We start from the raw sequence: 69,640 nt of genomic DNA, 5'->3' as shown, positions 1-69,640 counted from the left end.
TTCCTCTATACAAACTGAATTTCATATTTATTCCAGTCATTATTCTATGGACTTTATATGGATTCTATCAATGGGCATGAGGACTTCAACAAGTAAGAAAAATTTTTAAAAATTAAAAAAAAAAACAAGTGTCCCCTAATGAAACAGCCTGCAAGTGAAACCTCGAGATATAAATAGGCTGCCATATTTTTTAGCTCTCCCTATAAGCCAGATACCTGCTTAGGCACCTGCCCATGCCACTAGGTCAGACGGGATGAAGGAAAAATCAAGGTGATGTAAGCACGGAGCAACCCAGAAGGGCTTATGGAATGCTGAACTAGGGCATTCATCTGCTTCCAGTGGGAGCCATTACTATTTTATTAGCATCACTAGCCTCTTATTCAACTAGGCTAGACAAAGAATATCAGTTTTGCTCCCCTCTCCTCTTCCATACCCTCCCAGTGCCCTTACATGTATTTAGTCACCAAAGTCTTCAGCTCTAACTCAGAGACATCTCTACCCCTCTTGCTTTCGTGGCCACTGCCTAAGGTCAGGCCCTCATACTTTCTTGCCTTATAACTAGTTTCCAGTCTCAAGGCTCTCCAGATACATTCTTCACACTGTTGATGGGGCACTTTCTAGCCCCTGCCAGGACCACTGAGATCGACTCAGGGGTTTCTACAGTTAAGGGGTGGAAGACTTCAGTTCAAGACTAACCCATATTAGCAGTACTCCAATGCCCCACCAACAGACAAAGGGGAAGAACAACAGGGTCTTTATACTGCCTCTGGAGAGGTGCACATCCAAGAAGTGGGCAATGAAAAGAAGTAGAATACCTGGGAATTTTTTTTTTTAACCTGCTCTGATCTTCTCTATTTAAATGCCCAGCACTATCTTTGCCTCTTAAAATAGTCTTTGCACTTCATGTAGCACCTTTAATCAGAGAATCAGAGGCCAAAACAGTCTCCCAACAGACCTGATCAGCAGGTATCCTTTTCCCAGAAATGCCTAAAGGCAAGGCATGAGAAGAAGAGCAGAGAGCAGGACTCCTATGCTTCCTTGTAGATTTTCATTTTGCTTCTTCATTCCCTCCTGGCCCTCTGAAATCTAAAGTAGAAAAACCCAACACCACTCTGTGTGTGCATGTGTTCAAGTGGTGTGTGTGTGTGTGTGTGTGTGTGTGTGTGTGTGAGAGAGAGAGAGAGAGAGAGAGAGAGAGAGAGAGAATAGAGATGTAAAGAAGAGAGACAGGAAGTAGAAGAAACAAATGGTTAATAATTGTCAATCTTTTGGGGAGGAGAATGGGCAGAGTAGTGCAATGATTGCCCTATTCTCTTTGGGATAGTATATTTTTGCAAGAAATGTAGTTATTTATTGCTTGTATAATATAAAAAAAAATCTATTTTTAATGTTAACTGTAATGAACATTAGCAAAAATAGTGAAGTATTTTGGTGGGGCAGTACACCAATACCAGGCAAAGAAATTAAATAAGAAAATCATGAACATCACATTTGCTTACCTAGAATGAGTTTTAGATGCTGGTTTTCTCAGATTCAAAGGCATTGAATGTAAAATATTTTAATTATATGTTATCAATTAGAAAGTGCTTGCACCTTGCTTGTTGTGGTAGTTACACAGCTTTGTTTATCAGAAACTGTAGAAATGTACATTTATGAAAGCAGTAAATTTACTCTATGCAAATTATACTGCAAAAAGTAAGTAGAAAAAAATCAGTTATTATTAGAAGATAGTTAATTTTACAGAAGTGACAACCACCTTTAATTGAGAATTTAGTGTGTACAACTATTCATCAGCTTTGGCACAGTACTTCATGTAATCCTTTCAATGAGTTTGATAATGTCATTAATTTCATTCATCAGAAGAAATAATTGATTCTCAGAGATATAAGTTGCCCAATCATATGTTGATTTGGCATTTGAACCCAGGATTATGCATATCCCAAACTCCAGCTTTTCTATCCTATGCTTACACTGACCCATGAATGCTCATTAATATGGTTCATTTGAGATGGTACATTCTATCCCAAAGGGCTGCTTCATCCTCTCTGGAAAGAATGTGCAGTGAACTCACTTAAAATCTATGCTGGGGGGGGGGGTGGGCCTGGGGTTGTGGCTCAGCGATAGAGCACTTGCCTCGCATGTGTGAGACCCTGGGTTCGATCCTCAGCACCACATACAAATAAATAAGTGAAATAAAGGTATTGTGTCCAACTACAACTAAAAAATAAATATTTTTTTAAAAACCTATGCTCAACAATGTAATCAGGATCCACTTTTATGTCTCACTGAGGCAAGGTCACAAAATGCAGCCCCTACCCATATTCCTTGCACTTATTCCTACCTCACTGCAGGTTCAATGGCCGATGCCACAATCATCTTGACTACCACCTGCCTGCAGATGTACTGACTTCATCAGGAAAAGACATGGGGAGGGAAGAAAAAAAGAATGGAACAGAAGGGAGAAAAAGAAAACTGGAAGCAGTCAGATCAGATCACCTTGCCTGGCCCAACCTCTATTATTCCCAATCCAGAGAGGCTCATCCATGATATCCCCTTGAAAATTGAGGTTGATACATCATTCCAATGTCAGGAACCCCTTTCTGGGACTGAACCTAACTCAAGAAAACTTGTAGGACCAGAGTGGCATGTCAAATTGTTACTTGCTAGCTTGTTTGCAGACTTAAGCTACTTACGCATCCTACCCCTGGGAGGGAGGAAAGCATCAAGTGCTCCAAAGAGAAAAGGAAGGCATAGGATCCCTACAGGAAAACAGGGATGAGGGAGGCCTGTCAGTTACCAAAAAGCTCTCCCACTGTCCAGAGTACAGAAGTTCAATGAGTGTGGCACTGGCACCAGTCAGGAGCTTCTTCTGGCCTCAGTGTTCCATGTTTAGAAATTTGTGGGTTCTCAGAGAGGTGAGCTGGCGCTGGGGTTCAGAGTTTGGTGAAGAGGGATCCAAGAGAGGGGCATAGGACCAGGAGGAACCACTCCTGCTTGGGGAAATCCAAAAGGTCTTGGGAGGGATGCAGGGTGGTAGAAGGGTGCAGGATTATGGTAAAACTTTCATTTTACTTCTTCATTCCCTGGACCTTTGGAAGCCCCAGGACAAAGTGAGGCAAAGGCTCCTGGGGAGAAGGGAGAATCTGGAGACTGCTGCAGAGTGGGGGTTGGTGGTGGGGTGGAGGGAAGATCTTAAGGTTCTAGAGAGTGCACAGATTCAGAAGAGGATGCAGGGTCCTGGTGGAGTTTAGGGGACAATGAGCAGATTCCTGGGAGCAACACAAGATGAGGAGAGAGCCCCAGACTAGGAGAGGAGAACAGGAGCCTGAGAAAGGGGTAGGCATCAGTATAGAGGCTCCTTGAGGTCTTGGGAGCAATGCAAGACCTTGGGGAGTTTTAGAAGGGATCCCGGGGATCCCCAGGTCCTTAGAGGGGTATGAGATCCAGGACAGGAATGTAGAGTGCAAGGGAAGGGCACAGAGGCTGGGAAGGGGTGTGAGGTCTGGGTTAAGAGAAAGGTGCCTGGGATTGTAATGCATGGGTAGACACTAGGCACAGGATTGGTACAGGGGCACGCAATCTGGGGAGGATCACCGGGTCTGGGGAAGAAGCACGGGTCAATAGAAGAGGCAGGCGTCCCAGCGGGGTTGAGAGAAGAGGCAGGCGTCCTGGATAGGCTTGCACCAAGTACGGGGGAGTGATCTGGGAGAGGGGCTCAGGGCATAGGGAAGGAACCACCGAGAGTCCAGAGAGTCCAGAGAGTCCTGGGATCGGGAACCCAGGGTGGGGTCCTAAGGGGCTGTGGGTGTGCTATACCTGCTTCAGATGTAGTCGTTGTCCACGTCCCGGCAAATGTACCACAGGATCACATAGAGGATCAGCAGGATAGCGAAGAGAAACAGAGCCACGAAGATGGCCTTAGTCACGGGGGATACCAGGGCTTGCATGGTCCCACAGAATGAGTGCCACCAGGACGTTGAATGAGGGGCAGCGACAAGAGTGGTGTCCGCTGCCACCTGCACGTGTGGAGCGGTGCCCCGAGAGGAAGGAAACTTGCACCGGCCAGCAGCCAGCATTCCAGTCGGCGCCTGCGCATTGCCTGGAGCTCTTTGAACTACTGGCGTGCTCAAGGCTGGCGGAGGCTGGAGGTTTTCGGACCACTACCTGCTACTCCTTCGGTAGATTGCAGACAGGAGGCTCTGCCCTTGGCCAGGCAGAAAAAAAAAAAAAGGAGTTTAGGTTTGAGAGAGTACTGTCAGCTGCTGGAAGGGCACCTCTGGAGCAGATTTGGGGGTCTGTTTGAGGACCCTAAACTGAAGAGTAATTGGGGGGTCTGCCCTGTTTGCCCCAGGCATCCGTAAGAGCAGATCCCACTCCTCTCAGGCATCTCAGAAAAGTACATACTAAGGGTTGGCATGAGCCAGCCTCTTCCACACACTACTACCCGATGCCTGCCTGTATTTTCCTGCTTACAGCAATGGGTTTCATGCTGTTTGTCACTGCCCAGTAGGAGCCAAATGTGGCAGGAACTCCCGTGAGGGGCAATGGATCAAGTGCCTTTTGGATGACCACCTGGACATGCTCAGCACCTTCCTGGAGGAAGCCAAAGCACTGGTTTTTTTCTGGACTTCACTTCCCTCTTTCTGGGAGGACATAAAGTCGTTTATGCTGAGGATGAATCCCCATATGACTTCTTTTGTCCACTCTAAAATCCAGCAGCATCCAGATCACCTGGGAGTAAATTAAGAAGCAGCCTCTCAGGCCACTCTCAGCCCTAGGGAGCCAAAATTTGCATATCACCAAGATCCCTAGAGGCATCTTGTGCAGGTTACCACTTGCTAATCAGGGTTTGGCGATCCTTTGTGCCTCTGCCTGCAAGGAGTCTGAGATTCACTGAATTCCATATTTTTTAAAGTAGTCAAGTGGAATCAAGCAGGATTTCCTGAGTGGATCCTTTTCACAAACTCCCATTGCTAAGTGTATAACACATAACATGAGCTGTTTTCAGTTCCTTATGGGTACAATACAATTCCTTTCACTCCAAATAAGAAATCTCTGCATCACCAAATGGCAAAGATGATCAAGAAAAGTTGTCCTTACTAACTTGAAGGAAAAGGAGAATTAGAATTTTCCCCCATCAAAAGCTGTTCTGGAATTTCTGCTGTCCATGTGGTTTCTCAGGTGGACACAGTTGTGTAAGTAAATTGGTGGTTTCTCCACTCTATACAACAATCCTGTAGTTACACATATTTTAGTGGGAGGAGAAAGTAGCTTTTTTTTTGCATTACAATTCTTAATATACGTATATACCACAATTTTTCATGTCTGTTTGTATATAAGGTATGTTGACACCAAATTCACATCTTCATACATATGTTTTGTATAATGATGACCATCACATTCCCCTATCCTTGCTATTCCCCTTCCCTCTCCCTTTCCCTCCCACCCCTCTTCCCTATGTAGAAATAATCTTCCTCCCATGCTCTCCCTCCCTACCTCACTTTGAGTCTCCCCCCTTATATCAGAGAAAACATTCAGTATTTGTTTTGGGGGAGATTGGCTAACTTCACTTAGCATTATCTTTTCTAATGTCATCCATTTACCTGCAAATGCCATGATTTTGTTCTTTTTTAGTGCTGAGTAATATTCCATTGTGTATAAATGCCCCATTTTTAAATCCATTTTATAAATGGCAATGTCAGAAAACAAAATTGTCAAATCTGACTGCAGTTACTACACAGACCAGATAACAGTTTCCCTTCCCCTGGCCACCTATGTAAAATTTGCCAACCACTGATAGGAGAGCATGGCTGTAGGAAAGGCTAAGGTCACTTCCACTTTGAAGGCTGTTGTATGTAATTCCTCAACTGTTAAAGTGAATATCTGTGAATAAGCTTATCTCAGTTGAAGTGAGGAATGTTTTTTGCTGTCTCTGCTGCCAAATTTCTTCAACCTCTTTTCTAAATTTGTTTACCTTGTTTTTTTTTCTGTACTGCAGCTTTTCCTATTGTAACAGCAACTTCCCTTCCCCAGCATCAGGCTAGTTTATCAAATATTAATTACCTACTGTGTACAGAGTACCAAAGGACTGTAGCAGGCAAGGTAGCATTTGGTAACACATGCAGGAATAGACTAATGGAATCCACTGAGGTGTGGTGTTTCTCTAGTTAGCTCCAAAGAGGTATTCAGATGAGAGATGTGAGAAAGAGATTGATTTTCAATGGCAGAATGGGAGAAGGCTTTGTGGAAGAGAGCAATAGGAAGCAGTGAGGAAAGTTACTGCAGGTAGAGGAAACTTCACAGTAAAGACAGAAAAGTGTGAAGGGCCAGTCATATTTGCGAAGTCCTGATAGGGTTATTCTGTGGCTAGAACCAAGGCTTATGGGCACAGGGCAAGGCAAAAGGATCTCAAACACAGATGCCAGCAGGGACCAGGCAGGGGATAAAAGAGGATGAAACTGCTTGATTGTGCGAGCAATACTGAGCTGGTGTAGGATCCAAGTGCTGTCAGTGCTTCTGATTTTTTAAAAGAGTTTAATCTACAAATCTATATTTCATGTGATATCTCCCAATTTTTAAACGATGGTTACCATTGTGCAAGTGATGAAAGCATTCAATCTTTTTTATCTCCAACAGTGATATATTTCTCCCATTTTCTTACACAGGACTCTCTCTGCTTTTCCTTGTTCTCTTCCCTCTCAAGACCATGCAGTGCCGAACGGAGGTGGTACCTGAGCATACCAGGTGATAGGAAGTGGGTGAAAGGAGGGCAGGGACAAAGTGATTCCTCACCTCTTCCCTTTTCTAAAGTTCTGGAGAATTAGATGCATCCATTAAGCCTGGGGAAGAAAGAACTCCAGAGAGAGTGGAACTACCAACTTCAGGTGCTCTTCATATAGGTAAGGGATAAATCCTTAGAAATTGCTTTATCTTCTCTCTCCCAGTAAGAAATGCCACCCAGAAAGCCACGAAGAGTAATTTAATAGATTATGGACATATATTTTACATAACTGTATGTTTACTCTCTAACCATTTTAATTATATTTACTGAATACATTTTAGCTTTAAGAATGATGGCTGCTGAAGATTTTTTCATAGATGCCCTTATCAGGTTGAGGAAGTTTCCTTGTATTTCTTGTTTTGTTTTTATTATAAAGCAGTGTTGGGTTTCACCAAATGCTTTTTCTGCCTATTAAAATGCTCATGTGGTTTTGTCCTTTATTCTATTAATATAACACATTACATCAATAGATTTTCAGATGCTTAAACAATTTTGTGTTTGGTCCTATGATAAATTCCATTTGGTCATGGTGTAAACTTATTTTTACTTGGTATTGGATTCAGCGTGTGTATTGTTGAGGATTTTTGCATCTACATTCATGAAGGGTATTGGTCTAATTTGGGTAAATAAAACCGGTCTCATAAAGACCTGGTTCTGTATATATGCCCTTGTAGATTCCCCAGTATACAAGGGGACTTTCTAAACCCTTCATTACCTCATGTATCTCCATCTTTTCCCTCTTCCTTCGTATGCTTTTTACTTGAGTTATGAGATGGATTGGTAGATAGCTAAGGAAAAATACCACAATGTTCTCTCATCACATTTTAGCACCTTCTTTCTACATTGTTGTATTTTTCTCTAATTTCATCTTGAGTTGTGTCCCTGGTGTATGGCTATAAACTCAGTGCTGTGATGGGGCTCCAGGGGATTTGTTCTGTAAAGGTAAAATTTCTAAGCTGATTCTAAGCCGAAGAGCCAGAGTTAAAGTGTAAAGGACCGGACATTGTGAAGTCTCTAACTGCAAGGCTTGGGTTAAAGAGTAAAAGATTATTGTTACAATTCCTCTGCTACCCCCGGAACCTGTAATCTCAGTAGCTGTTAGGACAATACCCGAGCTGCCCAGTAAATATTCTCACTGACTCCTCTGGTTGTCTAATAACTTGGGGTTCTGTGAAGATGGCACGTAGGCACCTTGGGCCCCCAGAACCAATCAGTTTAAATGTTCACCCTGCTTAAAAGTAACCAATCACCCCCGTCCAATCTGTTCCCGCCAGTAAATGTACTAACCAGGTCTCAGAGTTGTTGTTCAATTTTCCCGCACCTCATGATGATTTGTTCTGATGTATGCAAAGCCCCCCCCCCTGCCCTCTCCAAAAAGTGTACTTAAGCTCTGCCTGACCTCTGCTCTGAGCTCTGGGCTGCTCTATCTTCCTGAGTGAGCCTGGAGCCTCAGCATGCTGAATCAATAAAACCCCTTCTGCCAATTGCATGGAGCCGGTCTCTTGTGGTCTCTCCCTCCGACGTTTCACTGGACCCTTACAGTTCATGGATGTTTATAATGTGCCTTCCATAGGATACATTTTATTTTTTATTTGTTCTAATTAGTTATATATACATTTTGATGCATTGTACACAAATGGAGCACCACTTCTCATTCTTTTGGTTGTACATGGTGCTGAGTCACACCAGTAGTATAATCATACACATATGTAGGATAATGATGTCTGCCTCATTCTACTGCCCTTCCCATCCCTGCTATCTCACCCCTCCCTTTACTTCCCTCTGCACAATCTAGAGTTCCTTCATTCTTCCTTACCCTCCCACTATGGATCAGCATCCGCTTACCAGAGAAAACATTCAGCCTTTGGTTTGGGGTGATTGGCTCTAGTTCTATTCATTTACCTGCAAATGACATAATTTCATTCTTTTTAAATAATATTTTTAGATGTACATGGACACAATACCTTTATTTTGTTTATTTAATTTTTTTATGTGGTGGGCGGATCCAACACTATACCTCATGCATTGTAGGCAAGCGCTCTATCACTGAGTCACAACCCAGCCCCATAAAATTTTCATTCTTCATTAAGGATGAGTAATAGTACATTCTGTATGTATACCATATTTTCTTTATCCATTCATCTGTTGAAGGGCATATCTGCCTAAGTATCCAACTATGCACAAGAAATTTGAAATTTGTTTATACTGACAGTTGCCCTTATGGCTCTTGTCTGACCTGTGCCCAGTTTATTCCTATCAAGAACAAATTTTTTAAAAAAAACAAAAGACAATTTGAAAATTAAAAAAAAAAAAGATGACCACTCTTTAGGAGAGCATTGACAAGAATAAAAGTTAGATACATTTGTGTTGTTTGAATGATACATGGAGAAGGCAGCACAACAAAAATACATGAAAGAACAGTTTATTACTTACATGTCAGAGAGAGAAGGGGACTACTGATGAGAGCTGACAGGAAGGTTTCAGGGGCAATGTGATTAAACTATGGTTTTGAAGCCAAAGAAAAAGAGAAATGGGCCAATGGGAAAAAGCCTTGGGTGTCCAGAGGAGTACTCAAGCAGGCTTTCCATGGGCAGTTCTAATTGGTGAGTTAAGAACAAGCAGGCTGGAATCTTACTAGAACTGAGAGGTGGTTACTACAGCATATCCACACTATCAACGTGGGGTATTGGGAACAGTGGGGCAAGTTAAGTAGGTTGTATCTTCATGTCCTAGAGGGAGGTGATTACCAAAAATTGACTGTACAAGACAAATATCTGGATTGACCACATTGAGGAACAGGTAGGGACAGAGAACTGGAAACTGTGTCAAGGGTGACTAAGCCCTGCTTCTCTTATGCTGAAGCAACATAGAATTATAGGAATCTACTACATTATATACATTTATTTTGTTTTGTTCTGGTTTTGGATTTGGGTTTCATAAATTTAAAGTTTAGAAAACATTATTCTAACAAACTTGCAAGCTTATTAATTACTTTGTTGGAGTTGTGGAACAGCAGACAAAAATGAACCTAATCAAAGGTGAATTTTAGAAACAATGTTGAGTAAATGAATCGCAGAAGAACATGCTAATTATTATTAATGTACAATTACATGTATTAACTAATATATAATTTAGGGAGAATTAAATGTGTTAAAAAGCTGAAATTTAGTCAGTGAAATGATAGAAACAAAATTCAAGATGGTAGTTGCCATCTTGGGATAGCAGTGTAAGGGTCCAGCGAAACATCGGAGGGAGAGACCACAAGAGACCGGCTCCATGCAATTGGCAGAAGGGGTTTTATTGATTCAGCATGCTGAGGCTCCAGGCTCACTCAGGAAGATAGAGCAGCCCAGAGCCCCGAGCAGAGGTCGGGCAGAGCTTAAGTACACTTTTGGGGGAAGGGGGGGATATTTAAATTGATTGATTCTGGGCCCGTGGTGCCTAGTGCCAGGCGACTCAAAGTCCCAAGTTATCAGACCACCAGAGGAGTCAGTGAGAATGTTTACTGGGGCAGCTCCAGTATTGTCCTAACAGCTACAGAGATCAAAGGCTCCGGGGTAGCCGAGGTATTTAACATATCAGTGGTCTCTTACTTTACAACCCAAGCCTTGCAGTTAGAGACTTCACAATGTCTGGTTCTTTTACACTTTAACTCTGGCTCTGCGGCTTAGAATCAGCTTAGAAATTTTACCTTTACAGCAGGGTTCACAAAGGAATATGTAATGGTATTAATAGTATTTCACTTCTTATTGAATACAAGCTGGACTCATTTCAATATGCTTCAAAATTTACATATATCATTTTTATCACATAAATTGTTGCATAAAACATTAAAAGAACATAGGTTATCAGGTTTGTCAGATAGGAAGCTGGAAGATTTAATGCATGTGAACACATCAAATGGCAAATTTGCAATACTAAAACATCCTAAAAGCCTGAAACAAATGGATTAAATATAGTGATTATTACAAATTAGTTCAGAATGTAGAATTAAACATTGAAGTTTGCCGCAGTCTCTGGCTGGGCACAAATCACGAGTCACCACACAGCTTGTAGATTCAAACAGCAATTCTTTATTCCCGAACTCACCACACAGCTTGTAGATTCAAACAGCAATTCTTTATTCCCGAACTCACACCGGCCGTCTACAAACATGTTCTGGGGAAATCCACGTTCTCTGCCCAAATCCACACCCACTGGGCTTCTGTCTCCCAAAATATATTGTCTGACCCTAAGAACTCAAGAGGAACTCAGGCAGCAGGATACACCCTATTCTAAACGGGGAACACCCTAATCTCCTATTATGCTAAACTGGGAACACCCTAAACAGGGATCCACCCTGGTCCTTGAGCAAGGTCACCTTTCAGGAGTCCTTCCACTAGACAGCATGGGAGTACGCTGGCAAGGAAATTGTCATACCTACTTGGCTGATGGCTCCCAGCAGAAGTTCATTAAACCAAATTCTGAATGAGAAACACATAACATATATAAGACTTTAAGTTTGGAGAAGAATCTGTGCAATGTCTACCCATATTGCCATATGACTGACTCAAACATGGGTGAAGTGGGGTCTGTAGAATGTGACTATCTCAGGCAATTGGAAACCAGCAAGATCTTATAGAATGAGCAAAGAGGAATACCCAGACCCTCAGAGAACCATGCTGTGACAAGGGCCCCAGGGCAGGTATGAGTCAGTAGAGATTTTCACCTAGAGCAGGAAGAAGCAGTCATCATCCAAAGGGTGAATGTAGGTTGTGGTTGATAAAAGAGGCCAAATTTAGTGGCAGAATAGCATTAGCAAGCATCAAGCCTGAGGAGTGTGAAATGATCTTAAAATAGAGAGGCTGTGGCATGAGGCTGTTGATATGCTCTCGGCCCCAATCAGGGTTTGTTCAGGACTTGAGCAGAACTGAACCTCAGGACAGTTTCCAATGACTCCTATTCAGTGTGCTTGGGGTGGGAGACAAGAACTGGCTGTCCAGATTTTGAGGAGCAAAACAAGAACAGGAGACCCTAACCAATGGGAATTGCCAGGATCTACTCATTTCTACTCCCTGCCTATAGCAAACTTCATCCCTCACTGTACCCTGCTTTAAGTATTAAGCTTGTCCCTTGTCTTTCATTAATAACTGCTTATCTCCTAGCATTTTTCTTTTCTCCTCTCCATTTGGGAAACAAGAGATCAAGTGGGCGAGAATCTAGATAGGAGGGCTCCATCACAGTAGAGAAAAAGTTCAGAAATATTCCCAAATGTTGTCATGAACCCAAAGAACAATGTGTTCCTTAAGGTGAACACTCTCCTACCACCTTATTGTAAAGGTAAAATTTCTAAGCTGATTCTAAGCCGAAGAGCCAGAGTTAAAGTGTAAAAGACCGAACATTGTAAAGTTTCTAACTGCAGGGCTTGGGTTAAAGAGTAAAAGATTAAGTATTGTTACAATTCCTCTGCTACCCCCGGAACCGTAGCTGTTAGGACAATACCCGAGCTGCCCAGTAAATATTCTCACTGACTCCTCTGGTTGTCTAATAACTTGGGGTTCTGTGAAGATGGCACGTAGGCACCTAGGGACCCAGAACCAATCAGTTTAAATGTTCACCCTGCTTAAAAGTAACCAATCACCCCCGTCCAATCTGTTCCCGCCAGTAAATGTACTAACCAGGTCTCAGAGTTGTTGTTCAATTTTCCCGCACCTCATGATGATTTGTTCTGATGTATGCAAAGCCCCCCGCCCTCTCCAAAAAGTGTACTTAAGCTCTGCCTGACCTCTGCTCTGGGCTCTGGGCTGCTCTATCTTCCTGAGTGAGCCTGGAGTCTCAGCATGCTGAATCAATAAAACCCCTTCTGCCAGTTGCATGGAGCCGGTCTCTTGTGGTCTCTCCCTCTGATGTTTCGCTGGACCCTTACACTTATAACTCACTCAATCCTAACCTCAGTTTCCAGCGCAAAGAAATAACACAAGATGGTTATCTGGCAGACTGATAATCAAAGGTCTAAATTCCCAAACTTGAAAAATTGCAATAGCTACCATGTGGGTTTAAGGTATAAATTGTTTTGATTATATATTTGTTTACATTGCTATTCAAATAAATTTGGGGCCGTTTACAATATACATGCATCAAAACAGCATAACTATTGATTTTTAAAGATATACTTTTATGAATACAAGTTAAAATCTTTTACATATTTATTTAAAATTGAAAAAATAAAATTTTACAGCAGTCATAAATGACAGTAAAATGTTATCTAGGGACATCTAGATGTTCATGAAGAAATTATCTTGCATTGATTTTTAAAACATGGCTTTACTCTGCCCACCTTCATCTATGGGCTCACAACAACACTTGAGTCAAGTAAACCCACACTTGACCTGGGGCTTACAAAATTCCAAGTTTCTAGATAAAGACTCAAAAAAATTCCACAGATAATTAAATTTAAAGGAAATAGAAGCATACATTAAAATTAGTGTAACATTCATCTTCATTATATTCTCAAATAGTACCTGAATTCTGAAAATGCTCTCTATGTTATTAAAAATAGGCCAAGTGACAGTTGAAGTTCCAAGAGTTTTTCCATTGGTTTCATTAGATGAATTTTAGAAGACTTCCATTACCATGATGCTCCACCTCCTTTTTTTGGTTTCCACCAGGAAAATAATGAATGACACAGCTTGTCTGTTCATCTTGACTGATGGTTCTACTAGACCTTATGGGTTCTCATCAATGTGGCAGTCCTGCAATGGCCAACAGATGAAAAGATATTTTCAAGGACCCTCCAAAGTACATGAGAAGACAGCTTCCATTCAGCATATTGTCAGTGGAGCTGAAATCTTGCAAAATACTGATTGAAATCATACAATTGCCCAAGATGAAATATTTATGGATTATATTTTAAAAATTAACAATGCTAGTGTGGGAAAGTAAACCCCAGAGAAACACATTGGAAGAATGATGTTTTACCAACTCTCATGGTACAAAGGGTAAGGTCACATAATTCCTGTGCCTCACCAGGCTCTCCAGGCCAAACTTTCTAGATCCCTGCCCCTACTATTTGATCCAGATCTTTTAGCTACTATGTTCCTTTGTTTTCCCTGAACATTTGCTCATGTTATTCCTACCATCTATAGTAAATTGTTCCTTTAATCTTACTAGACCCACATTCCCAGCCTCTTTAATTAGTCTCATATGTGAGATGGAGGTTAAAAGGCCTTCCACTCCTTCAGGAAATCTTCCTGGAAAACACCCCTGCAAGCTGAAGGATGGCTTGAGACCCACATTATAAGCAACTCCGGTACCCTATATATCTCCTTCACAGCACACATGTGATTGTTAGCTCAATTTCTATTTCCCACACTGAGGTCAGGCCTGCTCTCAATCTAGTTCAGCACTATAACTCCAGAGCCTTTGCAGGCACACAGCAACCTGTTTAAATCTGGTAAACAAGATGAATAAAAGCAGGAACTAATTTCTAGGGGTCTGGTTACTAATGCCAGCTTTCCTCTGCAGTCAGAGTTTAGGAGACAGGAGGGCAACAGGTGCTGAAACCAGAGCAAAGTGGACCTGCCTGGAAGCAATATAAACTCAGAATAATGGTAGCTATGCTGATATATAACTGACAGAACTCTTTAAGTCTATGCCCCAAACCAATCAGCTCTCTTGTATGATCCCTAAGGAAAGAAAGGAACAAGGGAAAAGTAGCCTGAGGAGTCAGGGTAGGAGGGTGGGGAGATGTCAAGGGAGGCTGGCCAGGCTATGCCCCCAGGGCTTCTCCTTGGGCTCAAGTGTGGGTGAGGCAATGTCATTCTGCTGGGACAGTACATACAGACACAGAGCATGCCTGGCATGGTGGCAAGATTGGAGTAGCGCGATGCAGCCAGCGTGAATCTGCCAAGGTCACTAACTTGGATGGGGTATAGGATCTCTAGAAGCCTAGGCGGCTAAAGGTGCTGGAGGACGTGGTCCCAAAAGTGTCCTCAAATTCTTCTAGCAGGTTGTAGATATTTGGTGTGGTGAGAGTGTGTGAGGTGTGCGCACAGGGGCCCAGGCAGCCCTGGTCCCTGCAGTACCTGTGATGCCAGCAGAGGCAGGCGGGGCCAGACTGCATGTGTGAGAGAGGGGAAGTGGGAGTGAGTGGGAAGCGGGGACTGGGACACTGAGCACAGGAGTCCTGAGTGAGGGAGTGGGGACTATGAGTGAAGACTCTAGGAACCCAGAGGCCAAGGCCCAGAAGCAACACCTTCCCCCAAAGAAGAGGTGCCTGGGACATAGCGTTTCCTGCAGCAGGTCCCATGGTGAACATGCTACAGGTTTCTTTCCCATGCTGCCCTCACAGCAGTGCTGGGCAATGGGACTGTCCTCAGTCAGGCTTGCAGTGTCTTAACTGAGAGACCAGCAGGGTGATGACAGTGGCACCCACTGGAGGTTGGGCCGAAGCTCTAAAGACATCTCCTGTCTGCTTCTCCCCGCAGGTGGTGTGTGTCCCCCTGTGGATCCTCATGTCCTTTCTGTGCCTCGTGGTCCTCTATTACATCGTGTGGTCAGTCTTGTTCCTGCGCTCCATGGATGTGATTGCAGAACAGCGCAGGACGCACATCACCATGGCACTGAGCTGGATGACCATCGTCGTGCCTCTCCTTACTTTCGAGGTAAGCACCTGGGAAATCTGTCCAGCCCCCAAGCCCACCCTCCCCCATGACGACATCCTGCCTACCTGGAAAGGCAGCCTGCCAGCCCTTGACATGGCGGTGTGCCCCGTGGAGGTCTGCAGAGAAGGGCAGGGACATGGCCAAGTCCTCTCTTTCTCCTAGGCACGGGGCGGAGAGCAGTGCTCCTCTCCAGCCACCATGCATCTGGAGGCGTGCACCCTCTGCTTTTAGGAAGGGAGAGTTTGAAGTCATCACTATGTATTGGAGTCCTGTAGAGAATTCTACAGTGGACACAGCTGGCTTCTTACAACCAACACTAGGAATGTTTCCCATGAAACCCCTGGTGGTGACAGTTTTCCAAGTGGATGGACTTTTGCTTGGTCCTGAACAAGCAGGCCAGCGGGCACCTGGTTGCTCCCCACAGGAAGCATGCTTTTCTGCCCTTGCCATGTGACTCTCCCTCTTCCGAGACCTAATAAAGGAGGAGGTGTGTAGTGGGGCAGCTTCAGACTTTGTTCCTTTCCAAGTGACACATTGACAGGACCCTGACTGTGTCTCTTTCTCTAGATCTTGCTGGTTCATAAACTGGACGGCCACAATGCTTTCTCTTGCATTCCAATATTTGTGCCCCTGTGGCTGTCGTTGATCACACTGATGGCAACCACATTCGGACAGAAGGGCGGAAACCACTGTACGTACTCTGTGCCTGAGAAGCACTGGGGAGGGGTGTGTGTGTGTGTGTATGTGTGTGTGTGTGTGTGTGTGTGTGTGTGTGTGTGAGAGAGAGAGAGAGAGAAGGGGGAGGGGCTCTGCTCTATGGAAGGATGAGTCAGAGGGCTCTGATTTAGGAATAGCCATGGGGACTCTAGGACTGAAGAAGGTCAGGCACCTCCCAAGGCAAGGGCAGCTGTCACCCTTGCTTTGTACTGGCCTGCACCACAGCTCTCCTCCGGGCCGTGCATGCCTTGATTACGGCAGGACCATATAAGGCAGGCTGGCTCTCCGAGCTCCTGCGCCCTCCTCTGCAACCCAGGTCTCATGAGGCTAGATGAAAAGTCCTCGTCTGCCCAGAGAACCTGGGGAATCCTCCCAGGTCTCTTTTTGTGCCTCCCCTCCCCAGTGTCAGTCTGGACATCACAGATTCTGGTCAGTTGTACGTGGCCAGAACACTCTGCACCTCTTCCTGCAGGCTGACACATGGATTCAAAATCATCTTTGCAGAGGGTCCTTCCTCATAAGGCAGTGAGCACCAGTGCATGGACCCCAGAGCACTGCCCTTGCAGAAGCCCGGGGCACTGCCAAGAGCAGCCCAAGCCATGCTTGCTGCTCTTGTCCTGGGAGAGCCAGCACTGAGCCAAGTCTCCTGAGATGCAGAGGGAAAGCTGACCTCAGGGAAGTGACTTTGAGGAGGGCCCATGAGCGGTAGTTCATGTGCTCTAGTGCCCAACCGAATCCCTGGAGGGCCAGCTCAAGTGGTGTTCCTGGCCCAACCCTAGCCCAGCCCACCCCAATGCTTCTGAATCAGGAAGGCTAACCCCTGAGCTGCAGAATCACATCCTAAGAGCGCCCCAGGAATGTCCTTGCCGAGAATTTGGATCCTCACTTTGAGAACCTTGGAGCTGGAGGGATTAATTCTTCCTCCACTGGCCCTGCAGAGCCTGGTCAGCCATCATCTCCGAGGATGCTGGGGAAGCATAGTGAGAGTAAAGCTTCCTGTTGAGTAAAGAGAACAACAAGGAAATCCACGGAGACTAGCATTTGAAAAGGAAAATTCTTCTTTTTCAGGGTGGTTTGGTATTCGCAAAGATTTCTGCCAATTTCTGCTTGAAGTCTTCCCATTTTTGAGAGAGTATGGAAACATTTCCTATGATCTCCACCATGAAGACAACGAAGAAACTGATGAAATCCCAGCTCCAGAGCCTCCTAAAATCGCCCCTATGTTTCGCAAGAAGGCCAGGGTGGTTATTACACAGAGCCCTGGAAAATACGTCCTGCCCCCTCCCAAGTTAAATATCGAAATGCCAGACTAAAGGACACTGGCAGGGCCAGAGCATGAGTGGACTGGGACGCACGCTCTCTCCCTCCCTCTGCCTCTCCTTCACCCTCCTTCCCCGAGACCCCGAGTGGAGCTGGGCCTCTAGGGATGTCCATCTCATGCCTCGTTTGCATTCAGTGCCAATCAGCTGCTCACCACATCGGGATACAGAGGTGGCGGGGGGTTGGGGGTGTCTGTGGATATGATGCCAGGGGCCGTGAAGGAGAGAGAAGAACCCAATTCCATGAGAGCGGGTGTCTAAGGCACCTTCTCTTGCCCATGGTACCACCTGGGAATGGCTGCTCCTGAGACCTGCAGGGGGAGATTCTGTCTACAGGACAGCTTCACAGGGCTGAAATTCCTGTGGCAAGTGTTGGTGGAAGTGGTTTCCTACAGGGCCGCCTCCCTGGACAGCTCTGAGCTGTCCCGCTGCAGGTCGGCAGTGGGGACTGTAACTGGGTCTGAGTGTACCTGGTGTTTCCGCACAGCCCCGCCGCCATGCTTAGCCCTGTCCCTGCAGTGGAGGGCTTTCCCTTTGGGCGTGCTGACGGTGGTTTCCACGGCCTCCTCCGTGAGCCCTTCCCAGTGGAGTGACTCCATGCCTGTATAGTATTTATACGAATATTTTAGCATTGTAATATACAGTGTCAAATCCTAGTTCTGTACAGCATACTCTGTTAAAAGTATTTTTTTACAAGCTTGTGCCCGTGACGGACGTGTTCTGCTGCAGAAGTTGAAGTCGGTGCCAGCCCTGCCCCACCTCAGAGTTGTGCCGGGCCTTCACAGGACATCACCACTTACACCTGGAATTCTGTCACGTGCATAGCCCTGCTCCTGCCAGCAGAGCCACAGCAAGCAGGAAATGACCTGTATGTTTCCTCACGTGGGGGAAATCAGGCTGGGAATAACCTAGAAAGCAGTGCTCGGGCCAGGACACGAGGGAAGGTTGCCAGGAGCAGACACATTCACAGATTCCCATGGGGGTTGGGGTCTGTAGCATTCTGCCTGCCGGCAAGGAGAGCCACTTTACACCTGGCCAGTGCTGTCACCTGTGAGCACAGTTTCTCTCTCCTCTGCTGTGACAGCCCAGAACGCGTCCAGTCCTGCCAGTGGAGTAACGTCCAGTCCTGCCAGTGGAGTAGCCTTCTGCCGAGAATCAAATAGGTCCTCCGTGCAGGTGGGTGGAGAGGACCATTGACGAGCCCGCTCAAGAGGCAAGTGCAGGTTTTCATGTGGGCAACTGCTAAATGGCCTCAAGCAGGCCTAATGGAAGTCCATCACGTCCCTGACTCTGCCGCTGGCGCTGGCCTGTTGCCAGTCTGCTATGTTTCAGAGGAAAGGGGGGAATGGTGTACCTTTCCTGCTTGGTGTGTAAAAAATGTAGTTATGTCCACTATTTTTGCTCCCTGTAGTTGTTCAATAAACCAGTTCCTTGTTTTACAAATTCACCGAGTACATCTTGTTTTGTAGACAGCTGGGGAACGGGAATTGTGCTTAGCCAGTGGCAAAGGCAGCCGAGACTGGCAGGGGTGTGGGAATGTCCTTTATAAGGAGTCTCTCCATGAGGGACAGTGCCAGGGTTGTGCAGAGGGAAAGAGGGAGGGGTCAAGATTCTGTGGTTGTCTGGGTGATGCCACACTGCCATTGTTAGATCTCAGGAGGTTTTGCTCATTGTCCCTGGGCTGGCTGGCAGTGTACACGTGGAATTGCCTTTGTAGTGGCCCTGGGGTACTCACTTTGATCGTGTGGGTAGCAGAGAGTTGCTTACCTCCCAGATGCTCTGTGTTTCTCTCTCGCCCGAGCTGCCCCTCCAGTTCAGTGACAACTTAACTCGGGTGGCCTTTCAGAAAAGGAAAGCCACAGTTGCTGCTGGTTGAAGGATTTCCCACAGGCAGCACAGGGCACACATGAATCCTTTCTTCTTGAGCACATTGGATTTCAAACTCGCTGTGCAGAGGGATGCCTTATTAATTAACGTCGGAGGCTGTGACTCAACTGCCAGGTGCCATGCTGCTCCTGTGTGCCCCTTGAATCCCCGACCCTGGGAGGCAGATGCGAAAACTCTTCTCCCTGTGAGGAAATGGAGGCCAGGAGAGGTCAGTTAATGTGTCCAAGCACACAGCTAGGAAATCCTGGGTAAAGATGGTGACATGGGCTGTCTGCTTACACATCCCAGACCCTTACCCACTGTGCCCTGGGCCTCAGGCCCTGGCGTCCAGAGGTCCCAAGTGTGGAGAACTTATTGGTTCCTGGAAATGCCTGGAAGACCATGGAGTGCCATGCCCACTGTGGAGTGGGGACAGTCTGTGGGAGGTGGCCTTGCATGTGTGGCCAATGTGATTTGGAGGTAGCTTCAGATGGGACGTTTCCCTCTGGACCGTCCGGTGCTACACTGCACAAGAATAACTGCAGAGATCTAATGCTGGGCATAAACCAACATTTGTCCATATGGATGTGTTTCTTGGTCAGGGTTAATAAGGCCTGTATGTCAAGCAAAATGGCAGATGACCTGGCCCACCATGACGGCAAAGACCCACATGGTCTGTGTGGTGGGGCACAGGTACAGACTGAGGAGAGGCAGGGAGCAGGACACCTACACCTCTGTGGGCTGTGACATTATTAACAGGTCATCCGTGTGCTCAAGTGGCGACCTGCCTGCCATCTGTCTCCTCCCGACCAACATGTTACGTGACTATGTTAATAGGGTCTCTGTGGAGGATGTCACTGGCCCCTGTGGCTGGGAGTGTCAAAGGATGGCGGGGCCGCAGCTGGAAACATGGGAGCCATCCTAGAATTGGCTGTGCATCAGGAACATCGATTCTCTCGAGGAACGTGTGGCCAGTAGTTTGGGAAGGAGCACCCACCTTGTTAGTCCTTCCTGGACCCTGTTGGCCAAAGGAGCTGGAGGAAATGGGGGCTGTCCATGGCTCATCCTTAAGGTTTGGCAGGTAACCTTGAACACTAATGGGCACTGCTGAGATCTTTCCTGTGGAGATGCCTTTGTGTGGACCAGAGTGTCCATGGCTGGTGGTCTGCTTGGGCTGTTTATGAGAACACTGGCCAGGCAGGTTGTGATGTCACCACCAAGGAACCCAAGACCCCTTTTGGTGTCCTGGGGTGGCGTTAAGATCAAATTGAACCAAGGACAAGCCATCAGTGAGTATGGCTAGGTGTGAGGTTCAGGATCCGAGAGGCCAGGGTTCTGGCCCAGGCCCAGAAGTGTGCCTTTCCCTCAAGTGCCTATAGTGGCTGCGGCGCCTGCTACCACTGTGGCCATGTTCCCTCCTCTCTGCATTTCACCACGCTGCTGTCCCAGCTGCTACTGTGTCTCAGAATACATGCCAGGCACCAGCAGTGGTCTGATGTATCCCCCTTGGTGGACCACCAGAGGTGAAAGCAAGCATTGAGTCAGAACACATGCTGGACTGCCGCAGTCTCTGGCTGGGCACAAATCACGAGTCTCCACACAGCTTGTAGATTCAAACAGCAATTCTTTATTCCCGAACTCACACCGGCCGTCTACAAACACGTTCTGGGGGAATCCACGTTCTCTGCCCAAATCCACACTCTGCCCTAATCCACTACTCTGCCCAAATCCAATCCGCATGGGCTTCTGTCTCCCAAAATATACTGTCTGACCCTAAGAACTCAAGAGGAACTCAGCAGCAGGATACGCCCTATTCTAAAGGGGAACACCCTAATCTCCTATTATGCTAAACTGCCCTATTCTAAAGGGGGAACACCCTAATCTCCTATTATGCTAAACCGCCCTATTCTAAAGGGGGAACACCCTAAACACGGATCCTGCCCTGGTCCTTGAGCAAGGTCACCTTTCAGAAGTCCTTCCACTAGACAGCATGGGAGTAAGCTGGCAAGGAATTTGTCATACCTACTTGGCTGATGGCTCCCAGCACTGGACAACAAAAAGCACCAGAAACCCGCGAGAAATCTGTGTGCACAAAAGTGCCCAAGGTATCTGTCATGTCTTTCTTTTCAGTTTAGCAACACCCTGGGCTATCTTTGGCTCTCATGGTAAAGACTTTAGCACCATGAGGCCCTGGAGTAATGCAGGGACCGAGACAAAACTCCAATGGATTAGGGTTCAATTCAGTTCCCCAGACAGCCTCTGTCCACTCCTGAAGAATACGCTGTGTCCAGAGAGGAGAAAACCAGAGAGGGCAGAGTAGAATCAACAGGAAGCGCATTTGGGGATAGCATGGCACTGGAAGAGCCAAGGTTGCAGCGGAAATTCATGGGCCGCAGCAAACTGCGTGCAGATTCCAAGAGTGAGGTCAGGCAATGGACGTTCTGCAAGGCGACAAAGGCGAGGATGATGCATGGAAACTAGACATGACAATGTCTTTCCACAGTGACCAGTAGCAAAGGAATTGTTGTCTTGTGGTTTGGGCAGGTGTCCTTGCACGAGTGCATTTTGTAGGAGGTTGTGGTCACCATTGAGCCAGCACCAGGTTCTGGGAGTCTTTGGTGATGGTTAGTCTCTGGCCATGGTGAGTAAGAACCCTTCCTGCATTCACTCCCACCTTGGTTTGGGTGGACACGGGTGACTGACTCCATTTTGCTTATGACAACTTTCCCACTTTAAATACTTGGCAAGTATGAAAACGTGGCATTGCGGCCCAACATTCACACTGACACTGGGTTCCTGGTCATGCTGACACGGTTCCCTTGGCGTGGTGTGCTTTGTTTAATGGGATCTTCTTCAAATAGGTGGGAGGAGGTCAAGCCTCCCTTTGAGTCGGTCTGAACTGCACCCTTATCATTACAGTGAAGGTGCGAGACTCCCAGGGAGTCTTGCAGGTTTTGATTAGAGGGAGCCCACTCAGGTCTGCCCTACAGGATTTGTGTTTGGTTTTATGCCAGCTGCTGGATCTGGTGACATTTCTTTCTTTTCGGTCATCACACGGATGTGTTCCAATGTCACATTTCCACTTGGGAGGAATCTTCTGTTCACCTGGGGGCTTTCAAACTGAAAACGCATGCTGTGCTCAGGGAGTCTATTCCAGATAGATGTGATTTCCCTTAATGATCACAGGCAAAAAGCACACACGTTCTTACCCTAGAGAACCTTGGGTTAGCACATCAAAATGCTGTGAACTCAAGTGTGGGGAGAGCCTGAACACCAACACCCCAGAAGCCAGTGGTTTCCCTGTCCTTTGCTTTGAACTCCACAGCATGCAAGAGAGGCCAGTGAGAGGTGGGAAGAGCAGCTAAGAGAAAGGCAAAATGGGGGTGGATGAGACCAGGCATTGTAACCCCCAGCCTGGCCATCTCCAGCCACTCCCTTATCATCTGGCGCTCATGGGCACATTGCTGCCAGTCACGTGTCTAGGAGGCACTCCTCTGTGAACTCCTTAACTTTCACCAGGTCCACTTTCCCCATCTCCATCCACACTATACATGCCCACTGATCTTGATCTCGTGGGGAGGTGGGCACTTAAACGCCTCTTCCTAAATCTCGTGGGCCCCTTGCTTATGGACAATCTATATAGAAACATGGCAGATTCCAGGACTGCTGCTGGAATCCGTCTAAGGCCCCAGACAGACCCCATGAGAAGAGAGAGCCAGCCTCAAATATCAACCATGCCGTCCATGGGAGGGAGGCCCTGCGCTCCCAAGAATGCAATCTGCTTCCCCTCCTGACTGCTCCTTTCCCCACCCTGCCCCTAGACACTGTTCATGACGACTCCACTTTCCAGGTAGACTCGAAAGGCAAAGGTGAGGATGAAATGGGGGAAACGCCACAGTGCAGATAACCGTGAGGACAGAATCAGAGCCCCTCAGGGGAACTTTTTCAGAGCGGTACTTAGGCTCTTGAGCTCAAGTTGTGCAACCTGGGAAAGCAACAGTTCTCCTGATGCAGGTCGGACGTGGGTAGCAGAGTCATTTGAGTTTCTTAGTTTCTGAGTTCTGAACTGCATTTCTTCACGTTAGGTCCATAGTCTCTTCTCTTATTTCTACAGTAAAATTCAAAAACCAACCTTATGTTTAGAAAAAAAAAGGGGGATGGTCTTGACCCAGCCTGCTTCACCTGTACTGTGACTGAGTTTCTGCTCTGTGACGGTGAGTATGTTCCCTGTACAGGCAGGAAAACCATGTGGGCTGTTGAGGACCTTCCTGAAGAAAGGCCCTGCAAAGAACCAAATCCCTCTCGACTGACTGGCAGGCCGGGCTGACTATAGGCCAAGCCTGAAACTTTTCCAAACACTCCACTCTGCCCCCAACAAAGTCAGGTTCTCTGGGCTGAGGACAAGGTGCAGAGACTGGCCCCAGGTTCACAGAATTTAGGCCGGGAATTTAGGCCAGGGAAGGGCAGGCCACACAGTGCCAGGCAGACCTCATGCAGACCAGGTCCCGGACTGAGCTGCCGAGAGGGGCCCTGTATAAAGCTTGGGGAATGCACCCCTTCAGCCACCCAGGTCTGAGCTGCTGTCCTGGAGCACCACAGCATCTCAAGCACCACTGGCTTCCCTGACGCCCCTGAGTTCCTCAAGGGGAGCTCAGGACCAGGCCATCCCAGAGAGAGGCTGTCAGAAGCATCCCTGGGACCTGAATGAGACTCATTGCTAGCTGCACAGGAACCCCTGGGTGCAGGCCCCCTGCATGCACATTCCCACCTCCAACACCTTCCCCAGGTGAACAGGTGGAATGAACTGGGACTGCAAAGTTACATAGTCACTCACCCTCACTTGTCCGTGAGTCCACCTGAAGGATTGTGCTGAAAAAGGGACAGCCAGGAAAGGAAAATGGGCTCCTCAGACCACTTCAGGTGGGGAGCGCTTGTGGGGCCATGGCCTTTCCATTTCCTAACTGCAGTTTTGCTCAGAGACCGGAGCAATCCCGGCAAGGCCCGCTGTTGTCAGTAGCTGAAGCTCATGCCCGCTGCATGTCAGGCCCCCGGCTTTCATCCACCCTACCCACCAGTTTCCTAAATACCAGTGACTCCTCCTTCCTGCTCACGGGTGCGAGGTGCATAGGTGAGGCTTCAGTAAATCAGGGTGTCAGGATGGCACCATCTAACCTTAGGACAGAGGTCACAGGCACTCAGACACTATGCAGACCACTGGGGCTAATGTGGGTTCTGAAACCATCTACATGTGCTCATAGTGACAGCAACCCCTCCTTCCACCCGCAGGAGGGAGGGCTCTGTGCAGTCCTTCCCTCTGCTGGCTTACATTCCCAGACCACTAGAGGAAGGGGAAGTTGGAGGGAAAGGGAGGGAAAGCAGAAGTACTGGGGAACGAAGTTGAGAAAATTATGTTAGTGGCATGTAGGAATATGTCAGAAAGAACCCCGCTCTTAAGTATAATTATAATGCACTAATAAAAACATAACCAAACAGGAGTGAATTAAATAGTGAAATACGCCATAGTCATTGAGGGCTACAGAATAATGGGAAATTCCCAATTTTACTTAAGTTCTTTATAATTTTGTGCCTTATCTGTAGTTGCCAAAATGGCAGTCAATTATGGGCTGTAGAGAATCAGATGTGACTGTGTTACTATTACTGTCCTTGATGGAGTCTGCCTGCAAACGGGATATTCTGTCAAGGTGTAGATAGGTAACAGCGGACATGCCTGCTCTCAAACGAGAGGCTCCTTCAAGGTTTAGCGGACATGCTTGAAAACGAGGTGTCTGCTGTCCTTGGGAGGACTTGCCTGCAAACGGGATGTTCTGCCAAGTGGGCTAGGAGGGCGCTGAGAAAATTTTTATTATCTGTTCTTAACAAAGAGCAGAGCTCAACATACTCCGGGCCGAAAGTAGATTAGCCCTGAGAAGCGGGTCACTTCTGATTAGAAAGTAAAACTTCTGTGTGCTATGTTTAATTAGCCGAAAGACCTGATTTATTGATGTTGGAAGGCTGCCTTCTTTGTTCACAATACTATAAAAAGATTGCTTGTACACAATAAAGGACTTTTTTTCTGCTGCTGCTTCGCTTGCTATGCTTCTTCTTCTTCTTTCTTTTCCCATGCTGACCTGCAAGTGAATTACTGCTACATTTGGCGTAGTCGGCAGGATCCAGCACCGAAAGGGTAAGCACCCCGGGTTAAGAAAACGAAAGGGGGACTTTCGGGATAAAAAAAATATCGAAAGGTATCGCCCCAGGTTGAAAGAAACTTTAGGGGGACTTTCAGAACTAACATGGGAAACTCCCAGTCCTTAAAGGAACAATATGTGGAGTTACTACAGGGATTATTATATTCCATAGGTGTGAAAACATCTCATAAGAGACTCAAGGAGTTATTTAAAATTATAAAATGTCTTTGTCACTGGTTCCAGTATCAAACTAAGGTCCAGTTAAATTTAGGGGAATGAAAATTGGTTCAGAAAGAGCTCCGTAAACAACATCAGGCTGGAAATGTTATTTCTTTAAAGATTTGGACATTGTGTAACGCTATTACTCAGGCATTACAATTATTAGAGAGCAATAATAAAAAGGGTTCTCTATGTGAAAGTCAAGTTTATACATCAAAATCTGATAATAAGGTTAATAAAACGGAACCCAAGAAAGATATTTGTGACACTATAGATGACTCTCCTAAATCAGATCTGGGTGATAAGGAAGATTTAAAAGGTTCAGATAGTGACTCCAATATGAAAGAAATTATGGAGGTCTTTGTGGATAAAATGAAATTAAAAACAAAGGTCTTTTCTTAAACCTACTACTCCTTCTAATGCTTCTCTCTTTCCAATGACAGAGTATAGAGTTGATGAGGGTAGAGAACAACAATGTTTTTCATTTCCTCTTACTATGATACATGATGATGATGATCTTGCAGCTCCTCCTGGTTGTTTTGTTGATCCACCACAACAAAACCTTCAAAATCCCCCAATGATTGATGTTCACTATACTGCAGTGGAATACAAGTTTATATAGGATTTAAAAGCTACAGCCTTTCAATATGGCCCTCAGTCTCCTTTTGTGTTAGTTATGTTAGAATATTTGGGAACTTCTAAATTACTTATTCCTTTGGATTGGGAGACATTAGCCAAAACAGTTTTGGAGGGATCTCAGAGGTTACAATTGAGAAGTTGATGGGAAGATGAGGCACAAAAACAAGCTGGAGAGAATGAAGCTCAAAATCCCCCAGGACCTATGGAGGATAAGTTTATGAGGGAGGGTAATTACCGTGCCTATAGAGAGCAGGTTCAATATACAGATCCAGATCTTCAACAAGTTTGACAGGTTTTCTTAAGAGCTTAGAGATGTGTGATACCCACTGGTCAGGCACAACCTTCCTTTACTAAAACTATACAAGGGGCTACTGAACCTTACACTGATTTTCTTGCAAGACTGTGTACTTTTGTAATGAGGGCAATGAGTCAAGATCAAATAACAAAGGTATTATTGGAAACATTAGCATTTGAAAATGCAAATCCTGAATGTAAGCATATTTTGGGGCCATTAAAAGGGCAAAACACTTCATTGAGTAAATATGTGAAAGCTTGTGCTAGAATGGGAGGAATTGAACATCAAAGTTTCTGCTTTTGCTGCAGCCATGGCTGGAGCCCTTAAACCCAATAAATCAGGAACTTGTTTCAATTGTGGAAAAGCAGGTCATTTTAAAAGGGATTGTAAAAAAAAAAAAAAAAATTAATTAATTAATTAAATAAATATATAAATAAATAAATTTTATGAGACTTTCTAATTACCGGCCGGTTATTTTTTTCTAGGACTCTTGCTTTTTCCTAGATTCTGTATTTTTTGAGCTCATAATTTTGATCCTACAGACCTCAGTTAATGTTTTTCTGATCAGTTCTATTTTTGATCAACTGTGGAATATTTAAACAGTACAATGGAAATTTCACCTAAAATAGCTACAAGGCCTTTATTGTGTTATGTGTGCACCTTTGTATTATATGTTGTATGTCTGTTTGTGCGTATGTCCGTATATCATGTACGTGATATAAAGATTGATATATATGCAAAGAGCGCTCATAAAATATTTTTAATTCACTGATTTTAATGGTTCAATTTAAACTGGGTAAACAGATAAAAAATAAAATGTCTTTAACATGTTAATGACTGATGTGCTTTGGTTCTAGGACTTTTCTTCAACAACAACAACAACAACGAAATGGCTAACACTATTCATTATATTTGTCTAATGTTTTGATAAAATTAGTAAATTAATTAGATATAAGATTACTTGTTTATGAGTACTTTTGTTAAATATCTGATTGATTTACAAGGTTAATATGCTAAATGTTAAATATACCATTAAATGCTTTTAACTCCTTAAATTACATTAAATAACATTATTAATAATTTTTTAAGTTGGTAAATAATATAAATAAATAAATAAATAAATAAATAAATAAATGGTTCTTTATCATCCCTAATATTTAGACACTATATTTTCATAATATAAACAAATGTGATTAATTGTGTACTACAAATAACAAAATATCTCTTATTAAAATAAAATAATTTACATAAATTCAAAAATTTACAAGGATCATTTCAAAGTGTAAATAAAGAAGGGGTTAACAAAAAAATTTAATAGGTTCTAGGTATGGATTTAATAAAAAAAATGTGTTTCTAAAAGTGAGTAAATAAAAGGATTTAAACAAGTGATAAGGAAGGACTATGTATGTTGGCTATATAGTTTTAAGTAAGTGATAAAAAGGTCTGTGTACGTTGGCTATATATATAAATTTTTGAACAAATAATCTTAAAAAATTAAAGAGTATACAAATATGGTTAAACAACAACTGTTATTTTGCAATATTCTAATATGTTATTTCTTTCAAAGCTAAACTTAATTAATATAAAAACATCAATAGTAATTATGGTACTATTACTCTTCTTTGTATATAAATGTGTTCATATTTTCCAGGTATATAAGTCATTAAGATAAAAGTTTAAAATAAAAAAAAAAATTATATCAAGCTGGTGTTCTCCAAAAGGTTGCATGGTAATTTTAGGCTTAAAAAAATAACATATTGGAGATTTATTTATATCATTTAATGTTCTATAACTGGGCCTATTATCAATAAGATATATAAAGTTTTATGTTACTTTTTACACTGAGATACAATTTAAATGTATTTTTTTAAGTTAATGAGAGCCTTATCTACATAAAGGTTAATATTATACAACACAAAAACATTTTTCTAAAAAAAGGCTAAAAGCTTTCAGCCTTTCTTTATTTCATGTTTTAGATGTGTTATCATATTGTGTTAGTTTTTACTCAAATAAACTTAAACAATTATTTATATAAAATTTATAATATAATATTAAAATAAATAAATAAATAAATAAACTTTAAAACTACAACACTTTACTTAAAATTTATAAAGAGCCCTACTTACCTAAAATAAGACTCTATGTCCTATCTGAGTACATGTATAAATAACAACAAAAACGGTAGGCCAAATTTCAGTATATTTTACTCATATTAGAACATATTCTAAACTGCCAGGACCAAAAAAATAAATAAATAAATAAAAATATTGATCAACTATTATTCCCCTTACAAAAGGCTCATCTAGAACATGCTTTACATCATACAAACACTAAAGGACTTTATAAAAAATACAAAATAACTGTTCATATGTGCTCCTTTTAATATTCCTTATTGTCCTCCTGGTGTTAATCCAAGGGGACTCCATCCTAATGCCCTTTGACAAATGGATGTTGTTATAATTCAGTCATTTGGAAGACTAAGATATGTACATCATACTATTGACACTCATACTCATTTTCAATGGGCCACAGCATTATCTTCAAAAAAAAAAAAAAAAAGCCAATGCAGTCATTTCTCATTTATTATCTTGTTTTGCTATCATGGAAATTCCTTAAAAACTTAAAACTGACAATACACCTGCATATACCTCACAAAAATTACATTCATTTTTACAAAAATATGACATTACACATACATTTGACATACCTTATAATGGTCATGGTCAAACTATTATAAAAGAACAAATCGTACGTTAAAAAAATATATATGCTAAAAATAAAAAGGGGGGATATGGCTATGGCTTATTCACCTCAAAATATAATTCATAAAACTTTACTAACTTTAAATTTTTTAAATGTCTAGTCAGCTTCCAAGGTTCCTGCAGCTCAGCAACATTTCTCAACATTTAAATCTCAGCCATTATTTCTAAAATCGGAAATACCTATATGGTACAGGGATGATAATAAAGAATGGATTTCTGGGTTGTTGCACCACTTGGGAAGGGGGTTTGCTCTTATTTCTACAGGTGAAACACCTTTCTAAGTACCTTCAAGACTTATCAAATTACAGAATGAGCGACCCATTTGTCAGACAATTTCAGGATCTGGCAGAGAACTGAATGCAGAGAACTCCTATGATGGCAACGAAAACAGCAGACCCCCCAACATGGGCACTGATGAAAAAGTTGACTCAAGAAGCTGAAAAAACCCTTCAAAAGGCAAATCAGCCTTTAAATCCTGTTAATCTTTTTTTTTAGCTCTGCTTGCCATTATTAATTGCCAGGTAAGTATAGTTTCTGCTCATTCTTTTGCTTATTGGGCCTATGTTCCTAACCCTCCTTTGGTGCGCAGTGTTTCCTGGGGAGAACCTGAAGTTTGTGTGTGTACTAATAATACTAATTTTTTCCCCGCTCCTGTATGTGGGGGAATTAAAGATATTCCATTCCATAAAAATCTGTATAATATTTCAAATATAACTGTAGCTGTTGAAGGAGTCCCATTGTACATAGGGGCTCATTCTTTCTGTTTGCCTCTTATAGCACATAATGACACTCATTCCTACAATACTTGGGGAGTTAATTATCGTAGTTATTCTACTGCTGTTTTTACTGTCATGATATCTTCCCGAGGATTTAATACCTCTGGTGTATATGTTAATCAATCATCCCTATCATCTGAAGAATGCTTTGTCAGAACTCATCTTCCTTTATGTTCAGCTAAATATTTTGAAACCTTTTTTAACTCATTTAGAGTGGGAAAAAGGCCGTGATCATCACCCTAAAACAGTAGTCAAATATCAAAATATCACTATAGTTGATTGGAGTCCTGATCATTCTGAATTTATAGAAAGTTGGTCAAATCGTACTTTAAGATAGCATCGACATAATGGGACAATAAATGCTTGGAGTAAGAGACAATTAAAATGCAACATTATGCTTTGGTCCCTCCAATGTTACAGCATATAAAGTTTTCCAATATTCAAGGGGATATATGGAAATTATGGGCAGTATCTGGGAAACTCACTGTATGGACTGGAAAATTCACGTTAGATGTGTCCCGTTCCTCTCCTTTTGAAGTACATCTACATAATAATCTGACTTATTTTGCTTCTACGTGTGTTAAATTCCCTTATTCTCTTATGATTGGAAACTGGGAATGAAATGTAACTTGGGGAACAATATCATATATAGACTGTTATCTTACTCAATGTGTAAATAAAACTAATTGGGAATTAATAGAAATTAATAATTATTCTTTAGTTATTGTTAAAGCTCAAACAGAATTGTGGGTGCCTGTTAATTTGACTTGTCCTTGGTCTGATTCATTGTCTGTTACTCATTTGTACAATGCTGTTCAAGTTTTGTTACATCGCTCTCGACGATTAATAGAAATAGTTATAGCTTCAATCTTTGCAGTTGCTTCTGTAACTGCCACTGCTGCAGTAGCTGGCATTGCTTTACATCAAGGCATTCAAACTGCGAATTTCGTGAAAACATGGCATCAAGATGCTCATTTATTGTGGCAACAACAAAAGGACTTAGACTCTCAATTGGCTACAGATGTGATCAATTTACAACATACTGTTTCCTGGCTTGGCGATCAAGTGACTATCTTGGCTACCGGAAGTGTACTGAAGTGTAACTGGAATTCTTCTCGTATTTGTGTGACTCCTGTGCCATATAATACAAGTGATTCCTGGAAAACTGTTAAAAGACGGTTAAATGGACATCAAAATTTAACTTTAGAAATTATAAATTTAGAAAAAACTATTATGGACACCTTTAGTAAGACATTACCTGAACTAACAGGATCTGACATTTTACAAAAATTGTCTTCAAGTATTGCTAATTTAAATCCTTTAAGTCATTTTTCTACCTTGTTGTCAGCTTCTTTAGTTAACACTGTAATAATTCTTCTTTTGTGTTTTGTTTTGTACATAGTCTTCCAACGCTGAAAAAAGCGAAGGCAACTGAAACATGAAACCTCTCTTTTCGCTTCTGATATGGCTCTTTTACAAAAACAAAAGGAGGGAGATGTAGAGAATCAGATGTGACTGTGTTACTATTACTGTCCTTGATGGAGTCTGCCTGCAAACGGGATATTCTGTCAAGGTATAGATAGGTAACAGCGGACATGCTTGAAAACGAGGTGTCTGCTGTCCTTGGGAGGACTTGCCTGCAAACGGGATGTTCTGCCAAGTGGGCTAGGAGGGCGCTGAGAAAATTTTTATTATCTGTTCTTAACAAAGAGCAGAGCTCAACATACTCCGGGCCGAAAGTAGATTAGTCTTGAGAAGCGGGTCACTTCTGATTAGAAAGTAAAACTTCTGTATGCTATGTTTAATTAGCTGAAAGACCTGATTTATTGATGTTGGAAGGCTGCCTTCTTTGTTCACAATACTATAAAAAGATTGCTTGTACACAATAAAGGACTTTTTTTCTGCTGCTGCTTCGCTTGCTATGCTTCTTCTTCTTCTTTCTTTTCCCATGCTGACCTGCAAGTGAATTACTGCTACAATGGGCTACTGCCCTGTGCTTCCAAAATCAACCCTGAAAAACTGTGTGTGTGTGTTTGTGTGTGTGTGTGTGTGTGTGTGTGTGTGTAGAAAGATAGATAGATATTGATAAAACATTTAGGAAATAAACATGTGAAAGCCCTGGAGGAGACTGAAGAATGTGTGTGTTTGGAGATGGGCTTGCAGCAGGGAGGTTGCTGAGGGCCTGTGACCTGCATAGGTGGCATATGACAGGATGAGGGGGAGAACAGTTTCCAAGCTGCTGCTGCAAGTTCCCTGCACAATCTGAGGCAGTACATCACACCACAGGTGCCAGGAGCCCAGGGATAGCAGGAGAATGGAGAGAGTAAGGATCCAGAGTGTCTGCTAGTAACCACCGGAAACCTCTGTACTGGAGGAGGACCGGTGTTATGGTTTACATGTGACATGTCCCCCAAGAGCACATGTGTGGGGCAATGTGAGAAGGTTCAGAGGTGAAATGACTGGGTAATGAGAGCCTTAACTCACTCAGTGAATTAATCCCCTAATAGGGATTAACCCAGTGGATGTCATGGAAGAGGCAAGTCACCGGGGACATGCCTTTGGGGTTCATATTTTGTCATGGTGAGGAGAACCCGCTCTGATTCCTGATCATCATGTCTGAGCTGCTTTCCTCCACCAAACACTTTGGCTGAGATGTTCTGTCTCACCTCAAGCACCAAGGAATGGAGTCAGCCGCCCTCCGGGTGAGACCTCTGAAACCGTGAGCCCCAACATAAATGTCTCCTCCTCTAATTGTTCTTGTTAGGTCACTTGGTCACAGCTGCAAAAAAGTTGACTAAGATGACTGGCATTTCAAAACAGTTATTATTTTAACGGAATCGAAAGCATGCACTAGAAATAGAATAGTAAGGGTGAATCATTAATACAAAAAGTATCCCTGCTTTTTTTCAGGGGAAGGGTACTGGAGATTGAAGCCAAGGGTACTTAACCACGGAGTCATATCCCCAGCCCTTTTTATGATTTTAAATTTTGAGACAGGTTTGCACTAATTTGCTTAGGGCTTAAGTTGCTGAGGCTGACCTATAACACGGGATTTTCCGCCTCAACCTCCCAAGTTGCTGCGATTATAGACGTGAGTCACCACACCATGACATAAAGAATATTCTTTAATCAAAGGCACATGTGATCGGACTGGGTGGGTCTGGGCGTTGTGGGATTGGGGCCTGGGATAGCTCGGCCCCGGGCCGCTAAGAAGCCCATGACGTGACCCGAGCAGTGCCATTCCAGCCCTGAGGCCTGCTAAGCAGGACAGGCAGGCTCTGCGAGCCCCGCGGAGGTCAGTGGCCATCAGCAGCGACTGCAGAGAGATGGTGGGCTGCCGCAGCCCGGCTGGCTGGTCAAAATACCGGGGGGGGGGGGGGGGGGGGGGGGGGGGGGGGGGAGGTGACGAATGACTTGTGTACGTTGATACAGCAGGAGTGGAAGCCGTTCATTGTAGGACAGGAGTGGTATTTATACATTTTACACAGCTTATCTAATTAGCATAAAATAGATACAGCAGTCAACCAATAAGGAATCTCCACACTTAATGGCTCGCTTTTGTTACTTCACAAACCACTCCCTCTGGCATTTTGCAAGGCATTATGCAGACTTGTTTACAGACTCTAACATTTCTCTGGCAAAATACCAGGTGCCATCCTGACTTGTTTACAGACCTTAACAGTGGGCGGCCCGGGCTTGTATGCCCATGGAGGCGCAGGGCAGCCCAGCGGGCGCCAGCGGAGGAGTCCGAGAGGCAGCGCTCTGCCCAAGCAGCCGGAGCATAGCCTGGCCTCGGCCCTGCCTGGCGCCCTGTCTATCAAGGCGCTGTGCACTGCCCTCGCCGAGCCCGCCTGGTTGCACATCCACGGAGGCACCTGTTCCTGCCAGGAGCTGGGGGTCTTGGACGTACTGGGCTACGTGCACCCGGACCTGCATGAACCCCCAGACAGTGCTGCTCCTGCGGGTCATTGCTGCCTTCTGCTTCCTGGGCATTCCGTGCAGCCTCTCCGCCTTCCTTCTGGATGTCTTTGGGCGCAAGCATCCAGCCCCGAAGATCACGCGTCGCTATGCCATCGCCCATATCCTCACCGTCCTGCAGTGTGCCACCTTCATCGGTCATCAGATTTTCTTACTGGGCTTCTGAACTCATCCTGGCCCAGCAGCAGCAACATAAGAAGAACCATGGCTCCCGGGTCTACGTCACCTTTGCTGCTAGCTTCTACCTGGTGGCAGGAGCTGGTGGAGCCTCAATCTTGGCCACTGCAGCCAATCTTCTGCGCCACTACCCTACAGAGGAAGAAGAGCAGGCTCTGGAGCTGCTGTCTGAGATGGAGGAGAATGAGCCCTATCCTGCAGAGTATGAGGTCATCAACCAATTCCAGCCACCCCCTGCCTACACAACCCAGATGCCAGCTGGACTCTTCCTCCACAGCCCCTCCCCCAGCACTGCAGCTCCTCTCACACCCAGAGGGGCTGCTTCCCCAACAGGCCTCACCAGTAGGACCCTGACCATCCTCACCAAACCTTCCCCAGGAGAGATTCTGCCTTTAGGGTTGTCCACGTGTCCCTCCTCCCCAAAGCTGGGTCACTACCAACCAGGGATGGTCAGACAAGTGTTCTCCCATCGTGGGCCACATCTTTGGGACCAGGACTCCCTGGGGAGCTGCTAATAGTGGACATTTCCAGAGAGAGAAATTGTCAACAGGGCCCAAGAGAAAAAGGGGACTGTGCTGGCAGGCTCGAGTCACCAGGCTCTGAGCTTGTTCCACAGCTGTGGCTCCAGGTTGACCACCTCCTTCTTCCTTGGAGTGCCCTAGTCCCAGGCTGCCCACTCCCAGGATTCTCTGCACTTCTCAGGATTCTTTGGACTTCTCTTCGCGGGCTCTGACTTAAAGGGAGAAGGAACCACCGTCTTCGGGGCGTAGAGGGCCGCCCTCCCTGCCCACCCTGGCTTCTGTGGTGGGAGCCAGGCAAGGAGAGCAGGACCTGGCAGGAGCCCGGGCCTTCTGGTGCCTATATAGGACCAGTGTGAAGGGGACTCCATCTCCCAGCCCCTTCGCCTTTTAAAATGCGAGGAAAAAAACAAAACCAAGCAAGAACCACCAAATTCTCTTTTTAAAATAGGGACAAAGCTGTTGTCATTTTCCAGAAATGAACCCCATCCCTTTTGGCTCTGCAATAGTTGGGACCACAGCTCCTTCTGAGCCCTGGTGGCCCTCCCTGAGTATCTCCCAGAAGAATGCAGCCCCTCTCTCCTGGCTCCCTCCTCCCAGTAATGGCGGCTCCCTGGGGCCTTCCTGTGGAACCATAGCTGCAAGCCTCAGAGGGCTGAGGACTGTGGCCTGGCTGGCTGGCCAGCGTGGTACTCCTCAGACTGCAGCACTGAGACGGAACCTGGCCTCAGCTCAGGAACAGGGGCCACAGCAGGGCCAGACCCTCCTGTCTCCACATAGGAACTCGGACCAGGCAACAGGCCTGCCTGCAGCCTTCAGGCTCCGTGTGTCCCCTAGAATGTGACTTGGGCTACAGCTCGCTGCATGCCCCTGCTCCCTTCTTGAATGTACTCTGGTCGCAGTGCGCTCCTGGCTCTTTGTTGCCCTCCATGGCTCTGGCTACCCTGTTTGCTCTGGATCTAGCAGAATTTTCTGCCTGAGACCTGGAGCCTCACGTGGGGAAAATGGGAGAGACCCTCAGCGTGGATCCAGACGACTGAGCTGTCTGTACTCAGTTCTCTGGAGCCCTGTCCAGTGCTGAGCTAAAAAGGGAACATATTCCAGTCTCCTCCCATCTTTGAGATGATGGGCAGTTGGAGCAAGAATGCAGAATGGATGCTGCCATTGAGCTGTGGCAGAAGGGGACTGTCATGCCCCTGAGCGCCTTTGGCCAGATTGACCAAGGATGTCTGGACAAATGCTTGTGTGGGTGAGGACCATGTCTGCACACGAGTGAGTGGCTGCTTGGAGATCACTGATGTGATGCCAAAGCGTGCCCTGAGGTGATGCCCCCGCTCCTGCACCCCTGTTCCATAGGCAGGAGAGGCTGCCGAGTGATGCCTGAGCACAGAGCCAAGGAGCTGAGTTAATAAGTCTGTCTGTCTGTCAAGTCCTGAGTTTGTCATTGGCAGGTTTCTGAGGTGTGGCCAGCTCTTTCTGAGTATGGGTGTCTTGAGAGAGCAGGCCAGAAGGCCAGGCACCAAACTCGCATGCCAAAGTGAACGGTCATCTCGTAAGGACCCGGGCACGGCCCTGTGGACCGTTCCACATGATTCGGAACCCACTTTTTCTTGGCTTCCCCTGCCTCTGGCCTTTCTTTCCCTGCCATCCTGACACTGATAGTTTGTCATCAAAAGCCCTCCGGTTGTGTTTATCTTTTCTAGGAAAAAAAATTAAAACGCAAAAGAAAGACACATGTAATTATATATAGCTTATGTACATGCATAAATATGTATATATGTGCACATAAAATGTATATATTATACATAGATAATGCATGCGTGTATGCATCTGCATACATGTTTAAGTATCTACACATAAATGTCAGTATAATCTACATGCATACTTGAGGTATTTATAAAGTACTCATATATTTGCAAGAGATGCAGTATCTATTCTCGGCTGCTAATGAACAGATTACAAATGAAAACTACTGCGTGAACTATGAATTGATTGATAACTTCAAAATAATCAAGACTTAGCCAGGCCCAGGAATACAATCCTATAATCCCAGCTACAAGTTCCAGCCCAGCCTGGGCAATTTTGTGAGACTGTCTCTATAAAGAAGAAAATAATAATAATAATAATAATAACCACAGAACTGGGGCATGTAGCTCAATAGTGGAGCACGTGCCGAGCCTGTGTGAGACCCAGGATTTAGTCCTTATCAACTCAGAAAAAGCTAGCCTAGGCCAAATTGCTTGCTGCTGCTTACAATTGCAGTTTTTGGTGTTAGTCAACCTCTGGGAGGTCAGGTTTGTGGAGTACAGGGAAGCTGAAAAAGGGGACCCCCCAGGAAGGCATGGCTCTCCTGGAGCAAGCCATTGCAGACAGGGACAGGGGCTCCAGTCCTTCTCTCAGACCTGGGAGAAGCAGGCAGGCCCAGCTGTCAGTCTGACACTCCCCACCCTCACTGTCACTGCAGGGGACTGTCAGTGGGCCAAGGAAAGGCTCCAGACTCTGGCAGGAACCAAAGTGAGGAGCCTGAGGAAGGAAGGTGAGCCCTGAAGAATCAGGTTGTGCCCCTGTTGTTCACCATGGTAGGCCCCAGGCAGGTGGTCCTAAGTGACATCCACTGAGTTCCATTGTGGGGGTGTCAGATGGAGGTGAGGACCTTGTTCTGGCACAGAGTCAGAAGAAGGGACATGGCCCTAACAGTAGGGGACAAGGGGACTAAACCACCCCACTACCTTGGCCAGCTCTTCACCGGGTGGGTGTTCCGAATTCCAGGGAGCCTCTTTCACCACAAGGGATGCTGGGAGTTAAAGCCATTGGCTGAGTGATCAGACAGGGCCAGGGCCCTGTGGGTGTCAAGGTGAGAGCTGGGTGGTCTGAGGAGGTCCCACCATAGAGAGTCAGATACTTCCTGGCAATGGTTTTTTAAGCCCTGCATCTTAGAGTGAGGGAAAGAATTCCAAGGTGAAACGATCTGATGCAAGGGACCGTGGGAGTTATAGCCTTGGCCTGAGGCCTGCAGTGAGAGACAGGTTCTGGGAACCACTGGGGTCAAGGTGAGAGATGAGGGTGGACTGACAAGGCCACACCATAGAGTGTCACCAAGGTTCCAGGGGACAGGCCCCTCCTTAAACAGAAGGTGACCAAACCAGCCGGGTTTCTTACGTGCGCAACCCTGGAGCTGGGGTGGTAGAATTCCAGGGGACCCCTTCTGCCACAGGGGACCCTGGGAGTTTCACCCAGTGGCTTAGTTCAGCATGGAGGCTACAGGGTCTGGGAACCCTGAGAGACCATTTGAGAGCTTAGGGTAGATGGAGGAGGCCCCACCCCAGGAGGAGGCTCAGCAAAGCACCCAGGCTACCTCTGTGGCCAGCGCAGCTCCCTCTGGTGGGGGGCAGAACTGCAGGGCAGCCTGTTCCTTTGCAGAGGATCCTGTCAGTCCCACAAACTGACCTGAGGCCTGCACTGTAAGTACCAAGGTACAGTGGGTGACAAGTTTGATAGCTGGCATGAATGGAAGAGGCCCCACCCCAGTTGGAGGGTCCCCAAACCAAGCAAGCTGCCTCTGTGCCCGGCCCTTTCCCCTGTGGGCTGAACTATTATGTTTTGTTTTCTCTTGGTACTGGGGATTGAACCCAGGGCACTTAAGCACTGAGCCACAATCCCAGCCCTTATTACTATTTTATTTTGAGGCAGGGTCTCCTTAAGTTGCTTCTGGCACCACCAAGTTGAAGAGGCTGGCTTTGAACTTGCGAACCTCCTGCCCTAGCCTCCAGAGCCCCTGGGATCATGGGAGAATTGCAGGCTTGCACCACCACCTCCTGCAAGGGGGCAGAATTCTAAGAATTCTCAGGCGAACATTTCCGCCACAGGTGACCCTGGGAGTTACACCCGGAAGCAAGACCCAGGAGACACAAATCAGCAGAGTGGATGGTTCCTGAGCTCTGGCGGTGGTCAGGTGAGAGCTGAGGGTGGACTGGGGAGGCCCTAGCCCAGCAGGAGGGTCCCCAAACCGTGCAGATTGCCAGTGCAACCAGCCCTAGTCCCTGGGGAGGAGGGCGGAATTGCAGGGCGGGGCGTTCCGCCGCAGGGGACCCTGGGATTTGCAGCCCATGCTTGAGCCACGTGTTGCAGGCCCCGGAGCTCTGGACCAAGGATTCCCCTCCTCCAAGAGAAGTTCCCGAAACCCCGTGGGCCCTGTGAGCAGCAAGCGCTTCACCTCGGGCGGGCGGGCAGGCAGAATTCCAGGGCAGCGGGTCCTACGCGGGCGCACTGGGAGTTACGCCCCATGCCAGAGCCACAGGGCTGGCTGGGGTCACTGGAGAGGACTGGGCCTGGGGTTGCTGGTGGTCCAGTGAGAGCAGGGGTGGACTGAGCAGGAAGGTCCCCAAACCATCCAGGCTGCCTCAGTGCCCAGCCCTGCTCCCTGGGCTGGAGGCTGGAATTTTAGGATGGCGCCTTCCTCTGCAGGGGACTGAGTTACAGTGGGTGCTTGAGCCAGGTGGTACAGTTAACCTGAGTGGTGGACTTAGGAGACCACTCCCTAGGCTCCCTATGTGGTCAGGTCACCTTCGTTGGGGTGGGGGGGCAGTAGAATTACAGGGGTCCCCGTCTGCCGCACAAGACTCTGGGAGTTACATGGGATGCCAGAGCCATGTGATGCAGGTCTTAAGAGACAATAGTTCTGCTCTCTGTGTCCAGATGAGAGCTGTGAGAGGTCAGAGGAAGCCCACCCCAGGAGGAGGGCTTCCAAACCACCCTGGCTGCCTCTGGCCAGCTGTCCTCCCCGGAAGTTGTGGGGGGCGGGGGGGGGGGCGGTCCAAATTGTAGAGCAAAGCTTCCTGTTGCAGGGCATTGCAGGGCATGCTTGAGCCAAGTGGTAGAGGTCCCTGGAGCTGTGGGCTGATGAGGCCCCTCCCTAAATTGAAAGTGTGCAAATCACACAGGCTCCCTCTTCCCCGCCCTGATCTGGGGGCGGGGCTAGCATTCCTGGGCACTCCTTCGCTGTAGGGACCCTGGGAGTGTCCTTCTTTTGCCAGAGCCACACAATTCATTGGTGCAGACAGGGCCTGGGGTATATGGGTGGTCAAGGTGAGGGTTGAGGTCTGACTGTCCTGGCCCAACCCTGGGAGGAAAGAATTGTAGAGCCACAGGTTCCATGGCACAAGACCCTGGGATTTTTGGTAAGTACATGGCTTAGGTCAGCAGGCAAGGTCTGGGAACCGTCAGGGTCAAGGTGAGGGATGAAGGTGAAGTGAAAAGGCCCTGCACTAGGAGGAAGGTCCTGAACCATCTTGGCCAGCCCTGCTCCCTGTGGTGAGGGGAAGAATTTCAAGAGTGAGGGCAAAGCCACAGGGGACCTTGGGGTTCACAGCCCATGCTTGAAGCACTGGAACCCATCACTGCAGCAGTCCCGAGGAGGCCCCTGTTAAACAGAAGGTGACCAAACCAGCCGGGTTTCTTACGTGCGCAACCCTGGAGCTGGGGTGGTAGAATTCCAGGGGACCCCTTCTGCCACAGGGGACCCTGGGAGTTTCACCCAGTGGCTTAGTTCAGCATGGAGGCTACAGGGTCTGGGAACCCTGAGAGACCATTTGAGAGCTTAGGGTAGATGGAGGAGGCCCCACCCCAGGAGGAGGCTCAGCAAAGCACCCAGGCTACCTCTGTGGCCAGCGCAGCTCCCTCTGGTGGGCGGGAGAACTGCAGGGCAGCCTGTTCCTTTGCAGAGGATCCTGTCAGTCCCACAAACTGACCTGAGGCCTGCACTGTAAGTACCAAGGTACAGTGGGTGACAAGTTTGATAGCTGGCATGAATGGAAGAGGCCCCACCCCAGTTGGAGGGTCCCCAAACCAAGCAAGCTGCCTCTGTGCCCGGCCCTTTCCCCTGTGGGCTGAACTATTATGTTTTGTTCTCTCTTGGTACTGGGGATTGAACCCAGGGCACTTAAACTTGGAGCCACATTCCCAGCCCTTATCATTATTATTTTTTGAGGTTGGGTCTCTTTTTTAAGTTTCTTGTGGCCTTCCTAAGGAGTACTAGGGGACATAGGGGTGGCCCCAAAGAATCATGTCCCATCCCTGTTCTCTGCAATAAGAGGCCCCATGTACTTGGCCCATTCTTACATTCACTGAGTTCTGCTTTGGGGGATTGGACAGAGGTTAGGACCTTGTTTTGATGCCCGTGCTCCAGATTGGTGGAGCATACAGGGCTCAGGCTGGGCTGTGGGTCAAGGTTTGGGCTGTGGGTGTAGCTGAGTGTTAAAAGACCTTGCCATTGCTTGAAAGAAAAAAGAAAAAAGACAAAGTGAGATGCTTGGTATCAACTGAAGATGTCCCGCTTAAAGTGTTAGCACAAAGGTCTGGGCCTGGCGCAGACTTCACAGATCATTTCAGCCCTTTATTCAGAAACATGATCGCATCTCCCATATACCCACTTTCCTGGTGGAAAATGAGCCACTGGTCAAAGGAGGAGTTTGGGCTTATCTAGGTTATACTGAGAGGTGATATTGTGACTGTGTCAGTTTGGGAAGACGGGAATTTGGGTTTGGGGCTTGGAGGTCGGTGGCCAGCACTTGGAGAGGATTTATATTGGAAGAGATGAGTATTTCTCGGAGACTACCTTTCTAGGTTTGATGAAACACTTTCTCCCCACCAGTATCCAGCATCTGAAGAGGATTTGTCTTGAAAGAGATGAAAGCTAGCAATGTCTGCCTTTTTTTTTTTTTAACCCTTTCCCTGGCCACACTATCTTGACGTTTTTCATTTTCCATATCTAACATAAAGCATATCCAAATGATCCATATCTGGATGGGGTGGAATGCACATCTGGAATCCCAGTTACTTGGGAGGCTCAGATTGGAGGATGGCAAGTTCAAAGCCACCCTGGGCAAGTTAGGCCCTCCCTCAAATTTTAAAAATAAAATGTAAAGGGCCAGAGGTGTGGCTCAGGGATAGAGTGCCTCTGAGTTCATTAAGCATACTTCCAAGAAAATTATCCTGATCCGCTGTGTGGTCAGCTCTGCAGCACATGGGTGCAGATGGTGGGTGTGAGCCCCTCTCGGTCATTTTCAAGGAATCCTTGGAGTCAGAGTCTTGGTCTCACTGAGCATGCTCAGGTCCGCAGAGGATGGGGATTCAGACTGTGCTTTCACTTCTGGGACAGGTTTACAGGCACTGTGATTTCTGACTTTGGCATCTGGGTTTGAGGGAGCTGAGGGACTCAGTAGAAGGAGGAGGGCCTGTTGGCAGTCAGGGTTAGAAATGAGGGAGGACTGAGTGGCCTAGGACACAGAATGGCTGGCACCCAGCCCTGCCCCTGCTTTCAGACTGAGCCCGTCCTTCATTCTGACTCTGGAATGTGAGGGAGGAGGACTCAGTTCAGGAGAGGAGTGGGCTGCTGCCAGGAGTCAAGGGGAGGACTCAGGGAGGAAGGAGGGGGCCTTGTTCTCCAGATCAAAGGGGGACCTCCACCCTGACAGGCCAGGGCAGGGTGGCCAGAGGCAGCACCTTCCTGTGCTTCCAGGGTATCAGGGATGAGTGACCATGATTGAAGTGTGTGTTCCCGGGTCAGCAGGGGGAGGAATCTCAGGGTCTTCTGGGAAGACGAAATAAGAGCCCAGATTAAAGACATGGGAATGTTTACTGGAAGCCCAGGATAACTCCATGCAGGGCTGTTGGGAATGGTTGTACCCACCCCCCACTTCCTTCTCTGGGCCTTCAGGGAGATGGTGGCCTTGGCCTGCAAGATGCATCTACAGGTCAGCAGAGGGGAAAGGGCCCAGACCCTGTCAGGAGTGAATATGAGTACCTTGAGGACACTCCAGACAAAGGAGGCCCCTGGAACCTGCTGGTCTGTTAACCTGGGGAAACCCCATGCAGCCGTGTCCAAATGTGCTGTCCTCACTTCTGTCTCCTCCAAATCAGGGAGGTGAGGCCTTGGTGTGAGAGAGTTCATCAGGACGGCAGAGGAGCCACAGCTGGTCAGCAGAGGGAGGATTCTGCCGGGAATCAAGGTGAGGAACTTTGGTGACAGGGACTGAATGCCACACCTCCCAAAGGAAGGGACCTCAGGGAGCCTGGCTTCCCCTGTAATCTACCCTGTGGGGCCCTATGCAGGGTCACTGGAAGTAACTCTGGCTCATTTCTGCCTCCTAGTTAAGCTGAGAGGTTTTATGTGGGTAGGACCTTGGTCAAGAGGTGATGACAGGCCAGCAGGGGGAGCCACATGTGGTTAGCACAGAGAGGAATCCCAGGACCTGCCAGACCCAAGGTATGGACCCTTCATAAGGACTGAAGGCATCCCCAGCTTTGAAACAAGGAACCCTACATAGTCTGCCTCTCCACTGTGGTCAGCCACGAGAGGCCCTAAGTGGTACTGTCACTTCTACCACTAAAATGGGGAGTGTTCATGGAGATGGAGCTTTGGTCTAAAGATATCAATTTCTGTCAGGTGGTATGGCAGTAAGCAAGGGCAGGCATGGGCATGAGCAAGATGCATAAACTACAGGACCTGGGGAATTCCCCCAGCACCAAATCTAGGATCCATGGGGCGCAAGCCTGGCTGTCAGCTCTGGAGAGCCCCTAAAAGGGGTGATGGGTTGTGACATCTGCTCCCTTCTCCTGAGAGATCTAGGTCTCTCAGGAAGTTGAGGGTGGTGATGGGACAGTGTGGGTTCAGATGAGCACAGGGAACTCCATCTTATTATCACAGACAGGGGTGCCAGGGTCTCCCAAAGGTTAAGGTGAGGACCTCAAGGGAGGATCAAGGGAACCCCCAGCACAGAGTAGACAGGTGCCCCTCAAAAATCTGCCCTGAGCCTGCCTTCAACCCAGGAAGACCAGGCAGGGCTGTCAGGGTCCCTCTCTTCTTCAGTGTGTGTCATTGGTCTCAGGGAGGTGAAGGCTTGGTAAGAGGAGGCTGGGCTCACATCAGCATAGAGAGGGTCTCAGGCACAGCCGAGAGTCAAGGTGGGGACAAAGGGAACATCTACATGTGAACACACAAGACTCCAGTCTCCACGTGGCCTTTCCTTCAGCCATGGGAAGAGCCAGGACCACCACTCCATGGGCTTCCCCTTCCCCTCACTTTCTTTTCCAGAGTCTCACACAGATTGACTTTGCTTTAAGGAAGGTGGCCTCAGGTCATCAGAGAGAGAGAAACAAGTCTTACACCTTGATGTTCCTTAAGGTTAGGACTGATCCAGCTTCTCCACGCCAAGACACATGGACCCCAATGAATTTGGCTAGCTAGTACCATCACCGTTGGGCAGCTGAGACCAGACATGAGCCCCCTCACTGCTTTCCTTGTGGGGAGTATGGGGGATTGAACTCGGGGGCACTCAACCTCGGAGCCACATCCCCACTCCTGTTTTGTATTTTATTAAGAGACCGGGTCTCCCTGAGTTACTTAGTGCCTCATTTTTGCTGAGGCTGGCTTTGAACTTGCAATCCTCTTGTCTCACACTCCCCATCCCCTGGGATTATAGGCATGTGCCACCACGCCCGGCCCCTCACTGCCTTTATTCTGTGTCACAGAAGTGGATGTTTGTTCAGAGTGTTCACCTCAGGTCAACATGAGTTTGACTCCAGGCTTTTCCAGGGGAATTTTGAGGGCACAGAGTGACCACTAATAAGACCATCCAACTCAGATTTGTGCAGGCCTCACAGAGACGGACCAGTCCCTCCTGTTATGGTTAGGGGTCCAGGGTTGTGCCTGCAGTCTTCACTCCAGTCACAGAGCAGATGAGGCCCAGGCAGAGCTGGGAGTCCTGGTGATGTGCATGCTGGGAGTGTATGCCAAGGGCCCAACTCAGCAGAACAGTGTACCTAGTCCACAGGCCTAGGTCAGCCCCGGGGCCTTGTGCTCTGCAAGCCAGCTTCACCTGAGAAGCTGTTTCACTTCCTGCCTCGGTTTCTCAAGGAGTCAGGCCCACCAGAAGGACAGGAGCCTGAGTAGCCCTAGATCACCACCTTAACAGATGACTGGTTGGGCCCTTGTGAGCACTAAGAAGGGTGTGGTTCTCAGTTCACTGGATCCCTTTCTTTCCCAGGACTGATTGCCTGCCGTGCCCAAGGAAAGCCATGTCATCTCACGGTCAGAAGCGCCAGCACCACAAGGACAAAGGAGAACCTAAGGCCCAAAGGGAGGCACCAAGCCTCGATGGTGTGCAGGTTCTCAGGCCTGAGGAGGAGGGGGCCTCCTCTGCCTGCATCTCCTCCAGGTCCGCACCTACCCTTAGCAAGGTGCCTTGTCCTGAGCCACTGATTTGTCAACAGGTGCCTGAGAGATCTTCTTCCGCTCTCTCTGTTGCCACGGCCCCCACTCCAGGCATCCCGTTCATCCACCTCTCCAGCAGCCAAGAAGCAGAAGGTCCATTCTCCTGGAGGAACCTGAAAGACCGTAAGTCCTTGTTGGGAGACCCACTGGATGAGAAGATGGCTGACCTGGTGCAGTTCCTGCTTCTCAAGTATCGAATGAAGGAGCTGACCACCAAGGCCGAAATGCTGAGTAGCGTCCTCAAAAATAACCAGGATGACTTCCCTGTGGTCTTCAGTGTGGCCTCTGAGTGCATGCACCTGGTCTTTGGTATTCATGTTGAGGAGGTGGACCCCTCCAACCACTCCTATGCTGTTGTTAATGCTTTGGGCCTCACCTATGATGGGATGCAGGGCGATGACCAGAGCATGCCCAAGACGGGCCTTCTGGTAATCGTCCTGTGCATCATCTTCATGGTGGGGGACCGTGCCTGTGAGCAAGATGTCTGGGAAATGCTGAGTGTGATGGGGGTGTATCCTGAGAGGGAACACTTCATCTACGGGGAGCCTAGAAAGCTCATCACTAAAGATTTGGTGCAGGCACAGTACCTGGAGTATCGCCAGGTGCCTGGGAGTGATCCTGCTTGCTATGAGTTCCTTTGGGGTCCAAGGGCACGTGCTGAAACCAGCAAGATGAAAGTCCTGGAGTACTGGACCCAGGTCCATGGGAGTGACCCTAGGTCCTACCCTTTCCTGTATGAAAAGGCTTTGAAAGATGAGGCAGAGTGTGCCAAAGTATCAAATGTAGCCAGGGCCACTAGGGTTCCCAGGGGACGGCCCAGGACCAGGAAACATGGCAGGGCCACATCCCGAAGCTTCCACGCCCCCATGTGAGATAGGGCCCATTTTTCAATCTGTGTTGGAAGAGAGAAGTCACCTTTCTAAGTAGTGAGGGGCCAGGGAAGGTGGAAGAGATCTTGCTGTCTAACATTTTGATGCTTCTGTATTTGTGCAACTTGGAAGTTGAACTTTGTTTCCTATGGAATTTTTCAAATGTTCCTGTTGACTGAAAGTTTAATTTACTTCTGAATGGGATGTTATGAAGACCATACTCATTCATTTATTGCTGTGAACATAGTTTAGGACTTTGGTGTTTTGCTTTTTGTTTCATTAATTAGCATCTCATTCTTTCTTTATTTTTTGGACCTGAACAAAGATCACATGGGAGTGTAAGAGATAATTTCTGGACGTGGAAAAGAACTTGGTCATGAAAAAGAATGAATAAATGATAGAGAAATCAAAGGTGAATGCTCGCCTTCCCTTATTACCTGTCTTCCCTGTATCCTTAAGAAAGTTGGTGTGCACCTGGATTTGCTTGAGTGTATTGGAGAATGGAGGAGAAGCTATATGCTAATAAAAAGGCCCTCTCCTCACTGCCTCATTGATTCATGGAACATTCGTGCAATTCTGCTCTTCTAAAAGAGAGAGAATGAGTAGTGGGAATAATCAGACAGTAGGCTTAGCCAGACTGAATCCCATCTTTGAATGTTAATACAGCAACCATGTCAGGAAGACGGTGAGGTGTCCCCAGAGACCTAAAGAACGTGTGAAGGAGGGTGAGCAGGTGGGCCTCCAGTGTAGAGCAGCCGAGTGCCAGTGTCCTATGCCAGCCAAGGCAGTTTGCAGTTTGGGGCTTGGGGAAACTGCAGTGCCTTCTGCGGGTTGGACTTCAAGGACACTGCATGGAGGCCAGGGCCCGACCTTTAGATGGTGTGTCTTAGGGCTGAGAGAATGGAAGACTACTCTGAGTCGTTCCCTTTGATGGTGAATGAAGCAGAGCAGAATCTCCACCTGGGGCAGGTGTGAGAGGTGCTGTGTGGTTGGACACAACAGGAGAGCTTGGTGCTCAAGTTACCATCGACTGCAAGGATCTGTAGAGAGAGAAGACTGAATGTCTAAAGAAGTGAGGCCTAGAAGTCCCTGGCCAGGACCTCCTCTGCTTGGTTGGGAGAGCCAGAGCTGACTCTGCAGTAAAGTGGTGTTTTATTTAGGGTACCAGTGTAATTCCACCCATTGTAATCAAGCAGTTGATTTTGTATGGCGATGGAATGAAGGGAAATCGTGGTTTGGATGGAACAGAATCTGGGAGGGTAGGAGTGAGTCCTGACTCAAATCCTAAGATCCTCCCAGTGGGGAAGACTCCTCTACACCCACATTTTGCAATATGTTCACCCAGAGGAAATGTTTACTGAATTTGAGTCAGGGAGCTTCCGCTTTGGCTGATGGGGTATTCCATAGCGAACTAAACTGCATAATTTCCAATGTGTGCTGGTGACAACCGATGCCAAGGATGCCCTGGAGTGGTAGAGGCTGGGATCCAGGACTGTTAGGAACTGCAGCTGTCTGCCACTCACTACCGTTCCTTTCCAGAACAGGCACCAGCCCAGGAGCTTTCCATTCTGTACCCATGTCCCAAAAGTCCTAGTGGACAGGTCTCATCAGTCTCCCTGGGCAGAAGAAGACCTGGAGGCTGACTGGCGGGTGACTTCTGACAGGAGAAGCTGCTTAGTGACAGGGCTGCAAAGAGACCCTTGGTCTGAATTCATCTTGAGCCCACGATTTTTCCAGGACTCCCAGGCTGAGGGTGACCTTCCGACTTAGTAATAATTTCTTAGCACTGCATAATGTCCCTCTGGTGACCCATAAGAAAGACCCTAGGGGAGGCCAAAATACTAAAAAGCAATCCTAGCACAAGCCTGTCTAAAATCTCAGTGACTTGCGGAGCTGAGGCAGGAGGATTGCCAGTTCAAAGCCAGCCTCAGCAATTTATCGAAGCTCTAAGCAAGTTAGTGAGATCCTGTCTCAAAACATAAAATAAAATAAAATGGGCTGGGGTTGTGGCTCCGTGGTTAAGCACCCCTGGATTCAATCCTTGGTACCTAAATTAGTACATAAATGACAGCAATTCCAGAGAAGGTGGGGTTCTTTACAGTTGGTTCCTTGAGAACTGATTGCCCAGTTCCAGTAGTTTCCCTCATTACAGTCACCATTTCCCTTGTTGTCCCCCATGTGCCCATGTTTCAACTCTGGTACCTGGACTGCTACCCAGCCCTTCCCTGCTGCCTCCTCTGGAGCCTGTGTCATGTGACCCACAGCATTCTTACTGCCTGCAGAAGTCCCCTGGCTCTCCCACATCTCACCCCGACTCCTGTCTGATAGCCACAGCCCCTTGGTCAGAACAGTTGTCTAGGGACGGTGGTCTTAGACCTACCAGCTATCCCTACCAGGGAGTTAGCGTGTTCTTTGATTTCCCAATGCACTTCACGTAGACTTTGACTTGGCCCATTATCCACTGGTCTTTGCGATATAACCCTGAGGGTGGAGGGAGGCCCTTGGAGGCCACTTGGATATTGGCAGTAGGATTTTAGTGAGCTTCTTGTTTGACACTTCTCTAGGAAGTGAACACAAACAGATGGGCTTCTTTAAGTGGTCAGTACCTAACATCTCCCTGAAAGTGCAGATCAGGAGCAAGCATCTAATGAATCTGAACTCTGGAGACCCTGGAATCCTCTTAGGAGCTGAAAGTGCTTCCTTGGTGGAGATGCTGGCTGAAATTTGTTCAATCCCTGGCATAGGGACTGGGCACAGGGACTGAACCCAGGGCCTCACTCACACTAGCCAAGCACTGAGCTATATCCCTTGCCCTTGTCTGATTTTATTCTGAGACGGGGTCTCACTATTTCCCAGGCTGGCCTCAAACTCGCTGTCCTCCTTCCTCAGCCTCCCATGTCCCTAGGATTGTGGGTGTGCACCCCCTATGCCCACCTGCTGGCTCAAAATTTATCACATATACACAAAGAGAAAGCAATTCACCATCCTTTTACCACCTGTCTGGCACTGGCTTCACAGGAAAATGCTGGCTTCAGTGTGACTAATGGACCTGTCCAGGTGTTCAGGCAAGAATGGCCATGTGGAGGGTGGCAGAGGCTCAGTGGTTAAGATTTTACCCTGAATCAAATGAAAGGGGTAACCCTCAGCCTACTGAGAGGATGGTATTGCAGAGGCAAATGCAGAAATGTGCTGTGGGGTGAAGAAGGGGAACCCTCTCTGGTAGCTTTGACATGATCCTCTTCAATTCCATGGGATACTGTTGGACTGAAATCATCAGCCACAGCAAGCACCTACAACTTCAAGGCAAATCTGGTCTTCTGAGAAACTGCTCCAAAAAATGAGTGTGGTGGCCTAACAAGGACAGTGTTTGCTCCTGGTTGAGCTCCTGCTCTCTAACAGATTTGGGGAGAGAGTTCAAGTTCTCAGCCATATCTTCTCTCCTTCCTGGGCATGGGGCAACACTCCTGTCCACCGGCTCATAGATAGGAAGGGACATGTGACATTTCCTTGCCATTGAGACAAGAGTGACAGTGTCATTTGGTCATTCCCCCAGTCCAGTTCTTCACTTCCACCTCCTTCCCACCTGGCATTTGAGAGCCAGTATGCATTTCCATGCTTTCTTCCTCCTTTCAATAAGAAAACATAGGATGGAAGCATTCTGGATCCCTGGGTCACCTGAGAGCAGAGCTGGGGGTGCACGCCTGTAATCCCAGTGACTCAGGAGGCTGAGGCAAGAGGATCAAGGGTTCAAACCCAGCCTCAGCAACTTAGTGAGGCTCTAAGCAACTCAGTGAGACCTCCTCTCTAATAAAATATAAAAAAGGGCTGGGGATGTGGTTTGGTGTTTAAGTACCCCTGGGACGAGAGAGAGAGAGAGAGAGAGAGAGAGAGAGAGAGAGAGAGAGAGAGGGAGAATTTTGTACACAAAACACAAACTTGTGTTTGGCCATTCAGGTTCTGAGTTTTGTCTGTGATATCAGCCAAAAGGTCTTCACTAATAACTGCTCACAAAGCTGAGTGCCCTCTGGGTAGAGAAGGGCATTCCCAGATGAGAGGACAGCATGGGCAGGGCAAGGGCAGGGAGCTCAGAGGACAGTATGAGGGATCCAGCGGTGCCCAGTCTGGCACCTGGGGGCCGTAGGAGCACTGAAAGGGGCTTGTGCATGCTGAGGCCCAGAGACTGTCCGAGTGGTGGCTGAAGGTCTGGAGCTGAACCTGTGGGCCAGGCTGCTGAGGGGAGTGCAAGGATGCTGGCCTTCTCCTAATGCTGCTCCTCAAGGAGCAGCCAGCACTGTGAGCGATTCCTCCTCAGGACTAAGAGGAGCCTGGTGTCTTGCACTGCTAATCCCAGCAGATACTTTGTGACTTAAAACAGGTGATGGTTACCTAAGGGTCCTACAGAAGCCACAGGACACCAGGGTGTCTACATCAAATCAATCAAACACTGGCTCTTTGTTGAAGGCCAGAGGTTTGGGTTCCCCAGTCCAGTTCTTCACTTGCACCTCCCTCCCACCCAAGGGCCCGATCCCTTGATGAGTCCTCAGCCGAGTCCCCCAGAAGCTAGCGCTAGTATTTGGATGTTAAATGTCCCCCAAGGGTCTGTGTGTCAAAGGCTCAGTCCCAGTGCAGCCCCATTGGGAGGTCTTTGGGTCACTGAAGCATGGCCTGGAGGGGACTGTGGGACCCTAGCCCATCATGTCTCTCATTCTGGGCTGGGGACATCAACGATTTGCTCCAACATATGCTCCTGGCATGATGTGCCACCCTCAACAGAGGTCCAGAGACTTGGGTCCAAGGCCTGCAACTGGCAGAACCTGGGGCTAAATATGGGCTTTTCTCCTCATAGACTAGCCGCCTCGAGCATTTCACTGTCATAACACTAAGCTGACCATCACAGGCTGTAAGGATACCACAAAACATCATTCCTAGTCACGAGAATTTGCCTAAGAAAAGAGACGTTGGCATTTAACGAAGGTCCATGGCAGTTTAACTGAAAACTCCAGAAGCCTCCTTCACTGACACGACCCACAACCTCCATTTTATTGTACAGACGCTGAATGCACGTGCTAAGGTGTGAGTGACACTGAGTCCTTGGGTGAATGCTTGGTAAACTTGTTTGAAAGCATCTTCTCCATGGGAACTGAATCCAGACACAGGGACATGATGAAGCATTAGAGCCCATGGACTGAAAGGGCCCCTGGGTAGCATTTCCTTCTAACCCTCTTTGTGCTCTGCATATAAACAATGGGCTGAGCCTTGGACAGGACAAAGGGGACCACGTAGTGGGATGAGGACCCTAGTGCCTCTCAGCCTGGGGTAGGTGTCTTCTGCTGTAAACCCTTGCCCCTGGTACAGTGACTGTAAGGACAAACTGTCTCCCATGGATGTCCAAAACCAGTCTTGTGTCCTCATCTGTCATGGAGGGTGACTTTGGGGGGGTTTTAACTGCTACCCACACGCTCAGAGTGGTGTAATTTTCAAAAACACATGGTCAGGTGCCTGTTTGGGATGGTTCTGTCATGTCTAGCTAAATGAGAAGCAACTTTCCTTAGGAACATCTGTGGACCAGGCCTCAAGATTGTGCACGTGTTGGGCAATGAGAAGGGCAGCGGGGGGAGCAGTGGAAACTAAGGGCAGTTTTGTCGTCATCTGCGGAGGGATGAGGCTTGGCAGTAAGCCGAGCTCGAGCTCAAGCTCCAGAGGAGCCTCCCAAGCTCAGCTGAGACGCTGCCCTTCAACCACACAACAGGGGGAAGGAACACGATCCTTCAACACTAGAGGCGCTCCCGCCCTGCTTGGCACTGCTCTACTCCTAGTTTGGGACAACCTGAAGTGGCAATGAAACACACTCCTTATTTGGGCCCATGGGAGAAGATCCTAGCAACCCACAGGAGCAGTTGGAAGATACCAAGTAGGGAGGAGATGGCGGGGGGAGGGGGAGGAAAGCAGGGTGCTACCCACCAAAGGCTGGGCCACCATACCTCGGAGGTATGGTCACCCAGCCGCCCAGATGACCAGGGCTGGCTCAGTAATACCCAGGCTCAAACTAACTGGAGACTGGTCTTTGAGCAAATCAGAGAGGATTGCAACAGGCCTCCTCTATCTCTGGGAGTGGAGTGGCTATGGGGTCTTGGTTTCTCATCTCTTCTAGGGAGAGGCTGGCAGGTGACACAATGTGCCTGTCAGCATAAGGGAGACTTGTCTAGGAATGTGAACCACACCTTTGTACACTTCGTGCAAAGGGAAGCTGGGGCCCCCCTGCTGCCCCTCCCCTCCTCTACCCTCCGCCAGCACTCCCCGTCCAGCCTGGCTTCCCGTCAGCTCTGTGACATCGCATGACAAATAAAGAGGACGGTGATGTCAGTGCCCAGTTGCCTTGCTACGAGGCTCTAGAACTTCTCGGACTGTATTTATAGAGCCTCTTCCCTGGACGAAGGCACTTTAGACTCGCTAGGACGTCTACACCAGTCTTGGGTAGGAAATGCTCCTGATAGTGTAGCGCCATGGCCAGTGAGTGTGTCAAAGAGCACTCTGAAATCCAGGTGGCCTCGTTGGTCAGCGAAGAGCCAGCGAGCAAGCCCCTATCTCATCCTTCACCTGATCCCAAGGTGGATTCAGGACAGGGTTTGGACGGGTATGGTGACCAAGCCCTGAGCCAAGATCCCGGCTCCCAAGAGAGCCAGCCACCGGAAGAACCGAGCCAGCCACCAGAAGAACCGAGCCAGCCACCAGAAGAACCGAGCCAGCCACCAGAAGAACCGAGCCAGCCACCAGAAGAACCGAGCCGGCCGGTGACCAGCGAGGAAGGCACTGAGAACCTTCTCGGGCTCTCCTTCCCCAGAAAGCTTTGGGCAATAGTGGAGGATGACACCTTCAGGTCTGTGTGCTGGGGTGGCGAAGGAGACATCATGGTCATCGAGGCTGACCTTTTCCAGAGAGAGGTCCTTGGCCGGAGGGGCGCAGAGAGGATTTTTGAAACTGACAGCCTGAAGAATTTCATTCGCCAGCTGAACCTCTATGGATTCAGCAAGATCCGCCCGAAAGATGCATCAGCTTACTCTCGGGGGAAGAAGAGAATGATGGTAAAGTAGAAAGTACTCCTGTCACCCACTGTCCCTGTTTCTTGAATGCCTTCCTAGCGCCCCCAGATGAATCCCACTGCAAGGGCTCATTTCCAAGGATCACTGGTCTAGTGTGGTAGATCACCTATGGAAAGATGAACATTCAGCATTTCATGTTAAGTGACAACCCTTTAGAGATAATCTGAAGGCAAGAAAAAAAGGGCTGAGAGGCCAGTTACTGTCATGCATGTGTTTGACCCCCTTGACCTATGAATTTTCTTTAGTGAGGTCATGCAGGAAGGGCAGCCACACTGGCCGGGAACTTGAAAATGATTTCCTCCATTACAAACCAAGTCCATTAGGATTCTGGGTGGGGGTGGTGGGCGGAGCAAGGCACCCTTTACCCCAGGAAGGCTAAAACTTTTCCTTTTGTTTCAGATCTACCGCAACTCCAATTTCCAGAAAGACAAGCCAGGGCTCCTGGAAAACATCCGTAAAAAAGGAGAAGCAAGAAGCTCTGCTCAGCGTGGGACCTGCATACCAACGCCACTGAAGAACCCGGCTGCTGGGCGAGAGAGCCGCGCATCATCTGCCAAGAAAAAGAAGCTGGTCCCTACCAGACGCTCCCCACGCTTCCACCATGAGGTCAAGGCAGAGCACGAGCTGCCCCAGAGGGAAGCCCTGGACGACCAGGGGCCCAGAGGCACACAGCCCTTCATGCCCTCTGGGGTGTGGGCGATGAGCAGTGTCTCTCAACAACCCCTGGAAAACCAGCTCCCGCAGGAGCCAAGCGGCCCTGATGGGGAGGGCACTTCTGAAGATAGCACACCTTCCTCCCAAGCTACTGCCGGAATGGAAGGCGAGGGGGAAGTGCCCGGAAGCCCCCAGGGTTACCCTGACTATTGTTCAGTCATGTCTTTGTACAACACTTGTTATTCCATCCTGCTGGCCGCCCTCTCAGCCATGTCCCCAAGGGAGCCCCCGGAGGATGGTGAAGGTGAAGGTGAAGGCCAAGGCGAGGGCGAGGAGGATGACAATGAGGAGGAGGTGCAGGAGGGCTCCTCAGATTACAAATGTGCACTCTGTGAGCAGTTCAAGGACAACACAGGTCCTTGAACTCAGCCCACGCACCAATGATAAAAGTCAACATTTTCTAATGTTGAACCTACTTTTGGTCTTGACAGAGGAAAACAAAACTCTGAAGGGGTAAATAAATGATCTAAAGAAGAGTCGCGAGTCCTGTTCTTTGTAAGCTCCCGTGCTACTCTTGCACAATGTGGTGGCTGGTGCTGCTTAGGTCCCCCTAACCCCTTTCCTTTGGAAGCAGCAGCTGTTCCACGCCCCCAGCGGAGGACCTGGCTGGGCAATGGTGAGTGTGAGCTCAGCAAGATCTGGTCCCTGAATGGCCTGCTGGTCAGAAGACAGAAGAGCCTGGCTCCTGACCTGGGAATCACCTCACACAACTCAGGTATCTCAACGCAGGAGATTCCTTCCTGACAGGGCAACCCCACCCCAGAGTTGCCAGGAAGTCTCCCAACACACAGTGGGCCTCTCTGCAGGCCTAAAATCAGGCTCCCATCTGGGAGGGGATGGACGGTACTATATCCTGCCTCACAAGAGTCAGGCCATGCCAGTCTCCATGAGGGTGGGGGGAGCCCCTGGTCCCCACAGATAACTACCACTAGAGACTGTGCTACAAAGTCAACAAAAGATTGCTACAAAAGACAGCACACGTGTCTCTACAAAAGTCGACCTGACTCAATCACAGCAGTAGTTAGGATCCTCTGCTTGGGAAGGAAGTAGCTGCATGACATCCATGCAGAACCCAGGGACACTTTTCCCACAGCGTGAGAATGACAAGAGGGAACAGATGGCTTGCTCCAAGTCCAATGTTCTCTTCACCTGGGATGCACTGGGCCATGAACTGCTGGTCATTTCTCTAGCAGGATTCAGTGCCAGGTCCCAGACTTCCCACCATGCCCCTGGGTGCTCTTCATACACCCCAGAGCTCTGACTCAAAGAAAGAGCCGGGAAAACCCACAAGGGCGCCCCAAGCACTAAACAGTTACCATCTGGACATTTATTTGCACAATCTAGAAAGTAGCTGGACCAAAGTTAGGGGCAATGCCAAGACATTTCCTGGTGGCCTTGCCTGTCCCCTGAAGGTCAAGGGACCACACATGATCTCAACGAGCCCAAGGAGGCACTGCCCAGGGAAAGTCCGCCTTCCCCGTTCCCTTCTTGTGAGCATAGCAATCTGTGTCCACGAGCAGCGCTGGGGGCTGTGGCGATTCACACTTAACCCGATTCTCTTGGGTCTGTTTCATGATTTACTGGGTGTCTCAACAACTTTCCTCTCTGGAGCCCACAGTGGTCACACCTTGTATGCCACGGGGATCAGATGTTCCGGGATGTCCACCTCAAACACATCCTTCCCCCCTTTCTGGGGTACAGGCTCCAGTAACCACCTGGGGTTTGAAACCACTGTCAAATACTTCTGCCGCAGGTTGGTAAGAACAGCTTGATTTTCCAGTTCCACAACCTCGTCGGGAGCTAAGTTTTCCGGGTACTGCAACGTTTCTCCGATGTCCACGAGCCCTGTGCCCAAAGAGAAAACACACAGAAGGCTTTCCCTTCCATAATCCAAGGCCTGCCGTGTGATGACAGGGTGACTGAAAGGCACACTGCTGGAGCCCAAAATATCACTAAAAAGACTAAAGGCAAGTTGAGTCTTTCTCACTCAACACTGGTGACCTGCCACACTCTGTTCATGAAATCCAGGGTGACATGAATAGGAAAGAGCCCTGTCCTCACTGAGGATGCACAAGGGATGGGTGGGCCCCATAAGACTGCTGAGGTGGCAGTTACATATCAGAAGGGCACCGTGCCTGCAGGGGTAACCACTGCCAACGGGACGCCTCAGCAGGTCACCAGGTGGCAGGTGCCAACGCGGGACCTGGACAGCTGAGAGGTTGGGCACGCGCCCAGGGAACATCACGGGTGTGGCAGGCACATGAAGCCGGGCAGGCAGCCTCACTCTAGAGGCCACTCAACTGGAACGGCATGCAGTGCTGTCCCTTCTGGACTTGGAGGCATGCACTCAGTGGCCACGTGCCACAGACAGACACCTCTCAGATCACAAATAGCAACTGCAGCCCAGAGGAGAGAGGTGATTTACCAAGGTTGTGTGCAGCCAGGCCCACAGGCCCCCAGGCCAGTGCCTCTTGCAGCCCCTCCAAAGGTGTGCTGCTCAGGGAAACCGCAGCAAACATGCCCACCAGTTCAAGGGAAAACAGAACAGAAGCCATGAACCTCAGAGCACCATCCGGGGGGCAAATCTGGAGCTCTCTGCACCCTGGTTGGCACGCCCCCACTTACCAGCTATCACTCCTCGGCCAAACTTCTCCCCTTCCCAGAGTAAGGCCTGGATCTGCCCAGGGCTCATCTGCAGCCTCTCCACCAGCAGCTCCCTCCAGGAGCTGTCTTCCCAGTCCCTCTGAGCAATGTGGATGGCAATGGTGCAGTTCTGGTGGCTCTTCAGCAGGGGATGCCACCGCGTTTCCAGGGTCTTGACTCCATTCAAGACAAAACCGGCATAAGGCTGCCGGAAGGACAGGCAGGAAAACTTCATCTTCTTCCCTTTGGGCTCACAGCCAGCAAAGTCTTCCTTCCCCCGGGCCCTGAAACCGCACTGACCTTGAGGGCTCGCTGCTGCTTCTACCTGTCACCGCACAGTCACTGAGGCCCTGCTCCACCATGGGCTCAAGGCAGGGTGCTGGGGTTCGGAGGATTCCGTTCCATCCTGTGGAGTCTTTGGCGAGCACGTGGAGTAGGATGTCAACAGCTAGAGAAAGGCACAGGCAGGGCAGTGTGTGGTCAGTAGCATGACCGGAGTCACCATGTCCTAGGTGAAAACAGAGGAGGGAGGCCCCCTTTGGCCTACTCGGGGCTTCACCCTGAGTGGGCTGCCTTTGGCACAGAGGAACAGGCCTGGATCTCTCTCCTCCTGCCTGCCCACATCACCCCAACACCACTCTCCGCACCTGGCCACGCCACCACAAGCGTTGCCGTCCCTCAGTGTCTGGCTCCCACCACTGCAGGCTGCTGCGCACGATTCCTGGGTGTCCAACATTTATCGATTCCTATGTCAGAACTCCCTGTGATGTCAAGTGGCCTGTCAGTATCTATTCCAGACCCACTCGGGTGTCATGCTCCTCAATCCCCATCCCCCACCCACCTGAGCCAAGACAAAGGAATCCTGAGAATAAGAACAATTTACCCAGTGTGCATACTCCTTCCGTGTGCCCGGCCCTGGACTGCTCAGGATCCTTAGAAGACTGAATTTAATCCTCAAATGACCCAGCAGGCCCAGTAGCAATTGCTAGCCCCCCTCTATGGCTGAGAGAAGGAGGAGCTGATAGATGAAGCAACTGCCCACAGTGGAACAGACTGACCTCAGGCACTCCCTGACGAGGCCCTCACCTTTTCATTCATGTACCTCAGGAGACGACGGACCCCTTCCACAGGAAGCCTGTGCTATGCTCAGTGAGAAGCCCAGGCCCTCATCACGGCAGCCACCAGGGCTTGACGGCAGAACCTCAGCTCACTCTCTGAAGGTCATGCAGCCTCGGTTTCCTTGGGGCTGTGAGGGCAGGCCAGGTGCTGGGAGCACTCAGCCATTCCCTGGCACCTAGTAGGACAGTCCCAAATGGTGGCTACTCTCGGTAGCGGCAGCAACATCAAGCCTGGGGTCCTGTCCTCTGGCAACTCTGCCCTTTACCCATGAGCTGCCCCCTCCACTCTGCCTAGTGCCTCCCTGTACCCTCTTCAAGCCCATCCACTTCACCCCAAGTATCTCCTATGGTTTTAGGGAAATACGCCCATCCTCCCAAGACAAGGCCCCATCAGGACAAAAGAAGCCTGGCACTCATTCCTCCACCAACCCACAGCCTCCCTTTCTGTGCCAGATCTTCTGCCTGCCTCCTCTTTCTAGGGCTGGGCTTCCCCTAACAAACCATCCCTTCTCTACCTCACTCCAGGGCCTGGGCCCTGCCTCTGTGCTCTCATTCAGGAAAAATACTCCCCCCTGACACAAAGGACTCCTCTGCACACAGAGCTGTGCCCGCACATGCTGCATCAGGTGAAGGATGTTCCTCTAGCTTCTGTCTCCCTCCGCGACAACTCTGCACAGCAGAGACCTCAGCAAAGCTCTCTACGTCTCCCTCCTCACCTCACTGAACTCAAGCCCTCACTACATGAACCCTCCCCTTTGGGTTCCTGGTATCCCACAGGCACTGAATACGGGTTTGGCTAGTTCTGTCTTCATCTCACATGACTCTCAGCAGCCCAGGTCTGGCTGACCATCCCCTTTCCAACTCCTTCCCAGGCTTCCAGAGTGCTTGCTGGCCTCTCTACTACTTGGCCCACTGGCCAAACTTTCTTAGCCTCAACCTTTCCTGGGTCAGGCCAACAGACTGAGGACCCAACCCCTGCACACCAAATCCACCTCCCTTCCACATCTCTAGGTGGGGTCACCACCTATACCATATCCCTGCCCCAGACCTAGAGCTCTCCTTCTTCCCTCTCTTTCCCTCATCCACCACCTATGTCACATGGCCATATCTCCAAAGCCTATCCCCAATCTCATGCCATGCCATGGTCGGTCTACATGGCCACCATCCCAGTCCAATCTCCTACCACCTGCTGGCTTCTCAAGCAGTATCCTCATCACTGCTCAGCATGTGGCACTGCTCTCTGGCATCCAAGCTGGAGTCAGAGAGACCCCAATTCAGGGGCAAACACATCATGGCATTCCTCTGCTGAATCCTTCCAAGGGTTCCTGCCCAACCAGGGCAGAATAGACACTTCTCACCAGGCCCACAAGCTCCCTCCTGATCTGGTTCCTTGCCCCTGCCATCAGACCTCTTTTTCCCCTTTATCCACCTCCCTGCTGCTGCACAGGCCTGTCTTCCATCCCAGGGCCAGTTCCTACCCCAGGGCCTTTGTTGGGTCCTCAGGGTTTCCCTGTGTCCCCTTAGAAACCCTATCTTGAAGGGCTCTACCCCCAGCACCTCACACCACAACCATAAATATAAAGATGGATGTTTTACAAATGGAATCCAGTAAAATTCAACTGACTAGGGTGGCCCACATCCAGTATAGATGGTGTCCTTACAAAACTGGGGAATTTAGAGGTGTGCATACACAGAGGGAAAACACCATGAGAAGATGAAGGCAGAGATTGGGGTGATGCTTCCTCAAGTCAAGGAACACCGAAGATGGCCAACCGACAGCCAGAAGCTGGGAGAGGGATAGAGCAGATTCTCCAAGGGCCCACAGAAGACACAGAGCCCCCTGACACTTTGGTTTCACATTCCAGCCTCCAGAAATGTGTGGGCATATCTTCCTGTTCCTTAAGTCACCCAATTTGTGGCACTTTCTTATGGCTATCTTGGCAAAATAATAGATAGGTGTGAGGTGTTCCCCACCCATACATCTCCACATAGTAGGGCCAGACCTTTCCATTCAATAGCACTTCAAGCACATTCTTCCTCTCTGTACCTCTTGATCTGCGTCACTATTCGTCCTCTGGATGGCATCCCACTCTCGGTGGTCCCATCATTTACACAACCATGCATTGCTCTACTGATGGATACTTAGAAACTGCTTCCCACTTTCTGCCACTAGAATTGATATTCTTTGTCACAAACTGGTTGGCATACACATCAAAGATGCTGAAATATGCCAGCAAGTGGCCTTCCACAAAGACTCGCCCAACCAGTGGTGCCACTGTCCCACACACAGCCCACAGCATCATTATCCTGCTGATGGGTGACAAAGGATCCCCCATCCTCATGACTTATGAAGAAGGCAGAATGCCTCTCACCAGGCCTCGCCATTTCTATCTCCTCTACTGAGATACGTGACCAGAGTGAAGGTCTGCCTAGTTCCCGCCACTCAGCTTCTGGGCTGACAGCTTCCTCATGGACACCACAAAACCACAACTCTGAAACATGACCTGCGTGGGTGGACTCCCTAGTGACAACTAAAGGCAATCAGGGGGTTGAGCCCCCTCCTGCCTGGGGCTGTAGAGGGTCCCTGCCTGGGGCTTGAGGGGAAAGCCCCATTCTGCTTGTCTCAGCTTCTTCACCTGCACAAGGACAGGAGGTAAGGAGGACAGGTGAAGGATAAGACAGCAATGCTGTATGGTGGCACCAGAAGGCTTTCTACTCAGTGAGCACCAATGACCAGGACTATCTGGGAGGGCATGTTTCAAAGGGAACACACATGTGCACCTCACCAGAGCTTGGGTCTGCTACCGATGATGCCCATGACAGTGGGGCTAGTCCCGTCTGGGTCAAGGATCACATGATGTATCAGTTAGGAGGGTGGGAAGTCAGTTCGGGAAAGGAGCCCTGCTCTTAGGCCAGGACCCAGGATCCAAGAGCAGAAAACTGGCACCTCTCCTCACATGGTCTCAGGGCAAAGGTTTGGAGGCCCCAGATCACATCACCCTCACTTTAATTCTGGGCAGACCACACAGGGCACAGCGACCCAGTGCACAGAGCTGAACATCTCATCGCCTGGGGTCTCAGGGAGTCCACAGCTCAAGGTAAGGTGGGGCAGGTGTGAGTGGAGCACCACACTAGCTGTGTGCTGGCAGAAGCACATCACAAACACGCACTTGGCCAAAGAAAGGGCGTGAAGCCTGTCGGAGTAGGGGCTGACAAGGGCTCCACTGCATGGGTTTTGAGTCCCACTTCCAGGGAAACCCCAGTCCAGAGGCACCTTAGGAGAAGCGAGGAGCACACAGGCGCCCGCAGGCGTGATCCTGGCTCTCTTAGATCGCGGGCAGTCTCAGGACTCTGGACTCACTGGCACTGGTCCAACTCCGACCTGCGACCATCGGACCGGACAGTCCACCGCGGCCCAGGAGAGGCCACCAGCCCTGGGAAGGGCTCCGCCGGCTGGTGAGGAGATGATGAGGCCCAGGAGAGCGCTGGGCCGGTGTTGGGGCTGCGCTGCTGCCGCCTCTGGGACACCTTAGGTTGTGGACAGGGGCTCGCAGGCATTAACGCTGGCGCCTTAGCCCAGCCCCCAAAGTCCCTTCGAGCAGGAGCACAGGCAGGCACGCACCCACGCATGCAAGCACGCCCACACGTGATTACGTACACCTCACGTAGGTTCGCGGCTTGTTTGTACCCAGCCAATCAGGCCGACGGCCTGTAGCCACGTGCCACGGATAGGGAGCCACGCAAGTACGTAATCACGCACTCATGACAGCACGCACTTCCTCCCCAAGCGGCAAGGAGAAAATGCTGTTGGACTCCCTAGGCCCTGACACCCTGGCCCATCCCACCAGTCCCGTGACCAGGAAGAGGGAGTAGAGTTAGACAAGGACCCATGGGAGTAAAAGGAAAGATTGGAATGAGACCAGCCTCAGAGAACGTTAGGGACGGTGCTGCGGGGAGGGTTGGAGCTTAGAGAGGAGAAAGGCCAGCCATGACAGAGTGCTAAGGTAGGAGTTTTGGGCGGGTTGAGTATGGAGGTAGGAAGGGGGGACATTGCTGAGGTATAAGCTGGGGGCGCGGGGGGGGGGGCTGCCAGGGTAGCTTTTGAGCTAGGCTTCTTGGAGTGAGGCAGGAGTTGGGGCGGGGCTTTGAGGAATGAGAATGAGTTGGGGCGTGGCGGGAGGAGTGACGTAGGCGTTGGAGGCATGTCAGTGGGAGGAGCTGGGCGGGGCTGCGGGTGGAGCTGTTCTGGGCTGTGAGGAGTGAGATAGGGGCTGTGGGGGGGTTTGTCCAGAAGAGCTCTGTGGGGCTTAGGTAGGAGTTGGGGTGAGTGACATAGGCTCTGGGGTCCTGACAGCAAGGAGTGAGATAGGAGCTCTGGGTGGGCTTGTCCAGAGGAGCTTGGCGGGACTGCAAGGAGTGAGGTAGGAGTTGGGGCGGGGCTGCAAGAATGAGGTGGTATTTGGGAGCGGGGCTTTCAGGAGTGAGGGAGGAGTTGCGGGCCTGTTCGCGGGAGGAGATGGGTGGCCTGGGGTTGGAGGTGTGCTGGGCCCAGAGGAGTGGGGTGGGTGTTTCGGGCAGGCTTGCAAGGAGGAGCTTCCCGAGGCTGCAAGCACTAGAAGTTTGGGGCAGGGCTGTGAGGAGTGAGGTAGGAGTTGGTGGCTGGCCTGCAAGGAATGAGAAAGTTAGGGGCGGGGCTTAGCGTGACGTAAGTGTTGGGGGCGTGTTAGTGGGGGAGTTGGGAGGGGCTGCGGGTGGAGTTGGGCTTGGCTGTGAGGAGTGAGAGTTCTGGGCGGGGTTGGGGAAACCAGTAGCCGAGTCCGGGGCTGCAAGGAGGTAGGAGTTGGGGCGGGCCTTTGAGGAATACGTAGGTGTTGGGGGCGTGGCTGCAAGGAGTGAGGTGAGTTTGGGGCTGCAGGTGGAGCCAGGAGGGCCCGCCGGTGGAGCAGGGTGTGCGGGTGAGTAGGGGTGGGGACCGGGTGTGGGAGAAGCTAGATGGGACCGTGAGTTGTAGGGCGGGAGTTGGCAGCGGGGCTGCAGGGAGTGAAGTAGGTGTTGGAGGCAGGTCTGCGGGTAGAGTTGGGCGGGGCTACGTGGAATGAGAGAGGAATTGGGAGCGGTGGTGCCAAGGAGTGAGGTGGAGTTGAGGATGGAGCTCTGGACTAAGGTAGAAGTTGGGGCGGGGCTGTGAGTAATGAAATAGAGTGGGAGCTCATCTGTGGGAGGAGCTGGGTGGAGCTCAAGGAGTTATGCACTGTTTGGGAGCTGGCCTCTGTAGGAGGTGGCTGGGCGGGGCTGAGTGCTGAGTTCCTGTTGGGACTGGGCTGAGGGAGAAGTGTTGGAGCGGGCCTGGGTGCATACCTGTAATCACAGTGGCTCTGGAGGCTGAGTTGGGAGGATCGCGACTTCATAGCCAGCAACAGCTAGGGGCTATGCAACTCAGTGAGTCTCTGTCTCTAAAAATACAAAATTTGGCTGGGAATGTGGCTCAGTGATTGAGTGCCCCTGACTTCAGTCCCTGGTACCAAAAAAAAAGAAAAATGTGGAGCTGGGTAGGGCTATTATTACTCAGGTAGGAATTGGGGTGGGGCTGAGTTTTAATGTGTCATGGGGGTCTGGCCACAAATGGAAAGGTAGGAGTAGTTGTGGGCTAGGTTCAGGGGCAGGAGTTGGAACTTGGGAGCAGGGCAGGGCTGTGAGTTCCTATGCAGGAGTTGTGGGTGGGGTTGAGAAACCCAAGCAGAGTGGGGTGGATTTATGGAAGGACTAGGGAAGGGCTTATGAGTGGTAAGATTTCAGATGAGGAGCATGGCTATGAGAGGAGCTGGGCACAGGTGTGAGAGCTGGGTTAGGAATTGGGGGGGAAAGTGTGGGAAGAGGTGGGTGGGTCTATGAGCCCTTACTGGAGCAGGATGGGGGGCAGCTTTGTGGGAGGGGCAAGGGAAGAGCACAGAGTTTTATGGGAAAGAGTTGTGGTTGTCTTTTTTTTTTTTTTGGTATTAGGGATTGAACCCAGGGGCACTCTATCGCTGAGCCACAAGCCCAACCCCTCCCCAGCCCCCCCCCCTACTTTTAATATTTTATATGGAGACAGGTTCTCACTGAGTTGCTTAGGGCTTCACTAGGTTTCTGAGCCTGATGAACTCGCCATCCTGCCTCAGGATCCCAAGCCACTGGAATTACAGGTGAATGCCACCTGACCTGTCTCTGAGGTTGTCTTTATAGGAAAGAGCTGGGGCAGAAGTAAGTATGCAAGATCAGGGTGACTTGTGAGAAAGGTGAGCTAGGAGCTAGCACAGAACTGGGGGGGGGGGAGGGCGGAAGTGGGGGCAGATGTGGCTGAGGAGACGCTGATTATAGCGAATAGGCAGAGCTGTGGCTAAGAATTGGGGAAGTTGCTGAATGCTCAATCCTCTGGAAGGAGCTGGTGCAGAGATGCAGGCAGATCTTTGGAGAGAGCTGGGGAAAGACCTAGTGCTGCACCAGGGAAGGGGGACCTGTGGTCAAGTTCGGGGAGGAGCCCACAGAGCTGTGGGAGGAGCTGCCAGATGCACAGGGCAGAACTGAGGAGGAAGCTTAGGGTTTCTGTGCTGCACTCTTAGTCAAGAGGGGAAAACGGCCAAACCAGGGTCCTCATGGACCTAACCGAACCCTGAGTGTGTACTTTAGGGTGCACTCCAGAGGAATAGCAACTGGGAGAAGGGAGACGCCTGCCTGTGTCCACAGAGTTCAGGGCTGAGGCTTGCACCACAGGGATGAACCCCCCCACAGCTTTCCTTTCCCCTAGATGCATTGTTGGTTCCTGCCAGTGAGGCAGGGAATAACCATCTTTTGTTTTGAAGGGAGCTGAATAGCACCACCCTATGTGCTGCTGCCCCTCAGACCTAAGTTGCCAAAACCACATCCCAACTTTGTGCCAACCTGGCTTTTCGTCTTTCACACCACAACCTTCCCTCAGGATCACCATGCTTCCTTACACTGTCCTGCCCAGTGACTGGAGAGCCAAGATCTAGGTCCCTGCCTCTACCTTACATGTAAGAAGATAGATTCCTCTTCCTTTGTTCCCTTTGCTACTTGCTGAGGTCAGGCCACATTCTCTGGTGTCTGTGCTATTCCCTGATTTTCCTGACTGGCCTGGAGTCCTATGTTGCGTCTTTTCTGTTGGTCCTCCACACAGTACCCTTCATTGTCTACCTTGCAAATCAGTCCCCTACTGAAAACCTGCCAAGCCTTCTCCTGTTGGGGTGCAGGCGCCTCAAGTTTCAGCCTGAGCTCTCTTCCCTCTTCTGGACTAACACTGGCCAGAGTCAAAGTGTGCTTTGGGGTACCTAGTCCCTGACCCAACCTGTTCCACAGGACTCCTTGCTTTGAAGCTATGGTTCGTACAGAATTGAATGCCCATCCCCTCTTATCCTGACAACCTATCCTCCAAAGCACAACTTTCAATTCACCTTCACTGTTTCACAATCAAGTGTCCTATTTCTGGTAGCCTTCCTTCTGGTAGACCCATGCTCCAAGCATTAGGTCCTTGTAACCCAGAGCTGCAATTGCTCTCCCGGAGTCTGTGGCCACAGCAGCATCTCTAAAGTTCCTGGAAGGCAAGGCTGCTTTTACTCCTTTCTGTAAGCTGCGTGCCGGGCATAGTAGCCGCTTAGTAAACATCGGATGGACAGAGGAGTGCTCTCTCCCAGTGAGAGGTACTTACACTTTTCCTGGAGAAGCTCAAGAAAACAGGAAAGCTGGAGGCAAAGTGAGTGGGAGAGGGTACCTTGTTCACATGAGGGAGGCCTCAGAGCTCAAGGAGCCTTAAAGTTCATATGGGACTCCCACCTAGGTTGGTGTCCCCTCCAGGTCTCTTTCCTCCACAAATCGTTTCAGCCCCTGCCCAGCACCACGGCATCTCCTCAGAGCTGTTTGGAATCTAAGTGAGGGTCCCAAGAATGTGTGCCGTTCCTGTTCTTAGGCCCTGTTGTTTGATGAGCTGGAACTTGCCTAAGGAGCTGTATTCTCATAGCACATGGCTGCTAGTGGGGGACTCCATGGGGACATAATGTAAGCGCTCCTGTTTCTGACTCTTTGGGCTGTTCCTTGCTCTCGTGTATGCTGAGAAGTGGGGTGCAGTTCACAGATTAATGCACCATCTCCCTGGGCATAAGAGTCCCCAGCAGAGGCCTGATCTCTTGTCTGATCAGGAGGTGAAGTCCCGGGGTAGCCGCTGCAAGTCCAGCTCTCTGCTGCAGCAGTGGGGCATTGGAAGCATCGCCTCACTAGGTTTTGCGTGGGGGAGGTCTTTGACTGCCACAGAGAAAAGGACAAGGATGCTTTTCCATCTTGATTTTCTATACACATAACAAGTCAACGGCAGCCCTGGAAACGGTCTGATGTCTGACCTCCTGATCACATTCTCTTCACCAGCTGCTCCCTGTCTCCTTTCATGGACCATACCCTGGTGGGGACTCACTCCCACCTTCTCTGGCCCTCACGGGTCAGGTGTGCCCTCCCCTCCCCAGACCCATCTCACTTCCTCCTTCCACTGTGTTTTCCTTGCAGGGGCTCCAGAGCCTCCAGGCCAGCAGTAGCCTGCAGATATGTGGAACCCTTTGGGGTTCCTTCCTCTGCTCCTTCTCAAGCACCTTCTCCTTGTCTACTCCCCACTAACACTGAGCTTTGCTCAACTCCTGGGATCAGGATTGAGTCTCCTTCACAAGCTCTGCTTTCTTCTCCAGACCAAGCCTTCAGCACAGGAGCCTTTGAGGGCTATTCCAGATTCAAACTAAAACAGATGCAGATAGTAAAGAGCCAAGTATGACCTTTGTGTGTTTCTGTGAATTTATGGTGCCAAAGCATTATTAGCAGCTTTTAATTTAATCAGACAATTTTTTTTTTTTTAGTGTACTGGATATCTAACCCAGGGATGCTCTACCAGTGACCTTCATCCCCAGCCTTTTTTATTTGTCATTTTGAGATAAGGTCTCACTAACGCTGGCCTTGGACTTGTGATCCTCCTGCCTCAGCCTTCCAAGTAGCTTGGATTACAGACATGTAGCACTGTGCCAGGTCCTGACACACTTTATTCTTTACTCTCCTAATAGTTCAGTCTTTATGCAAACAAGCACTGAGTCATGTGCTGTGCCCTCCAAAGCTGGGGAGGGTTGGGATGTCATGCCATGGCCCAGTGACAAGTTCAGATTATTTGTTTAGATGATTGGGGGGTGATGCCAGAGGACAAGTTGTCAGCTCCTCTCCATGGTTACCAGGCTGGAATTGTGGGATCAGTGGGCTCTCTACGGAAGACCCATTCTGCTGACATGTGCCTCCACACTCACTGTGGCAACTTTGGAAAGTACAGAAACGTATGAGAATCAGAAGCAAAGAACGGTCCTGAGGTCATTTCTGAGAGGCAAGAACATTTATTTTTCTTGCTTTTTCTCCTATACAGTGTTTGGTTATTCAATTGAGCACATGCTGTGTTGCATTTTTCCTCCTACTTTTTTTTTATTATGGTAAGTGTTAGCCCATATTCTGAAAGGTTACTCAGGAAATTGACCCGATATGGCAGTAGCTCTGTAGCCCATTGTGAATTCCACCCCTGCATGTTCAAGACCTCACAGCAGTCAAATCCTCAGGGAATGGATCATCCCACTTTGGATCCAGCAACATACTCTGTCTAGATAGGTAAGCACAGCAGTTCTTCCTGAGGCCACCTTTCCCATGGAGCTTATTGAGACTCCAGATATGAGTGTCCCATGGGACACTGTGCGCAAGAGCCTTCTCTGGTTATTCCCATTTCCCTGCTGTTCAGTGACCCAGCACATAGCCATTGTTGCCTTCAGGCATGGCTCGGGGAACATCATAGCATCTACTTGCCATGGTACTGCAGCTTCCTTCCTGGGGACCTGGCCACCATGTTATTCAATGTGTTCCAGTTCTGGAAGCTGGACTAGGGCGGGAACTGAGCAGGCAAGGTGAGTGGTTTGTTGGCGAGGCTGCCCTCAGCCTCCTGCTCACTCATCCTTGCTCCCTTTGAGTGTCCACCTTGAGCTGTACCATGTTGGTTGTGATTTTGCTGTGCTCTAAGGGAGGCTGGCTTGTGCTGGTGGTCTCCATTGCTCTCAACTGTCGAGGATGTGCAGTCGTCAGCTCAGCTTCTGTGTGCTCAGTGTTGTTCAATGCTGTCCCAACCTCTATTCCCACTGCTGCTGCGGCTAAGAAAGAGGAGGAGGAGGAGAGGGTGGCAGGCTATTGGGCTTTTCCCTGGGAGCCTTGTTCTATACCAGGCTCCCTTGGGGTTGGCCTGTAGAGGCGCAACTGCCAAGCTTCTGAGTGATGATAGGGTCCTTTCTTCAGTACATCCCTGAACCTCTTGGTACAGGATGTGTCTTCTGAGCCCTCTGGGGCACATACTCCCCTGGGAAGTCTTCTGGCTTCACCTGATCTGTCCAGTTCCAGCAGACCCACTCTTTTCACCCTTGTCTCCCTTCTTTTATTTACTGTCTGCCATGGCCCTGCTAGCCTTTCAAGGCTGTTGTTCCTAGAACAGTGGTGTTTCCTGGTTTCTAGGATCCATCCCAGTAGTGAGTTTGCACCATCCTAAGGGCCTTGCCAGGGCTTTAGGTTATGTGTCTAATTAGGGAATACTTAGATCTGAGTTTTCAGAACCCCTGGTCAGGCACCCTTACTGTCCTATCCTCTAGGGACTCTGATTGCCCATAGGTGCAGGTGTGTGCTGTTCCTTCATCTATAGGTGTCTTCTTTGTCTCCCTTACCAGGCCCAGCAGCCTTGTCCGTGTTGTGCTATACTGTCCTAACTCTGCTCAGACATCTGGCAGCAGGTTGCTCCCATCCTGCTATTCTGAGCCCTCTCCTGGTTGTAATACTGCAGGCCCCACAGCCAGCTGGGATGGTTGGACACCCTCCCTGCCAGCCAGATACAGTGAGGACAGCTCCTAGGAAGGAGGTCAGCTGTGGGGAAAAAGATTCCTGAACTCCCTTGAGAGTGGCGTGAGGGGGGTGAGTCATACTGTAGGCTCACGAGTTTCAGAGGCATTTGGGGAGTCTGACATTTGGAATCTTCTGCTTGTCCCTGCTCCCCATGTTTGACAGGAAGGTCTGTGCATAATGCTTCTACTCTTGGCAAGACTGAGTTGCCTTGGTTGAACATCCAGCCATCTTTGGAGGCCAGCCTCCTTATCAAATGTGTTTTTGATATTCAACTTCTGCAGTTCACTGTGCCTGACATCGGAGCTACTTTATGACCCTAGAGGAGAAGCTTGTGTTTCTGCTTAGTTTGTAGGCATAGGTTAACTGCCCTCTGCCTTCCTTAATCCACAGGGAGTCATCCAACAATGTAATCGCCACTGATCATTTCCATTGTCTTGGCAGTTGCCTTCCCATGCATTACACGTGCCTAGGTGTCCTCACCTGCTAGAAGCTTTCTCTGCACAAGGTAGCCATCCCAGTAAAATTCTGACACCAAAGGTCTGGCACCTGGGCTGCCCCCTTATGCCTGGGTCTGTCTGCACACCCCCTACGTGCCTGTTGTGGGGTCTTCATCACCAGCTAGGCAGATACTGGGTGATCCTGCACCAAGACCCCAGATTACCACCTGCAGCAGTCCAGAACCAGCTGTGTCACATTGGTTCCAGGAAGCAGAGCATGCGAGGGAGCGAGCAGAGCCATATTTGTTGGGACTAACACCCACAGAAGGAAGCGCGGTTGGACAGCAGGTTGGGCCTGACTTGATAGTCCTGACCAATGTGACAGGGTGGTGTGGAGCCAGGATTCCCAGTTCAGAGGCCTGCATGGGGCATGGGTGTTCCTGTTGGGTCCTCCTGGTACCTGGCACACAGTAGGTCATGCAGTCCATACTGACTGTTTAGATGAATGAGCACCCACAGTGGATGCTCTGGAGGGCAGGTGTGGGTTGAGCAGCTCCAGAAAGGGCTCGGCTGCTATCTTCCCATAGGCAGAACCATGCCCTGCCCTGTGCTGCAGCAGGCTTTCTGGGAGGTGCTTTGGTCTCTGTTGCATCAGATAGCTCCGTGGGTGCTCA

General features: G+C 48.9%; 4 protein-coding genes and 1 pseudogene across 6 annotated transcripts; 4 read left to right on the top strand and 1 right to left on the bottom strand.

Moving 5' to 3' along the window:
• Nucleotides 1–15,139: 15,139 nt before the first annotated feature.
• On the top strand, nt 15,140–18,902 carry LOC143638885 (transmembrane protein 185A-like). Its single transcript, XM_077106853.1, has 3 exons — nt 15,140–15,423; nt 15,991–16,114; nt 17,209–18,902. The coding sequence occupies exons 1-3, from the start codon at nt 15,178–15,180 to the stop codon at nt 17,451–17,453; spliced, it is 615 nt and encodes a 204-aa protein (XP_076962968.1). The 5' UTR covers nt 15,140–15,177; the 3' UTR covers nt 17,454–18,902.
• A 2,772-nt stretch (nt 18,903–21,674) lies between these two features.
• LOC143638713 (transmembrane protein 127-like) lies at nt 21,675–35,129 on the top strand (annotated as a pseudogene).
• Nucleotides 35,130–36,028: 899 nt separating this feature from the next.
• Nucleotides 36,029–52,355, top strand: LOC143638712 (melanoma-associated antigen 8-like). Its single transcript, XM_077106522.1, has 4 exons — nt 36,029–36,126; nt 37,342–37,413; nt 44,921–45,920; nt 52,308–52,355. Exons 1-4 carry the CDS (start codon nt 36,029–36,031, stop codon nt 52,353–52,355), a joined length of 1,218 nt encoding a protein of 405 aa, XP_076962637.1.
• A 164-nt stretch (nt 52,356–52,519) lies between these two features.
• LOC143638711 (heat shock transcription factor, X-linked member 3-like) lies at nt 52,520–54,193 on the top strand. The gene is made up of 3 exons (XM_077106521.1): nt 52,520–52,719; nt 52,801–53,098; nt 53,516–54,193. Exons 1-3 carry the CDS (start codon nt 52,520–52,522, stop codon nt 54,191–54,193), a joined length of 1,176 nt encoding a protein of 391 aa, XP_076962636.1.
• Nucleotides 54,194–55,154: 961 nt separating this feature from the next.
• Nucleotides 55,155–61,225, bottom strand: Eola1 (endothelium and lymphocyte associated ASCH domain 1). Of its 3 annotated transcripts, XM_077106609.1 has the most exons (4): nt 60,953–61,225; nt 57,121–57,234; nt 56,456–56,921; nt 55,155–55,675 (listed from the first exon to the last, which is right to left on the bottom strand). In XM_077106609.1, exons 3-4 carry the CDS (start codon nt 56,706–56,708, stop codon nt 55,452–55,454), a joined length of 477 nt encoding a protein of 158 aa, XP_076962724.1. In that variant the 5' UTR covers nt 56,709–56,921; nt 57,121–57,234; nt 60,953–61,225; the 3' UTR covers nt 55,155–55,451. The 3 variants fall into 3 exon arrangements, with proteins under 3 accessions (XP_076962724.1, XP_076962722.1, XP_076962723.1); XM_077106607.1 differs by lacking the exon at nt 57,121–57,234 and having other exon boundaries at nt 60,866–61,225; XM_077106608.1 differs by lacking the exon at nt 57,121–57,234.
• Between the last annotated feature and the right edge of the window lie 8,415 nt (nt 61,226–69,640).

The sequence above is a fragment of the Callospermophilus lateralis genome, chromosome X, assembly GCF_048772815.1.
Source record: "Callospermophilus lateralis isolate mCalLat2 chromosome X, mCalLat2.hap1, whole genome shotgun sequence".
Classification (NCBI taxonomy): domain Eukaryota; kingdom Metazoa; phylum Chordata; class Mammalia; order Rodentia; family Sciuridae; genus Callospermophilus; species Callospermophilus lateralis.
Note: the sequence above shows the minus strand (reverse complement) of the source record. Positions and strands in the feature narration are given on the sequence as shown.

Coding starts and splice junctions, on each gene's coding strand:
- LOC143638885 (XM_077106853.1), top strand. CDS start 15,178: ATGACAGTGGCACCCACTGGAGGTTGGGCCGAAGCTCTAAAGACATCT. Junction 15,424..15,990: donor TGCCTCTCCTTACTTTCGAG/GTAAGCACCTGG, acceptor CTCTTTCTCTAG/ATCTTGCTGGTTCATAAACT. Junction 16,115..17,208: donor ACAGAAGGGCGGAAACCACT/GTACGTACTCTG, acceptor CTTCTTTTTCAG/GGTGGTTTGGTATTCGCAAA.
- LOC143638712 (XM_077106522.1), top strand. CDS start 36,029: ATGGATGCTGCCATTGAGCTGTGGCAGAAGGGGACTGTCATGCCCCTG. Junction 37,414..44,920: donor GAGGAGCCTGAGGAAGGAAG/GTGAGCCCTGAA, acceptor TTTCTTTCCCAG/GACTGATTGCCTGCCGTGCC. Junction 45,921..52,307: donor ATGAGGCAGAGTGTGCCAAA/GTATCAAATGTA, acceptor ACCCTCCGCCAG/CACTCCCCGTCCAGCCTGGC.
- LOC143638711 (XM_077106521.1), top strand. CDS start 52,520: ATGGCCAGTGAGTGTGTCAAAGAGCACTCTGAAATCCAGGTGGCCTCG. Junction 52,720..52,800: donor CCACCGGAAGAACCGAGCCA/GCCACCAGAAGA, acceptor AGAAGAACCGAG/CCGGCCGGTGACCAGCGAGG. Junction 53,099..53,515: donor GGGGGAAGAAGAGAATGATG/GTAAAGTAGAAA, acceptor CTTTTGTTTCAG/ATCTACCGCAACTCCAATTT.
- Eola1 (XM_077106607.1), bottom strand. CDS start 56,708: ATGAAGTTTTCCTGCCTGTCCTTCCGGCAGCCTTATGCCGGTTTTGTC. Junction 55,676..56,455: donor TGGCCGAGGAGTGATAGCTG/GTAAGTGGGGGC, acceptor CTTTGGGCACAG/GGCTCGTGGACATCGGAGAA.